At 43.2% G+C, this 72089-nt stretch overlaps 1 protein-coding gene and 1 long non-coding RNA gene across 4 annotated transcripts in view; both read right to left on the bottom strand.

Moving 5' to 3' along the window:
- LOC147879538 (uncharacterized) overlaps positions 1 to 381 on the bottom strand; it is a 1583-nt gene extending 1202 nt beyond the window's left edge. For both annotated transcript variants that reach the window (XR_015540669.1, XR_015540670.1), the window contains exons 1-2: positions 228 to 381; positions 1 to 119 (exon numbers count right to left, since the gene is read on the bottom strand). The exon at positions 1 to 119 is cut by the window's left edge and continues 28 nt beyond it. This is a non-coding gene — a long non-coding RNA (uncharacterized LOC147879538). The remainder of the gene's footprint in view (positions 120 to 227) is intronic.
- An 18727-nt stretch (positions 382 to 19108) lies between these two features.
- Positions 19109 to 54574, bottom strand: LOC147879537 (DNA repair metallo-beta-lactamase family protein). 2 transcript variants are annotated; one of them, XM_087371701.1, is made up of 4 exons: positions 54263 to 54574; positions 53964 to 54181; positions 20867 to 20974; positions 19109 to 20766 (listed from the first exon to the last, which is right to left on the bottom strand). In XM_087371701.1, exons 1-4 carry the CDS (start codon positions 54543 to 54545, stop codon positions 19978 to 19980), a joined length of 1398 nt encoding a protein of 465 aa, XP_087227827.1. In that variant the 5' UTR covers positions 54546 to 54574; the 3' UTR covers positions 19109 to 19977. The 2 variants fall into 2 exon arrangements, with proteins under 2 accessions (XP_087227827.1, XP_087227828.1); XM_087371702.1 differs by having other exon boundaries at positions 54434 to 54574.
- Positions 54575 to 72089: the final 17515 nt, after the last annotated feature.

The raw sequence follows: 72089 nt of genomic DNA, 5'->3' as shown, positions 1-72089 counted from the left end.
CCAATGTGTGAAAAGGATGAAGAATAGCAAGCAATGGTTCAGTCTGAGTCAAGGGTCATTTCCTGTGATGTCTTCACCAACGATTGAAGCTGCACTACAGAACTTTGTCGGTAGAATGCCTGCACAAACAAAGGAGCGAAGAGCTACTTACTTCCAAGCCAAACATCCTACCAGGAGCTCTTTCTACTTGGTGAAACCGATTCCTCTATAGGTTCCAAAGATTCTACCTTCATCTTTCCCCTTTCATCACAAGCTCCCCAAGTTCCAGTGATCACATACGGAACGCAACCGGAATTGCAATTTGCAAGTGTTCTTGCAACGACTTGTGCTTGTTGGATAAAACATCCAATAGTGTACAGATACAAATTATGAGCTTGAAAACTGCGCGCATATCAGCACAATGTCATACAATATGCATTCCGTTACAATTCCACCTTCCGTCATGATCTAGAGCAATCCTAATATTTTGAATAGGAAAAAGAACAGAGCTTCGTGTGTATCTGCATTTGCATTGCCTATCTAATCGTATATGTACGTAATGAAACAGATTTATCAGCATTTACATTTCCTATGGACGATCATCAAGCGTAGGATGAACGGCGTAATCATCACTCAAAGAATAGAACCACACAACCCACAGCATTCAATTAAGTATCAAACATGTCCTCAGCAAAAACTCCACTTTGCAGTGCAAACACACCTTAAGAAAGATGTTGATTGCTCTGTACAATCCATCGTCCAGCACCCACGCATAGTCCATCAGCTAGTGTCGTGAACTCAGAGACCTTCAAATTCGCATCGGGAGCAATCTCTGTGAGATTTAGATCGATCAAGTTAGCGACCTTCATGATCCCCCACTGCGAAGGAGACCCCAAGTCATCGGATTCACATAACGTGCTGCTGCTGCTGACATGGTCCTAGTTCTCCTTCTGTTGTAGGTGGGTCACTAGGACCCGCTACACGATGTCGATGTCGAAGAGGGGATCTCTTGCATGTGAGAGAGCCGGGATGAGGAGGTCATCGACGGTTTCCTGTTCGAGCTGAGGCCCGAGTCTGCAAGCAACCGCAATGGTGGTGTCGAGGACGATGCAGGTGCCAAGGAGAATGAACAAGAAGTTCATTGGGAAGATGTTCTTGCCAGAGGGCAACAAGATCACGATGGTTCCGAGCAAGGTGCACTGTGCGTGCTCAGTAGCTGTCGAGGACAAGATTCAGATCTTGGTGGTGTTACTGGTGATAATCTTGGAGGTGAAGCTTTGCAGAGCTCACTGAGCATAGTGCATCAGAGAACCTCCCAAGCTTTTGTTTCGCAGACCTTGAGATTTCATGGCTACAAGAGTTCCCTAACCTGCACTGACATACACAGACTAGAGATAACCACACTGATTTCAACCATTGAAATTCGATACCCACACTGACATGCACAGATGAAAGATTTCAACAAGATGTTGAGCTTCCTTCAAAACAAAAAGAGCTTCCTTCAAAGTAGGGCCATGTGAAGAAGCATCACTTACTATCGGCTCCCCCAAGCTACATTACAGCATCAACAAAGCGTTCATGGAGTTCTGGTGTCCAGCAAAGCCGAGGCTTTGGATCGTCGGAAGCTAGGATGCTGATATCCCCAGGGAGATTAGTTCCAAACAAAGCCAATTGTTTTTGCTACTGACTTGAGTTCGGGTTATCAGGTATTGCAACGCTGGGGTTTGCGTAAGGTCGATACATCTGCAATCAAGTAATCCAAATGCGATAAGTTACGAAAGAAAAAGAGGAAAGTGCAAAAATTGAGTAGCAAAAACACCGTGCCACGAGGCTGTGCTAGTGTCTGGCATCAGCAAAGCGACAATAGATGAGTTCTGTAAAGCATCCAGCGGATTGAAGAGCAGCGAACCTCGAGGCGATATCTGAGATGAGAGAAAGATGGAAGAGGAAATCAACAGAGGAGGGGGTGATGGAAGAAAGGAGATGTTGAAAAGTGCAGAATTTCACGGATGGGAAGCATAATGGAGCTTCAAATTGGAAAGAAGGAATTGCAAAGGGGATGAAGAAATAGGATGGAAGCTCGCAGCTATGGCTATGGCTATGCAATCATACGTACGGGTATAAAGGAAGGAAGCTTGAAATCATACAAGTATAAAGGAAGGAAACTTGAAAGTAGTTGTTGCAGTGATGCTAAGCTTTGGGGGAAATGGGGGCCGTTTCAACAAAATTTGGGTTTCGTCTCCAAATTGTATTTTCCCGCCTCTCCCTTCCCTTCCCCCTTAGGCACAATGTACATAAGATTTATTAGCCTCCACGCTTAGGCACAAAAAGGGGGGCCACTTTAAGGCGGGTCGTCTTGATAACTCAAGTGAAGGCTCCTATGGGGGGGAAGTTGTTTGCCAGCTTCGGGGTTTCAGATCATGCCCCTCTAATGTGAACCTTTTCCATTCCCTTGCCTATTGGGAGGTCCCTGGATGTGCCATTTAAATTTGTTAATATTGGCTATAGATAAGGAATTTTGTCGACAAATTAGAGCTATGTCAAAGGAAAGCACACCAAATGTGGTGGACCAATGCACTAGATGTGATGTTGGGATACAAGGTATCCATGTTTTTGCTAAGTGATGGGCTAAGCAAGAAAGAGATAGATTTGGCAAGGATAATTATTTGTTGTCTGTAATTCAGCAAAGTCTAAATATGCATGTAATGGTTGCTGATCCTAGGGATGCATATTTTTCTACCCTATTAGCGGAGTGTGAGTTGTCCATTAAGGATTTGGAGTTGGCTAAGGTTGAAAGGTCTAGAATTGTAGTAGACAGCTATGGCTAAATGTGGCAGATTGTCCCTCAAAAATGTTTTTTTAGGCAACCAAAAGAAAGCATATTCGGGAGGAATCGATTGATAAAGTTCAGGATGGGAATGGAAATCTGGTTACTGGATTCTGGCAGGTTGTTGCTGAGAGTTGGTGATTGAAGGCCTATCACTATGCTTAATGTCTCCTATAAATTAATTGCTACATTGTTGGCTATCATGATGCAAATTGTATGCATGCAATTAGAGGATGGAAAGAAAACGGCTGCATTAAGGGCCGTGACATTCTAGAAAATATACTTAATGTGTCTTTAGTGCTTGATTTTATGGATTAAATTGAAGCTTCAATTACCACCAGAATGAAAAAAGCACGGGAGAGGAGAGGAAGGCACACACTTCTCTTAGCTACGATAGCAAAGGCCGGGCATACTCACGTAAAGACCAGCCACAACCTAATATCTCAAAATTGCCTACGTTAAAGGCACACACTTCTCTTAGCTACAAGAGCAAAGGCCAGACATACTCACATAAAGACCAGCCACAACCTAATGCCTCAAAATTGCCTACATTATGACCACCTAACTGGTAGTACTATCGACTTTAACCCATACCTCTAAAAATAATCAAATCATTTAATACACCTTAGACAAACTAATGCCCTCCTTCCCACCTCTAGAATTTGATCCCGTAGGTGGTTGGAACTCCTCCTTAGAAAAGGGACAGGCCAGCATATTGCATTGGTACTAGGTAGTCAAAAAAAGTACATAGTATCCAACCAACCCTTTGAACATCTCCTCTATCCAGGTCACTCATTGTGCATCATGAATGGCTTCTTCACTAATTGATGTGCTGAGCTCATTCCAAAACACATCGAGGATATGCCAAAAGTCGGTGACTAAGTTACCATCACGGTTCATCACTCTATCAATCTGATAGCTCTCCTGCTTCCTTCTAACAGATTGGAAGAAAGTTCAAGAAACATTTAAAGGAGAAGTGCCCCACCTATAGCAAATGATTTCTGCATCTTACCCTTGCCCACTCAGCTTCCTCGATGTCTCTTGCCTGCATGCAATTCCCGCTCCAATCGAGCGAACACTCCAATCTTTAAGCAATCTATAAGCTACTCCCAAGTACTTGCGAGATGGTTTCACAGGCTCCTTCATTTTTGGCTTCAACTACTTTTATGGTAATTCGGCGTGAGTCATTGTGCAAATTGTTCGCTAGGGAGCTTGGCACATAGGCAGGGAAAGCACAATGGAAAGCACGGAGGCTATGTAATAGGAGATGGAGCCACGATGATGGTTATGATGACCATTTCATTCCCCATTTTCCCCATATCCCACACACATTGATCGAATGGATGACACATGGCTAGCCCCTCAATTGACAACTCAATCCTTAAAATAAGGAAGATAAGATGTTTTATTGTCAAGTTATTCAATTTGATTTACAATTATTGAGACCTTTGCATGAGTTGCAATGCCTCTCCAATGCCTACATGATCGAAACTTTTGCAATGTAAATATTTTCTTTTAATAATTTTTTTTCTCTTTTGCAAAAGAAAATAATCCATGATGGGGTATATTTTAATGAGACCTTTGCACAATGTCTACATGATTAAACCATGGATGAGAAGATATAGTTGCATTTGTGTGAAGTCGTATGATATGGTCCATAGAAGGATGATGGATTGTTGCAAGACGACTATACTACAGAATAATAATTGTTTATCTAAACTCTATAGGTCACAGATGTGAAGAATATGCATTCACATAGGCACATAGAAGGATATGCATTCATTAAATAGGCATAAAGCATATGCTAGCATTCACATATAGCATAAACATACATCATAATGCATACAGAAATGTAGAAACATAGACATAGGCATACACATGCAGAGGCATATAGAAACATAGAAGCATAAACGTACGAATTCACACAAGCATACATAAACATAGGCATATAGCTTAAAGTATTTACATGAGATTTACATAAAGCAACCTGGTGCCTGCTAGGTCAACCGTAGAAATAGCCTACTAGGTCTCTGTATCTATATCAACTTTCCATGTAATATTAACAATAACATCCAATTGGCTATCTATCCAAGAGTATTCTAATATGAGTAGAAATAGCTTATTCGCGATGCATGTAGGAATTCTCATTCGGGCCGCAATTCAATTCTTGAAGCCACAAAGCTTGAGGTCTTTGATTCTTCACTACAATTATAAAACCTTTGTGTTTTCTTACCCAAACCCTTGCTCCTCTCTTCACCCCGAGTAGTGAGCAAAGACTTTATAGGCATATCTAAAAAATTAAATCTTTTCTCCATCCTTGACCAAATGGACCTGGCAGCTTCTTTGATTCTCTTCGTGAAGGTTTTAGCCGATGGGGTGGCATGGAGGGCCCCACCTTTCACACTACCAATGACTTCATGATGATCTTCCTGTGGGTCTGGTTGATATTTTTGGTCGAGGAGGAATTTATTATGGTTGGAATCGGTAAGTTCTTGATCACCATGCAAGACGAGTGTCTGGAACTTGAGGAGAACTTGAGAGACCAATCTGGCTGAATCCAACACCAATATTTACTTATGATGACTGTGAGGGCTATTCAGCACATTAAAACTTTGAGCTACCCATCAACAAATTGTGAATGCTCTTACACCATCCTAGATGAAAGAATATTTAAAAAATAACTTTGAATTTGGATATGAGAATAAACACACCCTACCTGTTAATTTAAAAACAGTATATAAAATTACCCCTGCTATAAATATATTTTTGTAAGTCTTGAGAATTAAAATACCCCTCATTTTGAACTCTCATAGTATATATACATTTCCTAGATGGACCCCCCGAGGGCTTCATATCCTAGTTACTGGGTGAAGTCCATGACTACGAACCTGACGGGGTACATGAATTCGAATAATTTAATGTTAATACTAGTAAGGACTCCCAAGGGTTCTGCAGTTCTACCATCGGCCAACTTCACCACCATATGGGTGTGCTTGAGTGCAGGTTTTTCCCACTTTACCAAGCATTCCTTGGTATAGACACTCTCCCACTCCCCCATCTAGGATGGCATCAAACTTTTGGTGCTAATAGGTTATGGGAATAGCCGCGTTTGTGTCATCACCTTCGAAGTATTGGCCTAGATTATTGATGGGAACCTTGGGTTGCTCCTCGGTGGTTGGTCAGTGGGCTGGTGGGATGGTATTTGACCCTCTGCTCACCTTGAGACTCTACTTGAACTTTTCCTAGCAATCCCCTACCAATTTTTGAGCCTCTATTACATACTTTTTCTCTAGGATTGGTCCGGATAGGTTTCCTTATATGGGGGCAGGGATGCAAGGCCTTGGCCTTGCATTGGCTTGTTTACACCTAAGCTCGGAGGTACTTCCAGGTCACCTTGGGGGAAGCATGTCCTGAGATAGAGGAGGTAGTGAGGGTGGTTGTCTCCTCATTGGATCTGTCTTGAATGAGCACTTGGTTAGGCCCATCACCTACTCGTATGGCTTTCTTGGTCCAGGTTTGCGGATGTTGAGAAACCTCAGGTCCTTGCAGTAGGGGCCCTTTATCCTTCCTTTCATGTTTCCTCATTACCCTACCTATGGCTTTGGCTTGCATTCTTGTGATGACCTGTAAGGGTATGGTGGCCACCTGGCCTTGTTTGATACTGAGCAAGCTAAGGCTGGAACTCTTAGGCAGGTTGATTGGGGTTGTTGGTCTTCTCAAGGGACAGTGTTTGTACAAATTCTTGATTCCACACCCCACACACAAGGGTGTAGGATTTGTCTTGGGAGGCGCAGCTAGGGTAAGATCCCTGTAGGGGTAGTCCTTTAAGAAATGCGGCCCTTGACACTTGAAGCATAACACCGGAGGGTTCAAAGTACCTTTCTAGGGGCACTCATTTGCCCTATGTGGCCCTGGAAGGTATAGCATTGGATTGGGGTCCTTCGAGCAACAAAGTTTAGGTCTCTTTCCCTTGCATTCAAGGGAGCAGTCTAGAACACAGGGACTTGGTGATCCTCTTGCAAAAGGTGGTGACTTAGGGTGCCACTTCCTTCCTCATAGGGGTAGACTAACTAGTCGAGGGGTCCGTGGTCTAGATCTGTCTCCTCAATCATTGGGTACTTCCTCTACCAATACTTGATTGACTGGAGCTATAAGGGGTAGGGGGACCCAATATGGGCGATAGTAACAAGGCCTGTTGTGCTCTGTACCAGCTAAAATTAGCCAAAGGGGCACCCTATGCATTCATAGGCTTAGGCGGGGCCGTCAGGGCTAATGGAGGTCTTACTTGATACGTGGGTTGGGGCAGGGACCTTCAAAATCGGCATTGGGAGGTATCATGGTTCCCCCATCTATGACAGTGTGCACAGTAGAGGGCTATCCTTACCTTAGGGCAAGGACACTCATTGGAGGGATGGTTGCCGTTGCATACCCCGCACCAAACGTTGTCTCTCCATGGAAACAAGTGGGGGTGCTTGGTGCCTCCTTGGAGGTCCCTGACCTTGTTAAATTACACGGCGCAACGGAACAGAAACTAAACAAAGAATAGAGAGTACACAGCAAACTGGAGAGGAATAAAATTTTCCTTCAATACTGATGTAGTACAGATGATGGCTCTGCCCACCCGTGCCCTCTCATAGTGGAGCTTAGATGGCGATCTAGACAGATACTAGGTGAAGAGCTACTAACTGGAAGATCTCTGCTAGAAGATCTGATCTGGTACAATCGACTACGGAGGTCGCCTCTTTATAGCTATGAGGGTGGTAGTCAGATCAACGTAGTCGGTGGAACCGACTAGTCAACCTAGTCAGTGAAGCTAACCAGTCAACCTAGTCCATGGAACTGACTAGTCATCCATGGAATATTTAAGGAATATTCCATATACCATCGCCCTAGCAAGAATAAGGGGCTACCACACAATCAAGGCCCCAGGCCCCCCCTAGCAAGAATAAGGGGCTCCCACACAATCAAGACAATGTGCCTCGTTGTGCTACCAGCTTACCCACCCTGGCCCATAGGCTAGACTCACATAGATCACCTTTCTACCATCAACATTCTCATTGATAGACCTCATCTGACATGCAAGTCAGGATCCATCCAGTGTCTCGGGCTCACACATGGCTTCTCCTCATATGGGGGCCTTACAACTTGAGCACCTTGGACCATTGGTGGTTACCAAGGAAGGTGGTGCATTGAGCATATCTAACAGACCTCCACCATTGGCCTAGCTAATTCAGCAAATTTGAGGCCAGCTCACTCATATCCAAGCCCTTGGGCTCATTGATCTCCTTCTTAATCGTCTCCACACTGAAAGACCTGACCGATGGTGATACTTCTGATGGGGTTGGGGATTTATCTGAGTTAGCCTTGTCCATCATATTATCACTTATACAGATAGCCACCTTGCTGCATAGTTCAAAGGAGGTAGAATTCATAACCATCACATGGTCATAAAGCTTTGGGTCTCGATCCGATGAGAAAGCAGGGCAACAATCGTTCGTCCGCAGATTCGCTCGCACGGTTCGCATCAACGGGAATTGAGGTGCTTGATTCTAGCTATGTAATCCCGAAGGGATTCCTTGCCATTCTACTTTACCTCATATAACTAATTAATCGAGCTCCATTTATGGCCACTAGGGGTGAACCCTATAATGAAGGCTTTTCTCAACGTCTCCCAATTGACTTTCTCTTTCGGGGTGAGAGCCCTATACCATTGGCGTGCTTTACCATTGGAAGCTAGGACCCAATGCATTAGCTATTTCTAGATCTTCGCGAGCTCCAAAGGCTTCACATATCTGCTCAAATCGCTCCACGTGAGAGACCGGGTCTCCTTCCCTAAGGAATTGGTCATTAACTTGGAGATGGGTATGGGTCGGCTCCTTGAGCGATTCGTGATCCCTGCGGGAAACATTGGGGCGAGTGGAGGTGGTGTGGCCCCCCTTCCTAGGGCATTCACCAGGATGTGCATCACCTCATCTGTTAGCACCATTAGCTGGTGGAGGTGGCGCCATTGTGGGCCTAATGAGATGTAGGGGCGGCCTTAAGCCTGGCCACCCCTTTGATGGTGGAACCCTTTGACTTGCTGGTACTAGCATTGGGGAAGATGCCCCAAGGCTTACTTTCATTAGAGCAATAGATGCGGCTGGAACAGTCAGACTCCTGGAGGGGGTGGGTCATGGGGCATTGGCACAAAGGTTCCATGCATTGGGCAATAGGGTGGAACTTGTGGGGCCACATAGTTGGCAAAGGTCGGTGGCACCACGAAGGTTGGGGGTTCATAAGACGCCCCTTGTTGAGAGGTTCTCACATCTTCTCGGCTAGGTCTTGTCCCCGGAAGTCCCTCATCCATGGATCTTCATCCTCCATGCATTCCCACTATGGGTGCCTTGCAAAGAATGTGAGCCATGGGTCCACAAATGTGGTTTCAATCTCTATCTGTGTTTCGTGAGCTAGTTGTTGCTGACCTTCCCTTCCCATTGACATGCCGGCGAAGGGGTTCTCCATGTCATCCGAATCTATTCATCTTAAATGTCCAAACATGTTGGAGAATGTACCTCTTAACTTGGATGCTATGGAAGGCATAGGAGAGTTGGGAGAGGCCACACTAGTAGTAGTGAAGGGGGCTTCGAAAGCCCTTGGACCCGCGAGATCTTGCATCTCCTTGTCCAAGGTGTCTGTCTCGTTGGAGCTAGATGGATTCTCTTGCCGAGATCCTATTACTGAGTGGGAGGTAGGAATTGAGCTTCTAATTCACATTGATCCCCAACTAGGGCACAAGGTGGGCTGAGCATAGCTCGAAGCATTGTCTTCAGGCACGGGATCCTTGGACAAAATTCTTTCAAATCGAAAGTGCATGTATAAGACCTCTAATAGGGAACACTTAGGCTGAACTTTAATTCTATAAATTTTTTTTGGACTACTCCAAAGGTATCCGGACGGGCGTAGGATAGCGCTATGGCAACAATCGTAGTAGGGATGGCTTAACGCTCCATCGAGCGGATACAAGTATGGCAATGAGTAGCAGCATAGTGCCTAATGCATCGGTTGGCGAGATTCGGTGGGATGGGACGCACGCAGTATCCACACGATCATAGGGATGTGCTAAGACTATGATCGGAGGGATAACGAGGTCGGCAGGATAATGGTATGGCCATGGGCGTGGGGGTAGCAAGATGGCAACTGTCATGAGGATGAGCTTAACACGGCAATTGACGGGATACGAATATGGTGACGAGTGTGGGAATAACTAAAGGCACCGATTGGTGGGATATTATTATAGCGACGGTCATGGGGGTACGCTAAGGCCACGAGTCAACAACTATCAAACTGATAGGATAGCTAACTCTAACATGCATTAATTAGGGCGGCGGTGATAGCGAAAATGAGAGAGGGAGTGCACATGATATAGCTACCTAAACACTAAGTGTATTGACAATGAGCATGAAGATATACATGGGAACCCCTTAGGTTAGGGTTAGGGTTTGCCCCTATGCCCTATGTGGATAGTACAATTTACACTATCTTTAACACCCCCCTTAAATTTCACTGGGTAAGTAGAGGGTGCATGTACAAGACCTTTTTGTGGATTTCATCTGGTGCATATGCTAGCATCCAAAACTAAAAATAAATCTGAAAAGAAATCAGAGTAGTATGTGTGTATGCGAGCATAGTGACTATATAGCAGAAGCATGTATAGTGAGTACAACTTACAATCATGTACATATCGTGGATTTCCCCCTCTTAAGTTGTGGGTCATCCTTAGCCTTTGGGAATGAAACCCAGAATATAGGCCAAAAGGAAGAGGAAGGAAATATGTAGAAAGTCGAGCCCACCTTGATCCCACCTTGATCAAAGACTGGTTGATCGAATGATGACTGCGTCAAGAACGGTATGTATGGCTACATGTGAACATGTCATAAGTCACCATGGGCTGTGTAGTAGCTCTGTGGAAGAGGCATCCGGATGTAAGGCTAGTCGATATAGCGATGGAAAAAGAATCCGGTAGGTTGTGTTTCAGTTTGAAATTCAGTTGGGACTGATCTTTTGTCAAAATGCCAAGCTCGGAAGGTTCTTCTAATGCTAATCACTTAAAGAAGACTACAAGAAGGACAAAATTCAAAGTGAAGAAGACCCCAGCCAAGAAACTTTGGGAGAAGCCAACAGGGTATGAATATGCTAAATAATTAGGATTCTCTTAATTTATCTCTAGCAATCTACATTTGTATGGTGAGGGAGATTTCTTTGTTCCACAAGATTAGTCATTTTGTAAGAGAGTAGACACAACCTGATAAAGATAAGACCCTCTCATGGCTACTTATAAAATTGACAAGTTCAATGGCCAAGGATTCCATACTTGGCAGATGAAGATACAGTTTATGCTTATGAAGGAAAATCTATGGGACTTAGTCAAGGAAGGAACTCAAACCTCTCAGGAAGGTGAATCAACTACAACAAAAGGTAAAGGAAAAGCCACTAACTCTACTTCTACTCCTGCAGATGCAAAGAGAATTGAGAAAGCCAATGCTATCATTGCATTAGGTTTGGGTGATGACTAGGTATCCCTTTTGAAGCATGACACAAGTTAGACATATTGTTTATTATTGTGGCAAGAATAATCACTTTGAAAAGTTCTGCAATGAGAAAAAGAGGACTATGACAAATCTGGTTGAAGAGAGAACTCCATCAACAAATGAAGCATCCAACTTTGTGGTAGAAGACAAGGACTTTGCCTTTTGAGCAACTTGTCTTTGAATTTTTATTTATCATCACTTGGTCAAATTTTGAGGTTCTCTACCTGGAGTAGTACTCCAAAAAGAATGCTATGTGTTTTGTCTTTTTAAAATCACCTTTGGTCACCATATGATGTAGGCCATGTGATATGTGTTTGGTCTATCCCATTTTTGTAAACCTTGATCCTTGGGCACCTCTGCTAGCATGAGATCCTAGACATAGATTCATCTTGACCACCATGAGATGGCCATATGTGACCACCATGAGATCGCATGAGAAACTATGAGACTAGATGTATTCTTGACATTGCAAGAGGCAAACCCTTGAGGGGGGGTATGTTGGGATAAGTATGGTCAAGGGCTTGCTCTAAGGTGCATGTGTGCATCTATGTGTGTTGTACAAGCACATTTAGTGCTATGATGTGTCTAGTGTGTTACCTAAGTGATGATGTAAGCCAAAGGCCCCCACATGGGAGGTTCCTTTGATTTAGGCCAGTCCCACTGATGTAGGGGCTGATTGCCACGCCACTGATATAGGGGAGGGGCCTAACCATCCTCTCTTTCTATAAAATGGAGGTCATTCCTTCACTCTAATATAGGGCTTTTGCCTCATTGTGTTCTCACTCTTTGTGCCATGATGTGGCAAGAATTTAACCAGCCAGAATATCATGAATGAACTCAACCCAGAATCGGCCAGAATCTATAAAGATTCCGGCATGGGATGTCTTGCCCGTCATGGAGCTGTGTTTGCAGTTTCTGTGATCCGTCGGTCATGGGCTTGTCTGTTGTCGATGGAGTTTGTGAGGTACTGGAGCCAATGGATAAGGGCGCTTTGTAGTTGTAGTTGACTGCCCATTGAGCGTCGTTTGACGAAGGCTGGAGATCTTATTGCATGGAGGTGTCCTTGCAGTGTTGTTGGAGGGGTTGCGAACGAAGATGCAGTCTGTAGGTGGTTTGGAAGTGTGGAGGTTGGAGAGATGGCTCTTTGCTCCGTTTGGAGCTTGAAGGCTGGAGTTGGCGCTATTGAAGATGCGCGGTGCTTACTTTTTCTCCCTGCATGGAGGAGTCCATTTGTAGAAGGATGGCCTCCAGAGGAATCATGGAAAATGGAGAGGGCTGCCAGGCGAGGTATGTGGGTGACCTTGGAGGGATCGTTTGCAGAGGAGCTGACGTTGAAGCCAGAGACTGAGCCGGGGAGCGCGCTGTGGGAGCTCAAGGCGTAGCTGTTGGCCGGGCAATGGAGGCCTAATTCTGTAGTCGTAAATGAAGCCGTCAGCCAGTTTGCCTTTAAAGGCATTCGTTTGTTGATGGTTGGCATTGGAGCTGACGACCTGTGTGTAAAGCTCGTTGACGTCTTGCCGGGCAGAGTCTGATACTTGTTGGCATCGACGAAAGCTGGAGGCCGTTTGTCGCAGCTGTGAGCCTGTAGACATTACCATTTGGATGCGCTCATGGCACTATTGAAGTAGGAGTCGTGGCCGTAGAAGCTCATTGAGCTTGTACCTAGTGTTTCGGAAGCCGTCCGTGGGCTATTGCTGTGGAAGGAGCTGGAGCACGGGCTCTGCAAGTTGAGTAGAACTGCTTGCTTCAAATGAACTCTCACACGAACATAAATCTCTTCAGGAAAACACAAGAAACCGACTAATCTTGAAGCTTTCTGAAGCAAAATGAAGGTGGAGAAGAAATCTATGATGAGAGCTGAAGATGGAATGAAGATGCCTTAGACGAAGGGCTTATGCCTTGACGGAACAAGGGCTTATGTCTTGATGAAGCACTGGATTTCACTCTCTTTGACAGAAATCGCTCTCAATGGAAGATGCCTCACGGAAGGAGGGCTTGACACTCATGAAGGGAGTGGGAGCACCATCGGCTTTCATACCATGATAGCAAAAATGAGAGAGGGAGAGAGAGAGGAGTGCACATGATATCGCTACATGTACACTAACTGTATTGACAATGAACATGAAGATATACATGTGAACCCCTTAGGGTTATGGTTAGGGTTTGTCCCCCTATGTGGATAGTGCAATTTACACTATCTTTAATAGGCAGGTTAGACCATGGTCAGAAGTTAGGTCGTGGGATAGGCGCTATGGCCATGGTCAACGGAGTTTGACTAACAGGATAGGGATATGGCGATGGTCGGTGCGATAGCGCTAAGCCGTCAACCCATGGGGATAAGAATTCCCTATATCACCGACTAGTTTTTGATGGTTTTTTACAGATTCAGAGTTTCTGTTCAGGGTTTTTTGTGCTAGGGGGATGCTATACTACCTAGTCTACCTACTCAATGCAAAAAACATGAAAGAAAAACAACATTTAAGTGCCAAAATGAAAGATTTCTTGAGGAGTGACTGTTAACACACAAAACAACTTTGAATTTCAGCTTGATTCTTCATTCTTGGTTGCTTTTTATGAGATTTGACAACATACACACCTTAGCAATCTGAGAAACTACCTTCCTGTCATTTCAAAACTCTAACAAACCTCAAAAACAAGCTTCCTAAACTCAAAAATGCTCTTCAACATAAAATGACAGTTTTCCTTCTCTTTTTCGTCCAACTCACACTTCGTTTCTCATTCCTCTACTAAAACTCCACTAACAAAGCTCCAAGTTAAGCTTGAAGCCTTGTGCAATGGGTGGATTACGAAAGAAAGCAAGTGCAAATGCAAAATCATACCTTGAACTCCCCAGAAGCGGCGCTAAAAATGTGTAGTCTCGACGATGACTCACGTGTCATGGGGATCTTGAAGGAAGTAGCCTTCCACTCCAAGCTACAAGCACAAGCAGTCCACTTATGTTACGGAAGCAGCTTCCAGATTCTTACAGTGTGTTTCCATAAGAGAAAGAGGGAAGGGGGAGAGGGGAGAAGAGAGGGGAGAAGACAACGAGAAGCAGAAGGGAAAGAGAGAGTGAAGGGGGATGGAGTGGCAAACACAAAGGCACTACGAAGGAGACAAGGGAACACCCAAAAACACTCTTGAAGAGAAGAGGGAGCTTGTATTCCAAACTTGTGCATACAATAATGAAGACCAAAGTCAACCATTTGGTCTTTTATACATGTCACCTTTTGAAGGGAAGGCCAACCCTTTTCCTTTGAGAACTCTCTTTTGTTAGATTTAAAAGGCTCTTGGGTCCGTAGGGTGCCAACGCATCTTTGCTATGCTTTCCATCTATCCCCTAGTGTTCCACTCTTGTGTGTCGAAAATAGCACTTGTGTTAACCATATAAGAGCGCTAATTAGCACTTTTGTTAGCCTCAAGCCTCCGAGGATGAAACTATTTGGGGCTCAAACCACTTATGTGAGGCTCAAAACCTAGAGTGGCGAGGCCGTGATCTTGGGCTACTTGCGGCTTGACCCCCATGAGGCAAATAACCACAAAACCACATTTTATGGCAATTTGCAGCTTGAACCTATGACTGTTTGGGATATTTGGGGCTCAAACGCCCTAAGCTTGTACTTTACTCCTTCCATGGCTGCAACCATTGAAGTAAATCATGAAGCCTAATCATCTTTAGATAATCACTCGTTACCTTGCATTCTGCAACTGTATCTGCAACTGTACTCTATGGATGTTAATGCCAAGAGATGGTGTATCAGTTATTTACCTTGCAACATTAGTGTGCACCAACTCTAATGGTCTCTTGGCTCTTGTAGCCTGACCCTTGGGAAAGATTCCCAATGTTGTTTCCCATAAAGGCATCCTTCACAATATTCCTTTTAGAATGACGGGAGTCCTTTGACTGATGTCATTCCTTTGATGATATTATTGCATTCAAGCATTTGCATGGATCTAAAGTTAAGGTGCCTATACCTTTGGCGCCATACTTGAGAGTCTGTATGTGCAATCATGCATACTCTTTGACTAGGTATTGTGACTGCCAACGTATAAAAAATGCCATCTCTCAACCCATGTCCAATGATCTCTTTTCCAGTGAGCAAGAGTTCATTCTTGTCATTAAAGAGACTTGGAATCTTCTGATCAACACCTTGTATGACTAAATAGATTCATGACAAGTCTTGGCACATAAAGAACATCACAAATGAATTTAACTTTTCCATGTGGAAGTTGAATCGATATGTCACATCTCATGATTGTCTACTTAAGCTGCTTATTCTTTTGCAAAATTCTTTTGTTTGCTTCTTAGGCTATTCAAAGTTTGTGCTAGTTGTATTGTATCTGCAATTTCGTCCTTCCAAGGTTTAGTGGTAGTTGAGCTTGCAATCTCTTCTTTGTTGTTGGTGGCTCCTCCAAGTTTAAAGCACCTTTGAAACCCGCTCCTTCAAAAACTCAAAAATGAACAAAAGACTCCACTCAACAACCCTTGTAAAATGTACTCAACAAGCCAACAAACTTCACTCATCAAGCCTTATAGATACTCAATAGACCTTGCATGTACTAGATTCTCACATAGTGAAATTTCAAATCCAAGACAATAGGACATGGGAAACACACTCCCAAGACACAGAGTCCACCCCCCATACAGTGTCATTCACAAATTCTAAAAATCTGGCACTCATCTCCCACACACTCAGCAAGGACGTGTAGTCCAAGAAGCTAAGAGGCCCACACTGGGAACTCTTATACAATCTCACCCACCAAGCTGAATCTTATTTATCTGATTTCATCTTAAAGTGGACACACACTCCAATACCCAACACACTCAGTGGATGAGGATGAGAGAGAATGAAAATAGTTGGCTATACAGAATATGCACTCTATATCATACCAAAAAGTTGAACATGATACAATATATACTGAACCCTAATGTTAAGTCCACAAGGACTATTTACACCTTGACTTAGTAGCCCTTCTAGATTCCTCTATACTTCTATCCATCTACCCATGTATACAGCATAAGAACATATGTAACACCATATGTACATTGATCATGACCAACCCAATGACCCATACTTCAACACCAAATAAATGCATGTGATGAAGCCAGGGATGTTTTTATCGAAGCTATGCTCATATATCAATATAAAATCTTGGCAAAACTTTTCAAGCTCCTTTTTTTTTGTTTCACAATATCGGTCAAATTTAGTATCTTTTTATATATTTTTGAAGGAAAAGATGTAAATCCTGGCGAAACTTTAATTTATTTTGCATAAAAGTTTCAAATCCTCTTGAATCTTTCAAACATTTATTTTTATTAGGGCATACAAACTTTCGATGCCAATATAAAATTTTAGCTTCTTAACGAAACTAAATTAAAAAAATCATCCATGGATGAAGCATGTGCGATTGTAGCACACTATGCTTAAGTGACAAAAAATGAGGTAGCACTATGTGTGTGTCATGTGGCAAAAAACTCTGAGCAAATCTATATCAAAGACAATTTGGGAAATCCTATAATTGTAGGAAATTTAGGGTATTTAGGGGGAATTAAGGAAATTCTAGGAAATCCGAGCCTTTCCAAGTGCTTCTGGTAATTTTATAGAACCCTGGAAATGTGAGTAGATATAGGGAAATGTAGTCTCTAGATCCGGGTAGTTCTGATCAATGTTGCAAATTTGATGCAATCTAAGGTGGTAGTGCTTATTGCATGGCAAGATAAGACTGATCTACCATGTGTTCATTTAACTGCGGATGTTGATTTGCCATTCACCTTCTCTGCCACATGGTCTCCATCACTAGACTATGGGTGAGCTCAGTGTGGCTAAATCAATAAAGATGATGATGCGAAAGTCCAAAGAGCACGGAGTCACATGGAAGCTGAGCGTTGAGCACTATTGTGAGCTAATTAATGGCTTTGAGCTAATGGTATAGAACTAGACAAATATCTCAAGAAGGCTAGAGATGCAAAATTTTCAAGGAGGCTGGAGAGAGATCATCATTGAAATCGATATGTTGGAGCTTATGTGTGACCTCAACTATTGGTCCTTGATGGAGTCGTCGGTGCTACGGAAATAAAATCTCTAGAGAAGGCTACATTGCAAGGGCATTAGGTTGAACACAAAAGACGAGCTTTGAAGTTGAAGACTACTAGTTTGCTTTGTGACTATATTGCATCATGTTACTTCTAGGCTACATCATTCTACTTGTAGTATGCTATGTGTCATATCTTTGGAGTCTACTATATGTTGTGTTTACTTTTTGCATTAGTGTGCATCATGTTGTAGGTAGTTTTCTATTCTTTGGTAGGAAATAAGAGTACTGACTAGCTAGGTTGGCTACCTAGATCGCAAGCACTAACTCTACTTTGAAGGTGGAGCATGATTGGTGAGGCACCATGAAGCTTAAATGCATTGTGCCTTGGCTACTCGGTCGTGCACAACTACTAGTCCTATGGTAGTGTTGAGTCTAGGCCACATGCAAGAGTGTCTATTGGAGTCCAGGACATTGGAAGCTTCTTCAAATGTTGAACAATTAGGCATTGTTATCTCCTACACGTGTTTCTTACATGTTTCTTGCTATTGATGTCTTATATGATAACGCACCTATGCCAAAGCTATGGACTTACATCTCAATCCTAGATTTGCAATTATGGGTGGTCAAACACCAATGTTTCATCTTTACTAAAGTCAATTTATGATGCAAGGTTTAGGGTTCAGGAAGGGCATGCAATCTACACATATATTCCTAATTAATTTAGACTGTGCTTGTAATTTGCTTAAGGGCCATAGCCACAATTGTTTTAATACCTTTTGATTGTACTACAAAAAGTATATTGCATTGTAGTCATACGAGCTGCACTTTCACATGGAACACATCAACCCAAAGATGGCTAATTTCATACAAGAAAGTCAAGCAACTTCTTCAGATTCAACATTGTTTCCTCATAATTAGATTATCATGGGACCATACTTGATATTTTTGATTGTAAGACCATACTAAAGATAATTTAATATTTTTTAAAAATTTTAAAATGGTTAGTCATCTACAATTGTCCCTACACTACAATGAGGAAGGACAAAAGTGGAGTTTTTCCAAAGACTAACAATCTCTAGACAAACGGAATTGATTTATAGGTAGCTTTATAAACTTCTGCATGTAACACAAACAAGATCTTTGTATAATACAAATCTGTGCAATAGATGATGCAACCTATTTTCCCAATGGAATTGAAGCACAAATGCCTTCAACTATCTGTCTCCTACCCTCATTCCTTGTTACTTGCAATGTGCTGCATCATAACTTGCAAAGGGCCAATGATATACCAAGCTTATTTAATACAGGATACTTCCATGTCCACGTTTAACATCACAAAAGAGTGGAACGAGAGTCAAGAAGTGCAAGTACAACTCTAAGGTGAAGAAGTCTTGTATACTCAGCAGTCATGGTCCAGCTAAAAGGCTATCGGAGGATTTATTAAAAGGAAAGGAATCCAGCCATGGGCACAAGATTAAGGTAGGCACCCCTAAGCACGTACATGCACCAACATAATTAGAACTCATGATAATACCAACATCCAGCACCAGGGTCTTAGATTAGATGTCATCATAAAAATATGCAATTTCCACATAGCATCAACAGTTTTGCTTTTAAAAATCAGAAATATAGAGCTTTAATTGGCAAAAGTTGGCTGAAAACACTTCTTAAGCTTAATCTTAAAATTAGATTACAGCATTGGAAGGTAGACATTCAGAACTAACGTTTGTAAATGGCTCATCTATGATCACCAAATGGGCATCCAATGCGGATGTGAAGTTTAAGCACTTCAAGCATTGGCATCCTAGATCACCATCTAAACAACAGGGGAGCAATTTTTGGATGCCCAAAAATGTTATTGATCGCAGGTCCAACAATGAAGTAAAGTAATCCGATTAGGGCAAGTTTTCATCACAATTAGCTCAATGGTTGTTAGTCTATTAGCAACAGTTGTTTGCGCCCTTGCTTCAGCTATCACGCCAGATTTGATTTGTGAATCTGGCTTGTTTGTGTTCTTGCCATCAATTACAAACACTCCAGAAAGAGGAAGAATGATCCTCCTGTTCAAATCAATGTAGCCTGGTCAATACCAAAATAGAGCATTCCTGGTCGTGGGTCTCCATGTTTCCCCCCACCCCAGGAATCGAAATTTTAAAAAAAAGCTTACAGGGAGCCCACCTTATCCCCCGAGAACAACTACGACCTACACATTATTGCTCCCTGGAATGCATACACATAACATGATCTCATGCCAGCATATCCCAACAATTGTTCAGGAACAAGAGTTTTGCTTTCGCACTGCTCTTCACGTGTGGGATTCTTCTAATGACAATTCACCAAACAGCATAGATTTCAAAACACTTGCAGGGCTGCTGGACAGTCAGCATCATGGTTCATATTGGCCGCTTAAGCTTTATGGCAAAGTCTTGACTCCAGCCAAGCAATGTCATGGAAGTAAAACTGCAGAATAGCCAGGTCACCTCAAATAGGTACCTGAAATTTCAGTCGTGTAGGCTCATTTTTATGCATTCCTTTTGGTTAGCCTGAAAAGCTTCCTGAGCATGCAAGTTAAGATTCAGTTTCATCATTAGCATCCAATGATAATAACGCTCCACCACCTCTTTTCCTTCGCAATGCAGTCCAAGCCAGACGAGACCCCACACTGGCAGCCTTTCTAAGTCTCTTCCTGCCTGCTGGCATGCCTTTAGAGGAACCGATAGGATCAGAAACATCATTGTTAGACTCGAAATCCTCCACCAAAAAGTCAGAACAGTTGGGAAATCCACCATACTGGAGTATTGCCGTACACCTCGGCTCTGCAAGATGTGAAAATTTTCTCTCTTGTATCGAACACAAATGCTGGAAGTAGTGGCAAGGATTAATGTCGCAGTCAGAACTCCTTAGAAGGCCTCTTACAGATGTAGGTTTAACAAACTCCATGAACTCTTTCAATTCAGAAAAACAACTGTGAAGCGAGTATGACACCAAAAAAATGTCTCCTTCAACTGAAACATTTCCTGCTTTTACTTGGCTATTGTGACCCTGCCTTTTGGGAACAAGACATTTTGTGTGTGCCTTTGGACAACTCAAGGATCCATGGCCTGATGCCAGTACACTTCCAAAGTAGCATTCACTTTTGCAAACCCTGCTTTGTTGATTCAGATTCTTGCAAAGACACCGGAGTCCACTCGGAACAATTGCAATTGTTGGTTGTACTTGATTCAACATACGAACAGTCTCAATTGAAACACTATATCGAGGAACTGCACGGATTCTGGTGGCAGTTGTATCAGTGGTGAATACATCAGGCAGACTAAGAAGCCTCATGGTCTGTAGACGCTGAGGCCAAACCCAGATCTGTAGAAAGCGAACTTGAAAAGGTTATTCCCAAAATACCGTTTATCAAGGTAACTCATTTTGGTCCTTATCAAAATTCAGAAAAGGCAAAACAATCCACCTTTGTTTCCAAAACTTCTGCTATGAAGACGAGAAGTTCTTCCTTGCCCAACATATCCACTGCTATAATTACATCATGGCCTTTGTGGTTGGCAATTATCTCCAGCACCTGCAACCCTTAGCCACAAACTGTCATGTAAGACTGACAAAACTGAGTATTTCTTGCACCGACCACATGCAATCTTGAAAATAATTCAGAGCATGTATTGGCTGTCATTGTTTGACAAAATTTGTCACTGCTAGTTCGTTAGATTATGCCTCATACATGGCATTGTTTCTTGGACTATTCAACTTTTGCTCTTCAATTTAAATAGATTGCCAGTCCCAGCAAATGAGCTTTGGTCCTGTTTAAATAGATTGCCAGTCCCGGCAAATCAGCTTTGGTCCTGTTTAAATAGATTGCTATTCAACTTTAAATAGATTGCCAGTCCTAGCAAATCAGCTTTGGTCCTATTTATTACACCCCACATGGGGGCCTGAAATGGTCCAGCTGAACAGCATTGCAAGGAAGGACTTTCAACTAAGCCATGAAGTCCCAGGCCCTGAATGGGGCCTCCTCTCTTAGCCCCCTCTTAGGCTTCTCAGTTCTTAGCCCAGCCCTCTATTTCAACCCACATCCCACTCCTTCTAAAATTTACAATGCCTAGACCACCTGGTCCCAATCGGAATTTATATGCCAGCTATATTAGCTGGCTCCAATAGTCAAAATAAAAGTGCATTTTTGTGGCAAAAAAGGGAATAGCCAAAAACCTGCTATCATCCGAATCCTCTATCATGTTTCCAAATTGTTGGGAGGTAAGGCAGTAGGGCCTTGTGAGTTATTGTGAGTTATCCCCACAAGATGTTGCCAATGAGATTGCCAAAACGCTGAGCTTCAATGATAGCATCAGCATATGCTCGTAGGGCTTCAGCAGAAGTAGAGGATATGCTGGATTCCTCAAAGATAGGAATACATTGCACACTAAATATAACACATCAAGACCTAACCGCCAATCTCACTTTGGGTAATGTCCAATAAGTATTGCCTGGCTAAGGACCCTAGCAAGCCGATGATAGATGAAATGTGCTAGGCCTATTGTGTGATTAATTGTATGCAAGGGTAGAGGAGTCACAGGGGAAAAAAATTTTTAAAAGAACTAGAACTATTTAATTAATTTACTTTATTTCTACTCCCAACAATTAAATAGGTTTAAACACTTTAACAAATACGTACTTTTATTTAATTGAAAGGCTGATTTAGCTTTTCCTGATTTTCATTGCTGAGATTGGGGTTACCCTAGTTTCTCAATCATTCTTGCATGTTTGCTTGTGGAAATTGAGGCTTGTGCATGAAAGACCAGCCCATTAATGCAGGTCCACCCTTGCTAAAGCAAACTCCCTCAATTGCAATTTGATTTGCAGCAAATATATGTGTGAATCAACCACCTCCTTCAGCTTCCAGACACCTTTTCCAAGAAACACAAGCTGCACTGGTGAATTGTGATTTGAATTGCAGTCTCCTGCTGCAATTCTGGTACAGTTCTTCAAGACCTCCAGCTTGTGCATGTTCTAGGCAGCTATCCCAGACAGTCCATGCTGTTAGGCTGACTGCAATTTTGCTACATGGTAGTGCTGCTTGATGTTTTGACAGTTCTTTCCTTTCCACATTCTTTGTGCACTGTTAGCATTCCCACACTTGTATTTGTTGGTTTCTACAAGTTCACTGCTACATTCTATGAGCGCTGGAGCCTGGAAGCAGGTTTTTGGTCCAGGTCTACATGCCAGGCTGATTGACCCAGAGGCCTCTCCTGCACTTGCGATTTGCATAGAGGGCACAATCTGCAATTGCAATTTGACCTCGGGCTTCTCTCTGGCTGCATCTTCACTTTCTAACACGTTCTAGCATCTCCTACCTTATGATTTCATGTTTAGGCAGCTCCTTGACAATTGTAGTTGGAGTGTTCTTGAATTTTATTGGAAGATTTGTGTTTTTCCAATCTTTCCCTGGTAGATATTGACTGTGGATTTGAGATATTGATCAGATTGATGTGGAGCTTCAAAGCCTTACCCACGCAGAATAGATAATATCACAATGACTAACACTCAGGATCGTATCATTAAAGGGCATGTGCACCAAGAGGTGTACTCCGCATGTAGAGTACAAACTGTCACAAATACCCCTCAAATGGTACCTCACATCTGCAGCACCTCTTTGCTTTGGGGTTCTGTCGCCAGCAGCAGCAAGAGCACAATGATTTATTTACTTGTATCAGAGACCAGCCTCGGGCGTGGGTGCCCGTTCCGTGGCCCCACTATTAGCTTTCATTGTCTCAGATTTTTCTAGTCTCACAGACCCTTCGGTCTTTCAGAGATGTTAATAAACTTTCTTTCTTTCTTTCTGCTGCATGGTCTAGTGGATTCGATCGGTAATGGACTGATAAAAGGCACAATGCCCCAGTGAAGGGTATGCCTCTCCTTTTAAGGTGAGAGCTGCTGCCCCCATCACCTTCCAGATCTGGCCAACCAGTCTCCCATCTGCCCAACCTGCAGGTCAGGTCTGTCCTGACCCGCTGCCGACCTGCACAGACTAATTCCTCCTGTCTTGGCCCCTTATGATGGGTCCTGTCAGTCTTGCTGCTGTCCTTGACACAGGTCTGCCCTCTTCCAGGGCCTATGCCTATTCACTGTTCATTCTCTTCCAGGCCTTGTGGCTTGTAATGCAGCCCACATGTCTTCTCATTGCTTCCCATGTCGCTGCCTACAGGCTGCCCAAACGCCACTCCATCTAGTATCTTCCAGGGCCTCTGCCTATTCACTGTGCATTCTCTTCGAGCCCTTGTGGCTTCTAATGCAGGCCATATGGCTTCTCTTCACTGCCCACAAGCTGCCCAAATGTCACTCCATATAGTATCTTTATGTATCCAGGTGGCACTCTCATGGTTTGCCCAAATGGCACACTCTTTCCCATAAATATATACAGATGTCTAACCAAGATGCTCCTCGCATATGGGGGCTCAAAAATGTGACATTGGCCATTCAGTTCCACACAGTTGTCGAAGGTTCTATGACTTTGTTTCAGGCTTGTCACACGTAACGGAATTAGCTCACCACATTCCATAACTGTTAGTTGTAATAAGGGGTAAAAAGAGGCCTAGTTAGGGTAGCCCTAGGGGCAAAAAGATAGTTGAGAGGGCTAAGTAATGGGGGGGCAATGTAAGTCCATCCTATCACAGCTTTCCTCAGTGGAGACCACCATAGACGAGGGCTCACTCTAGACATAGCTCAGTGGGTTCAGAGATTGAGGAGACCACCCCCCAACGCCACAGCAGGAAACAGCCCGACAGACGCAGATTAGAGATATCTTCACAGTTCACCGGAGAGCCTCCACAGTGCCGGGCTTCAGCTTCTGAGTCATAGCTCTCAGTTTGCTTTGTCTGAGCTCATTAGATCAGTATAGATTAGTACTGAGCAAGGGCCTTAGCGCGTCCTTTGCTCCAGCCCATTGAGGCTTGTATGAGTCGTCTCTTTTGGGTACATCGAGGCCTCCCATGGACATTAATACATCTCTCTCTCTCTCTCTCTCATGCAAGGAGCTCTCTCTCCTCGCTGCTCCCCCCCCCCGCCTCTGCTCGCTGCTCCTCCCCCGCCTCTGCCCTACCCTCCACCCATGCTGCCTGCCCTCCACCCACGCTGCCCTGCTCTCCCGCGAGCAGCTCCCTCCCTACTCACCTAGCCTCGCCGCTCTGCTGCTCTGCCCTCACCCGCTTGCTCCCTCCCTACCCGCCTAGCCTCACCGCCTGCAGCTCCCCCCCCTACCCAACTAGCCTCGCCGCCTGCAGCTCCCTCCCTACCTGCCTAGCCTCCTACAGCTCCCTCCCTACCCGCCTAGCCTCCTACAGCTCCCTCTCCCCGCCTAGCTTCCCTCCCCGTCTAGCCTCACCGCCCTGCAGCTCCTTCCCGTGCCCGCCTGCAGCCCCCTCCTGCGCCCATTGCCTCTTCCGACCCTCCGCTCCTGCTGCTCCCCCCACCCGCCTGCAGCTCCGCCCTCCTACAACCCCTCCCCCACCTGCAGCTCCTTCGCCCGCTGCCTCCCCGCCTTTGACCCCAGCCCTCTACCATAATGGACAAAGGGGGATGAGGACAGGGACTCACTCAAGCAAGAGACCCTTCGGTCCAAATATACATACACAAGGAGATGGGAAAGGGGAACGGTGACAAGGGAAAAACACAAAAGCAACTCAACTTGGAGGACTTCAACAAACGCAGCAACAGGAGCGGTTTGACAATGGACAGCACTGCAACCCAGAAGAAAGGGGCCCACCCGAAGCCCATGCCGCTCTCACAGCCTCGACCACTATGATTACCACCTCTCCCCTCTCCCTCTCCTGCATCATCATACAAGCCTCCTCCCCAGTAGCCCCATCAACCACGGCTCCACAATCCTCGTATCCCCTCTACCTCTCAGTCAGCCACCCTTCATCGCCTCGTCCGGCCTCGCTACTCCTACACGCCACTCCCCCGCCCAGATCACGTTGTCCCCACCCTCAATACAACCTCAACAGCCCACCTTCATTCCAACCCCTCTCGAGATCCAGTTCCCACCCGGACCAGGATTTCTTAGGCCCCCACCAAATGCTTGGGACTCCCTATTGGCTGAGATACACAGCATCCAGGCCCGCCAAGCAAATCTGACACATTACGCTTAGAAGTAGGCCCGCTACACCCAAGAGCAGGCCCGCATTATACACGAGCAAGGCACCCTTATCCAAGGGCTCAGACACGACATCACACAGCTCCGAGAGGAGCTCGGGACCCTGAGAACAACGCCTAGAGGGACCCCAGTCACAGAGATGGAGGCACAGATTGTTAAGCCAGGAAATCTCCAATTCTAGAGGACAGGATAAACAGGTACAAACACCACTGGTGACTCTCCGAGCCCTGTCAAAGAAACCCCGGATCGGAGGCAAAATCCACAACCAAAGATCTGTCAAAAGCCCCGGTTCGGAGGTCAAACAAAATACAAAAAATTTAAATAAAATTTTAAAAAAAAAGTTTTTGCTGGCTGACCAAATCTGGCCGACCAGATTGACCTGGTCGGTCAAATCTGACCAGGTCGGTCAGTTCTGGGGTCAACCTGTTGGTTGACCGACTAAGCCCCTTCCTATTTTAAGGGGGGGGGGGGGGGCTAGGTATTCTTGCATCTCCTCTCTTCCAGCTCCAGAGGTACCTGCACACCCTGAGCCACTTCTGCCTCCTGGCTGCCTTCTCTGCTGCCTCAACTTCTACCTCCTGGCTGCCTCCTCTGCTGCCTCAATTTCTGCCTCCTGTCTGCCTCCTCTGCTGCCTCAATTTCTGCCTCCTGGCTGCCTCCTTTTCTGATTCAGATCTGCCCCTCCTTTCTGCTCCAGATCTGCCTTCCTTTCTGCTTCAGTTCTGCCCTCCTTTCTGCATCAGATCTGCTCCAATTTCTGCTCCAGATCTGCCTTCTTTTCAGCTTCAGATCTGTCCCAACTTCTGCTCCAGATCTGCCCTCAACTTCTGCTCCAGATCTACCTCCAACTTCCGCTCCAGATTACGTTCTTTCTATTCCAAATCTGCAGCAACCCCTGCATCAGTTTGCTGTCTCAGATTTGGTTCGGTTCCAACTTGTGGAGCTAGTGCAGAAGTCCACTACAGTTGTCAGGATTGACGTTTGCTTCCTCCAGAGCTTCTCTCATATCTTCACTTGTACTGAGTTCCGTTTGTGATATATATTTCTTCTTCAGCCATTAATTGTCTTCAGTATTGTTTTATTTGTCTCCAAGTATTTTCTTTATATGGTATCAGAGCCAGGTGTGCCAATCGACACCTGAGCCTTGATCTGGAAAGCTTGGAAGATAAATCATCACCTGAAGATGTCTTCTCCCTCTTCCCCGAAGCGATCTCAGCCTGAATCGACCTCTATTCAACCACCACCTTCGACACATGTAGAGAGAGAGTCTGCAAGGATTGAAGGTGATGAATACCTCTCCAAACTCTTTAAAGAATTTGCTGAATTCCAGAAATGGAAGGAACTTGAAGCAAGTACCCGCATACCTCGTGCCTCTACCTCTCCACGGTTCTCTCCAATACGTCAACAAGGACCTCTATTCAACTCAGAAGAAGCTGAGCAACATCTCAAGTTCGGTGCCAACGAAGAACAAGTATCCCCTGACGAAAGAGGACAGGCCGGCATGAGAACATTGGATTATTCGACAGTGCCTATTCCACAAGAATCAGTGCAAGGTATGTTGCCCTATTCCCTTAGTGCAACTCCATCTGTTATGCAAGGCATAGGAACAAGTAATCACGAGGACACAGATCCATACATGCATGTGAACACTCGCAGACGAGAAAGGAGAAATGCGTCTGACAATGAGTTTGCTTTCGGTTCACATTCTTCCCTCCCTCCCATCCCTCTCATCTCTTCCGCTGCCATCTTTCCTCCAGTGGCTTCTCATCCTCCTCCTTCTCCCATGCCACTGGATTCCTATAGTTTATTTCCCTCTATCTCTCCCGCTGCCTCTTTTTCACCTCTCATGTCTTATCCCGCCTCTCATATTCATCCTTCCCCCTCAGGACCTTTTCCAAATTCTTTTATTCCTCCGATGATGCCGCCTCTCCCTTCTTCTCACTCTGCTTCTATTCCAAATTCTCTTCTGCCTCCACCGGTTGCTTCTCCCTATCATTCTCTTTCTTCCCCTCACCCTGTCTCTGCAACAGCCAAACATGCTTTCACTGATATGACTCGTTTTAACGGGTCTAATTATACCACATGGTCAAATCTCATGCGCCATGTGCTTGATTCTCAAGACCTATGGGAACTCGTTCAAGGTACTAAATCGCCACGTGATCCTCATGTTTATCCTCCTCAGGTAGTTCGTTCGTGGTGACATCGTAACGCCACTGCCATTGTTGAAATTATGCAAGGACTTTTACCTGAATTTCACTCTCAATTACAGCATTTTGATCTTGCCTCTGAGCGATGGGCACATCTCACTGACCGCTATGCAGCTCAAGATCGTACTCGTCACATCAATCTTGACCATGATCTCCAACAATTCCAGATTCTTGCTGACGATGATCTCAAGGTTAAACTAGCAGATTACCGGCGGTTAGTTGCTGAATTTGCCACAACTGGTCCTCCCAAATCCGAGGATGACCAAGTTACTTTCTTTTTAAATAAACTTCCGCCCAAGTATTTCAGTTTTATGCAACAAATCATTTCTCAACCTTCTCTTCCTACTTTTTATGAGTTCGAATGTCAACTTTTGCGTTATGCTCGTCTTTACTCTCAGATCCACCAAAAACATAGCATTCCTGCTTCAGAAAGGGCTCTTCTCTCCGGGATTCCAAAAGATCAACCTAGCTCCGGAAAGCCCTCTCCTACTCCTAACCCCTCTAGTAGTAAACCCGCCTGGCACACCCTTCCCAAAAAGAATAGGTTTTGTCAGCATTGCCAGAGAGTTGGGCATATTGACGATGAATGTCGCTCCAAAGCCAAAGGCCTTCTTCCTCAGTCCCCCACCACGACTCCTCAACCACCCCGTTGGACTCCACAGCCCCCTACCACGACTCCTCAACCACCCCGTTGGACTCCACAGCCCCCTACCACGACTCCTCAGCCACCTCGTTGGCGTCCTAGGGGTGGTCCTCCTCCTCCTCCTTCGAACACTGTTCTTTGGAGACCCCAGGGCCATGTCACTAATCACTTCACTCCATCTCCTCCCTTTATAACTCCTGAAGGTTTGTCTGACTGGTCCACCGGAGATTCTCTAGACTTCACTTCTCAAGCCTTGATCCATATCACCGAGCTTGACTCCTCCTCTCCCTTATCTGGGTCAACTTTTCATACTCTTCCATGTGGCTCTAAATCTTCTTGGATTGTGGATAGTGGAGCCACTCATCATATGACCCCTCATCCTGATCTCTTCATTTCTCGCCAACCAGCGACAGAGGGAGTCCGTTGTGGCAATAACTCTGTTGCTACTATTCATGGTGTTGGTTCAATAACTTTTGATACTGACAAAGGTCCCAATCTTGCTCAATTGGATCAAGTGTTTTATGTCTCCCAATTAGGGGTCAATCTTCTTTCTGTTCATCAACTTTGCCTTCCTGGTCGCACAATGCTATTTACAAAGATGCATGTTGACATCATAGATGAGTCCTCGGGACTCCTAGCTCGAGGTGATGCTCAACCTAATGGTCTGTACTTCATAACTCAATTTCTTGCAACTCCCTCCCATTGCGGTTCTGAGTTTCATCGGCTTTATGGTAATGCTACCCTGAAAGATCCAACTGACACAGAACGATTATGGCATTATCGTCTGGGACATTTGTCCTATGACTCTTTATATGAAATGTCTCGGGATCATCTAGTTGATGGCCTACCTAAATTATCGCGAGCTAAAGATATTTATCATCCCTGTCAATTAGGTAAACAAAACCGAACTCCTTTTCCTTCTCATTCCACTTCTCGAGCCAGTGAGATTTTGCATCTAATTTACCTCGATATTAGTGGCAAATCTCCTGTTCCTTCCCTCAATGGTTCACATTATTTCTTCTTAATTGTGGATGATTACTCTCGCTATCAATGGGTGTTTTTCATGAAAGAGAAATCCGACACTTTTTCTTTCTTTGCTACTTGGGCTCGCTTGGTTATGAACCAAACGGGAAAGTCTATTGGGATTGCTCGTCGTGATAATGGTGGTGAATTCATTTCCCATGAATTCACTCAATTCCTTTAAGAGCATGGTATCCAACGCCATCTTACATCTCCGAATTCGCCTTCCCAAAATGCTCGTGTCAAACGGAGACAACGTACTGTCATGTAACATGGCCCGTTCCATGCTTTTTGCAGCCGAGTTGCCTGAACGTCTCTGGCCAGAAGCCGTCAATACTTCTGTCTATATCCTTAATCGCTGTCCTACTCAACCCATCCTGAACATGACGCCTTTTGAGGCCTTCTATGGCTACCGTCCTTCTATTTCTCATCTTCACATCTTTGGCTGCCGCGCGTACACTCATACTCCCAATGATACTTGCGGTAAACTCGAACCTCGTGCTGAACTTTTTCTTCTAGTAGGCTACTCGGCAGAAGCCAAAGCTTATCGATTATTTGATCCTCGCACAAACAAAGTTTTGGTTCGCCGAGATGTGGTCTTCGATGAAAGAGCAGTGCTAAAAAATTCCTCTATTCTCTCTCCTGATGACGTATCTACTCCTGTTCCCTCCGACAATTCTCCACCCGAAATTCCTTCCTCTCCTCCCGAAACATCTCTCTCCCCACCCATTGCTTCTCCTCACGACCCGCTGCCACGCTGGTATCGCCAAACTATGAAGGATTCCGGGATTATTCATGTCGAACTTCCTCCTTCCGGTCCTCGCCGCTCTACTCGAATAACTTCTTCTACTACCACTGCCTCTTTTTTTACCACGGCCTATATCATACATTCTAAACCTGCCACTTGGCAGGAAGCAGTTAAAAATCCTGCGTGGCATCGTGCTATGGAACAGGAGCTTGAAAGTATTGATCGCAATCAGACCTGCATCTTGGTCAATCGACCCACTCACAAAAAGGTCATCGGAACCAAGTGGATCTTCCGAACAAAACTCAAAGCCGATGGAACACTGGACAAGTACAAAGCTCGCTTAGTAGTGCAAGGATTCCGCCAAAAACATGGTATCGATTATGAGGAAACCTTTGCCCCTACTGCTCGCCCTAGCTGCTCACCACCACTGGACTATCTATCAAATGGATGTCAAGAGTGCCTTTCTCAATGGCTACCTTGATGAAGAAGTCTATGTGACTCCCCCACCAGGTTTTTCTCCTCCTGGCCATGAAAATAAGGTTTTCTGTCTCCGCAAAGCTCTTTATGGGCTTAAACAAGCACCTCGATCATGGTTCCACCGGATAGACACCTTCCTCAAAACTAATGGTTTTCATTCTACTCCCTTTGATCCAAATTTATATATCCATCATTTGTCAGAGGGGGTCTGCTTTATTTTACTCTATGTCGTTGATCTTTTGCTTTTAGGCTCCACTCCCACTACACTTCAATTCATTAAAACTCAACTCAGCATCACTTTTGAAATGACTGGGCTCTCCTATTTCTTAGGCATGGAAGTTGTACAACATTCTGGTGGTATTTTTGTTTCTCAACAGAAATATGCTCTTCAACTCCTTGATCAAATCATTCCTCATGAGCCTAAGCTGGCTGCCACTCCCTTAGATCCCACAGTAAAGCTCTCAAAAGACTTGGAGTCTCCTCCCTTTGATGAACATCTCTATCGCCAGGTGGTTGCAAACTCCTCTGGCTCCTTCACACTCGTCCTGATCTTGCTTACTCCGTTTCTATTCTCAGTCAGTATTTTAATGAACCCAAGCTCACTCATTGGCATGCATGTATTCGTATCTTGCGGTTCATTCGACTGGGCTGGTGACCCGGACAATCGTCGTTCTCATGGCGGCTATATTTTCTCGTTTGGCTCGGTACCTGTTTCTTGGTCTAGCCGTAAACAAGAAACTGTTGCTGGTTCTTCTACTGAGGCTGAATACCAGGCCTTGTATGATTGTACCACAGAGGCCATATATCTCAGACAGTTTTTGGCAAAGCTACACTTTCCTTGTACTGAACCCACGATCCTCTACGTCGACAACAAAAGTGCCATCGCTCTCGCAGGCAATCCCATTTTTTCCAACCGCACCAAACATGTCGGTGTTCACTTTCATTTTACTCGCGAGCAAGTGGAATTAGGTACTATTCGGTTGATCTATGTTCCAGCTGCCGATAATCATGCTGATATTCTTACCAAGCCGGTTAATCGCCCTACTCTTGAGCATCTCTGCCCACGGTTGGGGATTGGTTTACCTCTTCTTAGCAGTTTTTTCTTTTTGTGTACTTAAGGAAGTGAACAAATCCCCTGCGAGGGCACTCCTTCAAGTCTTTCTTTTTTGTACCATCATCTGGGCATTTAGTGAAGATGAAAACCTACTTTGTAGGCATCTCCATCTAAATGAAAACCCTTTATTCAAAAAAAAAAAAAAAAGGCTGATGAAGAAGATAGATCACTCATGGAACACCTCTTTGCTTCTCCTGTCTACATTGGACATTCAGAGGGGGTGTTAAGCCAAGCAATCTCCAATTCTAGAGGACAGGATAAAAAGGTACAAACACCACTAGCCCTATCAAAGAAACCCCGGATCGGAGGCAAAATCCACAACCAAAGATCTGTCAAAAGCCCCGGTTCGGAGGTCAAACAAAATACAAAAAATTTAAATAAAATTTAAAAAAAAAAGTTTTTGCTGGCTGACCAAATCTGGCCGACCAGATTGACCTGGTCGGTCAAATCTGACCAGGTCGGTCAGTTCTGGGGTCAACCTGTTGGTTGACCGACTAAGCCCCTTCCTATTTTAAGGGGGGGGGGGGGGGGGGGGGCTAGGTATTCTTGCATCTCCTCTCTTCCAGCTCCAGAGGTGCCTGCACACCCTGAGCCACTTCTGCCTCCTGGCTGCCTCCTCTGCTGCCTCAACTTCTGCCTCCTGGCTGCCTCCTCTTCTGCCTCCTGGCTGCCTCCTCTGCTGCCTCAATTTCTGCCTCCTGTCTGCCTCCTCTGCTGCCTCAATTTCTGCCTCCTGGCTGCCTCCTTTTCTGATTCAGATCTGCCCCTCCTTTTTGCTCCAGATCTGCCTTCCTTTCTGCTTCAGTTCTGCCCTCCTTTCTGCATCAGATCTGCTCCAATTTCTGCTCCAGATCTGCCTTCTTTTCAGCTTCAGATCTGTCCCAACTTCTGCTCCAGATCTGCCCTCAACTTCTTCTCCAGATCTACCTCCAACTTCCGCTCCAGATTACGTTCTTTCTATTCCAAATCTGCAGCAACCCCTGCATCAGTTTGCTGTCTCAGATTTGGTTCGGTTCCAACTTGTGGAGCTAGTGCAGAAGTCCACTACAGTTGTCAAGATTGACGTTTGCTTCCTCCAGAGCTTCTCTCATATCTTCACTTGTACTGAGTTCCGTTTGCGATATATATTTCTTCTTCAGCCATCAATTGTCTTCAGTATTGTTTTATTTGTCTCCAAGTATTTTCTTTATACAGATAGCCACGATACAGTCGGCTATAGCAGAGACGACTAGATGGGTGGACGTGGCGAAACGGGAGCCCGCAAAGGCAACCGTTTCAGCCGCCATACAAGAGCAACAGCAGAGGGCTTCGAAGGCCCTCAACATCCGGATACGAGGGATCATGCGAGTCAGCACCAGCACCACGACGACGCCCATGGAGGAGGTGATCGCCTTTGTGACCACCACGTGCCCAACCACGGCATAGAGGGAGCATGGCATGTTGGGAGAGACCCCAACTGAGAGCAGCCTCTAGTCATCCGCTTCAGAGATTCACATGCTTGACTAGCGACACTCTGACGTAGAGCCGCTCTACAAGAGCACCCCACCCTGTCCAAAAATGAGGATTTGACACCACTATAGATTGAGGAGCGACGAGTTCTTCTCCAGCAGCGGGATGTTGCCCGCAAGGAGGGGAAATGGGCCGTGGTCCGAGATGGTAGGTTGTTGACCGGCACCCGTTGGGCTCCCACCCGTGCCCCCTAGGGGGACGGGGCCTATGTGACTCAGGTTTCCGAGACCCTAGACTGCACCATTTGGAACTGTAATGGTACCTTATGGAACTGTCAGACCCAAAGAACTTCTCAGAATCTTACACAGGACGAGACAATCTTTTACAGGAAGACACACCAGAGCCCAGAGCGTCCACTACCGATAGTCAGTGGCTACACATGGGAGTCAACCTTTAGGGATGAGACGAGGGATATAGGAGGAGTTCGAGGATCAGGCGGGGTCGCAGTATTGTACAGGTCTTCCCTCGCTGGAGCCACCTTCGTTGAGAGGAAGGACGCACACTCCCGATTCATGTGGATCCGGATTCGACGCATGGCCACTCGTGACCTTTTCATAGCAGTATGCTACTTCCCGCCAGACACATCCCACTTCGCCAGAGTTGCACGAGAGGAGGGTGAGACATCACCATAGCACCCTTACATCCGGATATCCTAGACCTTTCAGCTCGCAGGGAAGTTCTCCTTGTTGGAGACTTCAACGCCAGGACGAGTACGTGCCAAGCACCACTCCTGGACTTCCGAGACGACTCTATCATGCTATCAGACATGAACCTAGACGGAGTAGGTATGACCGAGATCTCATCGGACCGACACGGGCCTGTTACACCATATGGACATGCGCTCCTTGACCTGGGCAAGATGCATGATCTCATCATCTACAACGGGCTTGACCTATGGCCCTCCTCAGGTGGTTTTACTTGCTTCCCGCATGGGGGGGGCACTAGTGTAGTTGATTACATCATGGGATCCCCTACCTTCACCTCACGTATCACCGACTTCACCGTAGCATCACTCCCTCCAGGAGATGATCACACATACCTATTCTTCACTATCGCCACCTCACGCTTAGCCACACCACACACCACATATGACGCACGACACCTACCACGACATGCACTTTGATCACAGCCTCTCCCTTGCCTACTCTAGATGCCTAAATAGACTCTTAACCTACATCGATCACATACCACTCATAGAGGACCATGCTACCTTGCTTAGTCGCACACTCCACGATGCTGCCCTCCAAGTCTTTCCCCACACCACACGGTCCACTAGACCACCACCTCTTGGTTCAGTACCCTGCAACAACTGGTACGATGCGGAGTGCAAGGCTTCTCGCCGATAACTCCGACTTGAAACCAGGTGTCACCTCTTGAACACACCAAACACGGTACGCAAGTACCGACGTCTCGTACGTCGAAAGAAGCAAGCATTTCTTCATCAAAATGAGGAGCTGCTGAACATCTTGTACAGCAGCAACTCTAAGGTTTTTTGGCCGAGATTCCTTGAGCGCAGGTCTCCATCACCCCTCACCGACACGAGAGTTTGGCACATGTATGCACGCCATCTTTATGATGTCCCACACCAGCCTACTCCAAATCTCATACACACACCTCGCCCCACCACTTGCACGTTGTTCACCAGAGGGGGAGTCAAGGACGCGACATTGAAACTGCACAATGGCCAAGCTAAGGACCACGAGGGGCTATGCACTGAGTTTATCGCATATGGGATCGACACGTTAACCCCGATCCTAGCAAAGCTATTCAATGACGATGTTTGCCTTGGCTTCCCTCGCACTTGGACACTCAACACCATCACCCCCATCCACAAGGTAGGGGATCCCATGGACCCGAGTAACTACAGGACTATCATGATTGGACATGTGATGTCCAATCATGATTGGACATGTGATGTCCTAGAATGTACTCAATGGTCATGTGAAAGTTGGCCAGAAACTCAACCCAGCATGCTTGTCGAGCGTTCATGACTGGCTGAGTAAAGATATACTTTAAAGAGTGATGGTCTATCTTGACCACCGAGTCAGGTCCCATGTGATAATGTTTCCAAGAGCACAACACTACCACGATCCTCCAGAGGTAACACTCAGATTATGGTAATTGTTGATCGATTGTCCCAAATGGCACGCTTTGTTGCTTGCAAAAGCAGTGCACAGGCTCCCGACATAGCCAAACTCTTCATACAACACATCTTCCGACACCATGGATTACCCAAGAATATCATATCCGACAAAGATCCTAAGTTTACCAGTCACTTTTGGATTTCACTATTCGAATCTTTGGGTACAAATCTACTGTTTAGTTCAGCCTACCACCCAGAATCAGATGGCCAGACTGAAAGAGTCAACCAAGTTCTGGAAGAAATGCTTCGACATTATATTCAGTCACGCCTAGCAGCTTGGGAAGAGTATCTACCACTCCTTGAGTTTGCTTATAATAACTCTTTCCATAGTGCCATCAGCATGACTCCATTTCAAGCAGCTTATGGACACACTCCGATTGTACCAACAAATTTTGTACTTCAACATCGAGTGGCCCTAGCTGATCAACTGGTTCAAGAAATGCAAGACATTCTACTCCAAGTCAGGGATCATATGCGAAAAGCACAAGAGCGGTATCAACGGTCTACCAACAAACATCGACGTCACCTGGAATTTAACACTGGTGACATGGTGCTATTATTTGTAGCCCCATATCGCTATAAGACGGTTAAGTCTGTGTTTCCTAAGTTGCCACACCCAGATACTATGGACCTTTCCGGATCATCAAGAAAAATTCACCTTTAAGTTACAAATTGGAATTACCACCATCATGGGGTAAAATCCATCCGACATTTCATATTTCTTGGCTAAAGACGTACATTCCAGGCAATAAAGCATTTCCTCCTGCAGGTGATTATGTCCCAGAAATCGAAGACGATTATGTTCTCCTTATTCCTGAGCGTATTCTGGACCATCGACAACGAGAGACTTGACATCGACTTATCACGGAATTCCTTGTTCTTTGGCGAGATCTGGACAATTCCGAAGCTACTTGGCAATCTGATGAAGACTTACAGCAATACCCTACCATTTTACAGCAGTATTTTCAGAATTTACTGTGATATTTTCTACATCAGTTCATTATCTCCACCAGGGTCTTATTTTGAGTGGGAGGGGATGTCATGATCTATGACGTATTCCTTACTCTATATCTAGACTTATGGATGGTTTGATGAATGGACACTTGTGGAAGGGTATGCCCTTTCAACGGGACACTTCCTATAAGGCACAACCCTTCACAAGAGACATTCTATTGAAGAGACACTCCTATTGTAATGTACCCTCTCATTAAGGGTCACACCCTTCACAAGGGGTACACACCTCTTCATGCACATACACTTTGGAGTACACACCTTTTCATGTGTGACTCTTCACTCTCTATATAAGAGAGGCCCAATTGTATGGATGACACACTACAGATACTACAGACACTCAAGCAATACAATTATTCCTTTTTCTCTGCTATTTCAGTCTCCTTTCTGTTCCTTAGCACATTTCTAAATATAGTAAATCTAGGATTTCTTACGAAGACCAAGGTCAAGACCCCACTCGAATATTTGGGACATGTTATTTCACCAGTGTTACCTCACACAGGACCTCCTTTACCAGATTTCCATCCCTCCAACATGAGCAATCTCAGGGAGCAGCCCGAATCTTCTTCCAGGAATGGTACAAACTAGAGCGCAGGTTCGTGCTTTTCTCACGGGGACCTCAGATATGTCGCAACGCTTGCGTGCAGCCTCTCCGAAAATAAGCGACTCAAGTCCAAAAAAGACCCCTGAAGTCAACTTACAAGGCGAAGCACACTTCAACTTCGAATTTCCCAGCTTCAGGACAGCATCTCCGACTTGGTCCAGAAAGTCCAACAACTCTAAGATTCTCGCAGTACCACACATACAGAGGATGATGTGACGCAACCAGACGACTATGTGGACTCATTCCCACCAGAGGTAGAAAACACTAAACTCCGTGCCCTCTACCGTTTACTCCAAGCTTCCAAAACTAAAAGACTTAGCATTAAGCTTCCGGAAGCCTACACTGGTCAACGCAATCGCCGAATAGTTGACCAATGGCTCGCAAAACTGCGCATGTACTTTGATACTGTTGACCTCACGGAAAGCAAAAAGATTGCCTTCGCAGCCTCCCTCTTTAAAGATACAGCTTTCCTATGGTGGCAAAGACGCTTAAAGGATGGCAAAAATGTGTTAACCTGGGAACGTTTTGAACACGTGCTCCGTAAGCAGTTCATACCTGCCAATGCGGACTTCCAAGCACGTTCAAAACTCCGACAGTTGGAGCAAATAGGCTCCCTGTCTTCCTACATCTCTCAGTTCACCACATTGGTGCTGGAGATTGATGGGTTAACTAAGGATGATCGCCTTTATGCTTTCATATCAGGCCTAAATCCCTCGTTACTCATTGATGTCCTTAAAGCAAACATCACCACCACAGCTGGCGCTATTGCTTACGCAGAGCGCATAACAGATTTCCAAAACACAGGGAAGCAGAGTGCTAGTCAAACACAGAACTTTACTATGGCCAAAGGTGCTCGCCCTCAAGATAACCCCAAGTTTAGCAAAAAACTCGAGTAATCAAGGTCAGCGACAATCTCAAGATTCCCATAAGTCTCAAAAATCATATGCTGAATACCAACAGAAGCACTCCTCCAAGGATTGCGCCTCTTCTTCTTCTCCACAAAGTCATCACCGTCATCCCCAACATAAAGGTGCAACCACTGACAAGAAGAACAACTCCAGCACAAAAGGACTTTGTACCATCTGTACAAGCGACCATAGATGGTTCGATTGTCCCAAGCGACCAAAGTAAAATTCCAATATGGAACCTAGCACTTTCCAAACAGAAGATGCTACCCCAGCACAAGACAAGAAAGGCAAAGCTGTTCGAATGGCAAATACCATCCACCTGAGCCTTGCCAACAACCCCGAACCTTCCCTGGCCACTCAAGTACTTTGTGTTCAAGGATCGATTCGTGGAACAACGGTCACTATCCTCATCGACAGTAGCTGCTCTCATAAGTTCCTAGCTAGTTCTATGGTCGACAAACTTCGGTTGACCACCAGTCCTAGTCTCGTGGACTATCAGATTGAACTCGCAAATGGAACTACCTTGTTGTGCAACACCAGGATCAAAAACTTATCTTTTCGCATCCAACATTATACGGACAAGTTGAACTTCGACATCATGCCTCTTTCTCAGTACAATGTCATACTTGGACAACAGTGGCTCTACGACTATGATCCATCAATCAGTTCTCGCAGTCATACTATCCAGTTTGTCCACCAGGGAAAACTTATTGGGCTAACTGGTTCTAGGGACTCTCCTTCAACCCCATTGGCCTTTGCCCTACAAGTAAAGAACTAGGTTCGTAAACGTCAAGTAAAGACTTCACTTCTGTTGGTTACGGCAATAGAGGAGACACTAACAAAGGATCCTCCTGAATACCTCAACCAACCTTTTTTCCAGCCCTACCTGGATATTTTTCCACAGGAATTGCCAAAGCAATTACCACCTCGACGACTAATGGATCACCCAATCGAACTTATTCCCGGCAGTAATCCACCATCGAAACCTCCTTATCGGGTTTCTTACACTCAAAATGAAGAAATCCAAAGACAAGTGACCGAACTACTCGACAAAGGTCACATTCGGCCCAATCGCAGCCCTTTCGGATATCCTATACTACTTGTGGAAAAAAAGAATAAGTCAATGCGCCTCTGCATCAACTACCGAGCCCTCAACAAGCTCAATATAAAAAACAAGTATCCATTGTCTCGCATCGATGACCTCTTCAATCAACTTCTACACGCAACACAATTCTCAAAGATTGATCTTCGTTCAAGTTATCATCAAATTCGCATACGAGAAGGCGATGAGTACAAGACAGCTTTTCGAACAAAGTATGGACACTATGAATGTTTGGTCATGCCTTTTGGGTTAAACAATGCCCCCGCCACATTCATGACACTAATGAACGACATCTTCAGGCCTTTCCTCGATAAGTTCGTCATCGTTACCTCGATGACATCCTTGTTTTCAGCAGATCCCTATATGAGCACAAACAACATCTTCACCAAGTTTTTGAAGTTCTCCGCGCAAATTCTCTCTACATCAACATTGAGAAGAGTGAGTTCTTCAAGACCCCACTCGAATATTTGGGACACTCTGCTATTTCAGTCTCCTTTCTGTTCCTTAGCACATTTCTAAATATAGTAAATCTAGGATTTCTTACGAAGACCAAGGTCATGATCTTTAACACCTCTCGAGCAAACATGCACCGGAAGCAGTTCACTTTCGGCGGGTCACCAGTTGAGATCGTATCCTCATACATTTACTTGGGCGTCATCTTCTTCGACCCGGTCTCACAATGAGACCAACGATGCAAGCCAACTCAACACTGGATACGCCTCACTGGCTCAGTTAGAGAGACAGTGCTTCCACTTCCACTCCCACTTCCAGGACCCTCGGACCAAGGCTCTTCTCTTTGACTCCTTGGTCCGACCAACCGGTATGTATGGCAGCCCTTGTTGGGGACCTGACATGTCAGATATAGAGTGGACACGGGTGGAGCGCCTGCAGATCCTTATGCTCTTACGGAAGATCCGAGGAAAACCATCTGTACCACATCATATCATTCAAACCGAGTTTGGTGCTTCTCCACTCCAGCTAGATGCAGCCTTTCAAACCATCACATATCTACACCAGGTTAGATCATATGGAGACTGCACATCAGGGAGACAAAGGTTGCCATGGTTGGCTCTCGATTCCTCCATGAGGTTGGCAGTAGAGGGAGATGAACGATGCTGGTATACACGGACTCACAGATGGTTTGTGAGACTAGAGTTTCACATCGATAGGATACCTCCTTTTCAGTACAGTTTGGATGCCCCCCCCGGTACTCCCACCAACCATCCCGATCGGGCCACACACCAACCAGGTCATTCGAGAGGATCTTCTGCAACTACACACCTTTAGGACCTTGTTGGAGCCGAGGGAGCTTCCAGTGAAGCTGAGCTTCTACATAGATCACTGTCTTCATATTGAGGAGGGATTCATCACACCACCGGGCTACACTAAGCTACACATGCCTCACTCACTATGGATCTCCATCGGACAGTTTCAGATATCATCACACCGCCTCAACATAGAGAGCGGCAAAGCAGAGGGGATCCCTAGGGGGGCATCGCATATGCACATTGTGCGCCTGTCAGGAGGTTGAGTCGGAGGAGCATTTTATTTTCAGGTGCCCAGTGTACTATGAGATCCGAGGTCGCTACCACTATCTCTTCAGAGACAGCTTCGGGCCCCTTTTCAAATCCCTTGCCTACCCAGATCAAAGATGCCTCGCGGCCTTCATTCACAAGGGGGTCCAACACAGAGAGTACTTACTCAAGCGATGGGGCTTGGCCACACCTCCAGACACCTCTCAGAGCAGGATCACAAAGTTCGTCCCATCAAGTGATATTGATCGTCCAGTCTCTAGCCACAGACATGACAGAGACCCCGACCTGACGACCGCAGTCCCACAGGAGTCACGGTGGCTCTGGTCTTGCGTCGAGCCTCCTCCAAGAGATCGAGACGCACGGCACCCCTTGACAGACGCCAGGGGCTACGCACCAGCCAGGCAACATGACATACGAAGGATTCCACTGCGCTCCAGTCTTTTTCCTTTTCATTGTCACCCCCAAATGTATTTGACTATGTATGATCAGACTTAGGACTCAGCACGGGTGATGATGCTCGTTTAGTAGCTCCACCCTTACTATGGTTTGTATCAGGTTTTCTTTCAGTCTCATAGACCCATCAGTCTTCCGAAGACTCTAATAAAATTTCTTTCTTTCTTTCTCTCTCTCTCTCTTTGCTATTCATCCCCCTTCTCTACCATTCTCTTTTCAACGGTGGTATCAAAGCAGTTTCCTCAAGCCCTATACCCGTTTCTCCTTCCCCTTGCTTCAATTCAGCCCACCCACTTCTTCCTCTTGGCATCTATGATCTACATAGCATGTGTGTACAAGTCAAGAAATCCTTTGCGAGCAATAGCCGTCCGACATTCACTGCCATTTGCCATCACTTCCGCTGCCATGCTCTTTTGCCATCACTGTATTCACTTCATACGAGTATTCTGTTGCGTTCTCATCATTGGCATTTCTGTTGGTGGACAGTCTCCATGTCATAAGACATCTCTAGTAAGTTAGTCAATGACTTTGCTCATATCTGTGTATCAATGAGAGAAAAGGTAGTGATATCTCCCTCGAATCTCATAATACGTAGGACATCGCATCACGACATTCTCCTCGGTCTTGACCTCACAAAAGGTGCAGAGCCCAAAGTCTCTGAGGTCTCGTGTGGCTACAATCTCACAACCTACCTCGATCTAGAATCTATAAGATAAGGTCCTCAGCTGGCCATCGTGATTCATACTGCATGGGAGAGATGGATTTGTAGGTATTTTGGTGGCTGAATGAAGCCATCCTTAAGTGGAGGAAATGCTCCCTGTATAGGAGGGCTGCCTTGGAAATATCCATGTCCTATGGATGTATACCTGCCACAGGTGATCCCGGATGATCTCATGGGTCTCTAGCTGTGTCACATGCAAAAAAGGGGGGTCTAGTGAATGTAATGCTACGAGCTGAATAATCTCATAGTTCATTCGCCTTGGCCCACTTAGTAGCATAATTGGTCACTAACGTTGAAAAGCCTTCCATGGCCAAGTTGTTGAGAGTGGCATGTGATTTCTCGGTAAAAGGTTTGGCCCATTCGTTGGCATAGACAATAGTACTTAGTAACATCTCTAAATACAGGTGATCCACCACCATAGACAATAGTACTTAGTGGCAATAGTACTTAGTGACATCTCTAAACAAAGGTTATCCACCATAACTCTACTTGCATCACCTCTCTCAAAAAAAGTGGCCGTTGAGAAGTATTATAGCAAATCCTCGTGCTTACATCTACTATCTCGACTTGAAATAGCAATGCATCTCGTAATTCCAAGGGTACACCCTTCTCCTTGTCAGGTAAGGACAAAACGTAGTCTGCCCCATAGCTTGTGTAGAATCTTCAGATTCGACAGTTGTACTAGTAGCATTCATCTTCCCAGTCATCCTTAAATGACCATCTGCCCCATAGCAGGAATTCCCTCGTTTGTGTATAGTCTTGAAATTAAACTCTTTTAGTAAAGGCATCCATCTTCCCAATCATCCCTAAATTATCCATTAATATCATCACCATCATCTCTCTCTCTCTCTCTCTCTCTCTCTCTCTCTCTCTCTCTCTCTCTCTCTCTCTCTCTCATCACATACCCCTACTAGAGGACCATGCTACCTTGATAGGCCGCCCACTCAATGAGGCTGCCTTTCACGCCTTCCAATACACAGTGATACACTAGACCCCACCTCTTGGTTTTGTGCCTTGCAATAGTTGGTAGGATGGGGAGTGTAAGACTCTTGCCGACAGCTCCAACTTGAGGCCAAACATAGCCTACCAAGTGAATTAGACACGATACGCATGTACCGTCGTCTAGTACGCCGGAAGAAGCAGGCATTTGTTCACCAAAAGGAGGAGTTACTAAACATTTTGTTCAGCAACAACTCCAAAGAGTTTTGGCGCAAGTTCCTTGGGCGGAAATCACCTTCACCTCTCACCAACACTCAAGTTTGGCACACATATGCACTTAGCCTCTATGATGTTCCTCATCGGCCTGCCCCTGACCCCTCGCACTCACCCCGCTCCACCACTTGCGCTCTGTCTCCCTGAGGTTGTGTCAAGGATGCAGCATTGATTCCACAATGACCGAGCGAAAGATCATGAGGGACTTTGTACTAAGTTTATTGCATATGGGATTGACATCCTAGCCTCGATCTTAGCAATGCTCAATGACGTAGTTTGCCTTGGCTTCCCACACGCATGGACCCTTTACACTATCACTCCTATTCACAAGGTTGGGGATCCCATGAGCCCGAAAAACTACAAGACTATTATAATTGGGCATGCCATGTCCAAGATCTATGCATCTGCACTTGACACAGAGGTCAACCGTTTGCAGAGATGCAGGGACTCAAGGCAGAGGGGCAAGCAGGGTTTCGATAAGACCATGGGACCATTGATCACATACTCACACTCAAGAGTGTCATAGAGGAGACCAAATCACGGAAGCAGAGGGTGTACAATTGCTTTGTGGATTTTCACAAAGCTTTTGACAATGTCCCACAAGCCCGCCTCATAAGGCGATTGCAGGAGCTCATCTAGGTAGTTATGGCACTTTATGAGAGAGTCTCAGGCCGAGTTCGGACAGGTGCCAAGCGGACAGATGAGATTATGAGTACCATTGGGATCAAACAAGGTTGTCCGTTATCATCAACCTTGTTTGGTCTCTACATAGATGAGCTCGAGACCTTCATGGGAGCACTTGGGGGGGTTGAGTGCTCCCTCGCCGGGACCCTAATTCAGATCCTCTTGTATGCCAATGATGTGGTACTGATGTCCTCCTCCCCCGAGGGCCTCCAGAGACATTTGGATGCACTACAAGCTTTTTGTGAGTCACATGATTTGAAATTCAACCTTGGCAAGACCAAGGTTATGATCTTCAACACATCTCGAGCAGCCATGCACAGGGAACAGTTCATATTTGATATATCCCCAATTGAGATCGTCTCCTCTGTGGAAGGGAGAGTAGGGAGCACACCGACACACACAACCAGGATAAGACACAAGAAGTGTGGGGATAAAATGTATGTGTGTACCTCCCCTAGCACACAGTCAACCTTTTATATGAAAGGATAAGGTTACAACACTAAGTACGGTGTACTTAGTGTACTTAACAAATAAAGTACTAAGTGTACTAACTGTACTTGGGTGGCCATAGAGCCTTTACCCCAACAACCTCCCACTTAAAGGCAATATGCCCTCAAGTAAAAATAAATGAGGCTCAACCTATACCCATCAACTGTCGGCAATGTGCAAACCGCTCTGCAGGCAAGCCTTTTGTCAACAGATCTGCTGGATTATCATCTGTGTGAATCTTGACAAGCTGAATCACCTTATCATCTATCACCTCCCTGATGAAGTGATACTTCACATCAATGTGCTTTGTCTTTGCATGAAAGACAGGATTGTGTGCCAACTGAATAGCACTCTGACTGTCACAATGCAACAATGGAATATCACCTGTAATGCCCAAATCTCCCACTAGCCGAGATAACCATAAGGCCTCCTTGCATGCCTCTGTGGCTGCAATATATTCAGCTTCCGTAGTAGACAAGGCTATGCACTGCTGCATCCTTGACATCCATGACACTGCATCTCCAGTGAATGTATAAACATAACCGGTAGTAGACTTCCGGTTATCTGGATGACCAGCAAAATCTGAATCCACATAACCATGCACCTTTGCATCTCGCTTGCCAAAGCATATGCACAACTCCTGTGTGCCCTTCAGGTATCTCATGATACCTTTCACTGCATTCCAATGCTTCTTGCCTGGATTTGCCATATACCTGCTAACCACTCCCACTGCAAACGCAATATCGGGTCTGGTAGCAACCATGGCATACATGATACTGCCACAAGCTGAAGCATACGGAATCTTGGCCATTTCAGCCCTATCAGCATCTGAGTGTGGCTGTCCATTGCACTGAGTTTCACATACGGAGGCAATGGAGAACTAAGGGTCTTCCCCCCCTCCAAATGAAACCTGTGCAAGACTTTGCCAATATATTCGGTCTGAAACAAATACAACAAACACTGTCCCCTGTCTCTCCGTATCCGCATTCCCAGTATGTGATTTGCATCACCAAGGTCCTTCATATCAAAGGCCTCATGCAATCTTTTCTTAAGGTCATCAAGCTCCTTACGAGCTCTACCAGCAATAAGCATGTCATCCACATATAAAATGAGAATGATTAAGCTGCCATTTGTAGCCCTTTTGGTATATAAGCAGTGATCGTCATCACTTCTCCTGAAACCTTGGGACTTCATGAAGGTATCAAATTTCTTATACCATTCCCTTGGTGCCTGTTTCAGCCCGTAAAGGCTCTTTTTAAGCTTGCATACAAGTGACTCCTTGCCCTTGACTGCAAATCCTTCTGGCTGCTGCATGTAGATCTCCTCATGAAGATCACCGTGAAGAAAGGCTGTCTTCACATCCATTTGGCATAATTCCAAATTCTCACATGCAACCAAAGCAAGTACAATCCTGAGTGTGGTCATCTTAACCACTGGAGAAAAGATCTCATCAAAATCAACACCATACTCCTGCTTAAAGCCCTTGGCAACCAACCTGGCTTTATACCTTGGCTTAGCTCCAAGTGTGACTTTCAATCTATACACCCACTTGCATGGCAGTACTTTCATGCCCTTAGGCAACTGCACCAATTCCCAAGTACCATTTTTATGGAGACTGTCCATTTCAGACTTCATGGCTAGTTCCCATAGCCTTTTATCATGCATTTGCACGGCTTCCTTGTAACAGGAAGGTTCTCCACAATCTGTAAGCATAATAAAATCTGCTCCTGGAACAAATCTGTCTGGCGGTTTCATTTGTCGAGTGGACCTTCGGACCCATTGGTCTTGCTGTCCAACTTGCTGCTCACCTAAAACAGGTTGCTGTTCTAGTAGATCAGGCTGCAGAATTATGCCTGGGAGGTCTTCCAAAGGTGGCATGTCCCGTAGTACATCTTCCGCCACTGCGGGCTGTCCATTTGGACCTGCTGCAGCATCATGCATTGGCTGATTACGCTGTTGTTGTGGCTGATTTGCAGCTTGCCTGAATTGTACAGGATGTCCCGAGTCATCAATGTCAACCTCTAAAGCATCAGAAGGCTTATCTGCTGCCTTAAACATACATGACTCATCAAATAAGACATCATTGCTGCGTATTAGCTTCTTATTCACAGGATCCCATAGGCGGTAACCCATCTCAACACTATCACCATATCCAAGAAAAATGCATTTAAGAGACTTAGGATCAAGCTTGCTGCAATTTTCTCTGCGTATATGTACGTATGCAGTGCAGCCAAAGACCCTCAAGTGCTTATAGGAAGGAGGTTTTCCTGTCCAAAGCTCCTCTGGCACTCTGCCATCTAGTCTTTTATTTGGTGACCTATTGATGAGGTGTACTGCTGTTTTTACAGCTTCAGCCCAAAATCCATGAGGTAAAGCAGCATGTGACATCATAGAGCGAGACTTTTCCTGTATGGTTCTATTCATACGCTCTGCAGTGCCATTTTGCGCTGGACTGTAAGGAGCAGTGAGTTCTCTTTTAATACCTCTAGCATCACAAAATGCATTGAATGCATTAGACATATACTCCCCACCGTTATCTGACCGCAAAGCCTTCAGTGTTCTGCCTGTTTGGTTCTCAACCATAGCAAGCCATTTCTGGAACACTGGAAAGACATCACTCTTCAATCGAAGAGGATACACCCACACCTTCCTTGTGGAATCATCTATAAATGTGACAAAGTACCGTGCACCTCCAAGTGAAGGACTAGGCATCTCACACACGTCTGTATGCACAAGCTCAAGTTGAGCATCTTTATGTCCTAATCTCCTTTTATGAGGACACTGTAACTGTCTACCATATATGCAGTGCTCACAAAACTTTAAATCGGAAAATTTAAGAGACGGTAAGTAGCCAAGGCGAGCCAATTGCTCCATTCCACTTATGCTCATATGTCCCATCCGGCTATGCCACATAGAAATATTCGGCAGCTCGGTGGCATGAATATCAGCATGATTACATACTTTAGCATGAAGAGTATACATTGTGTCAACCTTAGAGCCTCTGGCAACAACCAGGGCACCTTTGGTGACCTTCCAGAAACCATGACCAAAGCTAGTCACAAAACCTTCGTCATCCAACATGCCAGTAGAAATCAGATTTTTCTTGACTTCGGGTACATGCCTAACATTGTGAAGCATAAGCTGAGTACCATCAGCAAATACAAGCCTGACATCTCCAATACCAACAATACTGCATGCATGATTGTCCCCTAGAAAAACGACTCCATTACTGCCTGCTGCATATCTTACAAACAATTCTTTGTAAGGTGTAACATGGAATGAGGCACCTGAGTCAATGATCCAAGAGTGCATGTCTGCAAAATCTCCTGCATGGAGAGAATGAGCATCCAAAGTAGAGAGAAATAGAACCTCTCCCTCACTGTCATAACCGTGTGTAGAATGAAGCTCTTCAATCTTCACACTGCTCTTGCCATTGCTTACTGGTACAATTGCTTTTGCATCTGACGCACCAGTGTTTTTGGCTTTGTCTCTCTTATCATTTTTCAGTTTAAAGCACTGCTTTTTAGTATGTCCCTTTTTGCCACAGTAGTAGCACTCAACATCTTTGTTGGAGCGGGACTTGCTCCTCCCTTTTCCCCTTTCCTGAGATTTGCCTCTTTGCTGGCTTCTCCCCCTTGCATTTAAGGCATTGTTAGGCTTTACTACATCTTGAGCTTTCAGCTTCTGCTCTTCTTGCAAAATCAGCCCTGTGATATCCGAACAACTTATGAAAGTGTTTGCATTTGTTACAGCTGTGGTGAATGTATCCCAACTTTCAGAAAGAGAAATCAAGAGTGCCATACCCTTGGTTTCCTCATCCACCACATATTTTTGATTTGCAAGTTGAGTGACAATTGAATTAAACTCATTGAGATGTGCATCCATGGAGGTCCCTTCCTTCATCTTCAGATTGAAGAACTTGCGCAGCCAATATATCTTTGTGGCTACACTCTGCTGCTCATATGTGTCCTGTAGCTTTTTCCACACACCCCAGGCTGTTTTTTCACCATCCACATTCCAAACAACACTCTCATGGAGTGACAATTCAATTATGGACTTTGCTGACAGATCAGCTAGTGCCCAAGCATCATCAGATGTGCCAGTGGGCTTCACACCTTTGTGTATAATAGGAGCATGAAACTGCCTGAGAATTAGCACATTCAGGACCATCTTTTTCCACATTGGGTAGTTAGCAGCACCCTGCAACTTTTTAATATTGAGAAGAGAAGATTCCGAGGATGAAGCCATTACAATCAGCAAGAAATATAACCCACACTTGGGTGCCTGACTCCCTGCAAACTAAGTGCACAGATGCACTTGTTGTTGTGCTCAAAAGTTAATTCCTGCAATTTTCTCCCACTTAACAGTAAATACTGTCTGTTTCCTGCCGGCTGCAGATCCAGAAAAGCAATACTTAATGCATTAATTGAGGCTCTGTAGTACAGTACAGCAGTACCTTGATTTGACACAATGTATGTCCCTGCTGTAACAGTGAAAACAGCACTGTTTTATGCACTTTAAACTTCAGTAAAGTGACTGTTTATAGTCCAAAAATTGACTCCGGACAGTACCCGACTGTACTTTCTAGTACAGCAACAGAATTTGACTGTATAACTGTCCAAAACTGTCAGAATTAGACTTTCTCTTGCCTCTATAACTGTGTTACACAGTTTAGAACTTGAATGAGGCAAAAGCCCCTTGACTAGAAGCCAATTTTGAAGATTTTAGTGCATACACCGCTTTCCCAAAGCTCCACTGATCACATAAAGCATCTAGGTGTTTCCCCCAACACTGATATGCATAACAATGTCAAAAGCCCCAATTCATATGCATCTGCCACTGTCCCGTAAGTCATAAAATGCATCAAATCCTTGCACAAATCAACTCCAATCAGGAGGATATACGCAAATAAGTGCGTGTATAAGCCAATGCTTGGCTGTGGCTACAAAAGCCCCTTGATTCCTCAATTCAAAAAATGAAAATTTCTCTCACATAGGAGGCATAGATCTACAGATCTACCTCACTGACAACTGAAGGAACCAAGAAAAACGGGTGAAGCGGGCTGCTCTACGATCGTGAACGTCTCCGAGCTCTCCGGCGATGGCGATGACGAGGAGATGCACCTGTGGCCACTTGTGGCGCTGATGGCGGATTTGCTGGCGCCGCCTGGGGCGCTGGTAGCGCCGCTGCTGGCGCCTATGGCGCTGCTGGCACCGCTTATGCTGGCGCCTATGGCGCTGGTAGCACCGCTGCTGCTGGCGCCTGGCGGCTTTGCTGGTGGCGCCGCTGGCGTCGCTGGTGGCTGCTGGCCGCTGGTAGCTATTGGCCGTTGGCGTCGCCGGTGGCCTTGGCCCTGTACGAACAGCCTCAAAGGCTGCTAGCGCTGGCAGCGCTAGCAACTTAGCGTAATGGCGATGAGAGCAAGAGCAGCTGTCGAGGCCGTAGTCACGACACACGAGGATGGCGCATCGACGAGGCTGGTAGGGGCCTGTGCAAGGCTGGCGATGATACAGTGAAGCAGCAGATGAACGAGGAAGAAGGGGTCACGGGGGACAGCCCGAGCTGGTCCTCCTCCTCCACCACTTTGAGTGGGCTGGTGAGGATTGGATGCAAGGCTCTGATACCAGTTGTGGAAGGGAGAGTAGGGAGCACACCGACACACACAACCAGGATAAGACACAAGAAGTGTGGGGATAAAATGTATGTGTGTATCTCCCCTAGCACACAGTCAACCTTTTATATGAAAGGATAAGGTTACAACACTAAGTACGGTGTACTTAGTGTACTTAACAAATAAAGTACTAAGTGTACTAACTGTACTTGGGTGGCCATAGAGCCTTTACCCCAACATCCTCATATACTTAGTTAAGTGTTGTCTTCTCTGGCCGGATTTTGACCATGAGACCGACGATGCAGACTCGGTTGGGCAAGGGATATGCCTCGCTTGCCCGATTGGAGAGACAGTGCTTCCATTCACACTTCTAGGACCCTTGGACCAAGGCTCTTCTCTTTGACTCCTTGGTTCGACCAGCCGGCATGTATGCCATATGATAGCCCTTGTTGGGGACCCGACCTCTCAGACACAAAGTGGGATCGAGTAGAGCGACTACAGATTCTCTTGCACTCACAAATTATCCAGGGGAAACCAACGGTGCCACATCATATCATTCAGGCCGAGTTTGGCGCTTCTCCACTCCAGCTAGATGCAGCATTCCAAACCATTACTTATCTACACCACGTCAGAAAGTATGGAGCCTGCACATCGAGGAGATGTAGGCTGCCATGGTTGGCTTTGCTTCATCCATTAGTCTTGCAGATGGAGGGGATGAGAGAGTCTAGTATGCACAAACACGTAGGTGGTTCGAGAGATTGGGGCTCCACATGGATAGATTACCCCCCTTCTAGTACAGCTTAGACGCTCCATCTATCCCACTTGGGTACCACCAGTACCAGATCATCCGAGAGGATCTCTTACAGCTACACACATTCAGGACCTGGTTCGAGCCGAGTGAGCTTCCAATGAATCTCCAATTCTACAGAGATCACTACCTTCGCATCTCTGAGGAGGGCTTCATTGTCTCGCCAAAGTACACTCGGATTCACTTACCGCACTCCTTAAGGATCTGCATCAGGTAGTTTCAAGTATCATCGCACTGGCTCTGTAATCGAGAGCGGACAAGCTGAGGGGGTACCCAGGGAGTACCGCCTATGTATGCTATGCGATCAGCAAGAGGTTGAGTCAAAAGAGCACTTCGCACTTCAATGCACCGTGTAATACAAGATCCGTGGTCGCTATCACTTATATACCTAGATGAATCCAGGAACATTCCCAAACTCATCCTCTAAAAACACAACATAGTGCAGTTTCAATCTCACGAGAGTCACTCATAAGATTGAAAACCATAAACTCCATCACGCATAGCACGGACTAGCTACTATGACATCCCCATCAGCGCCCAACAGTGGGTGTAGACCATAGTATAAAAGTATGCTCTCACACATACAAATCCACACACCCACACATACTTGAGCATCCATTTATACAAAGTCGTTATCACTGTCTCTTTAGAGATGGCTAAAGGCCCCTCTCCAAACTCCTTTCGCATCCAAACCAAGGGTCCTCGCTGCTTTCATTCATGAGGCTATTCGACATAGTGAGCACTTACTCAGGATACAAAGGCAGGCCTCAAACACATTGCCAGACTCTTCTCAAAGCAAAATCAGGAAGCTCTTCCAGTCGGATTGTATAGACCACACAGCCACCGACTAAGGACGCATTAGGGATCTGGAGCCCGAGGCACGCCATACTCGACAACGGACAGACACGCCACATTGGGTGACCTCCCATCCTTGTTCAAACCTAGGACACGACCCATAGGTGTTACAGTAGCCTTGGTTAGGAGCAGAGCCACTGCTAGAAGATCGAGACGGACAGCGCCCACAAATAACGGCCAACGCTCCATCACTGGCTACGCATCAGCAAGACCCAGCCCCTTCTCGAGCTCCCTTTGGCATTTACCCTGTAAGGTCACATTAAACTAGCCAGAGCTGGCATGGGGCCTAGTGGCGTGGATTGATCAACGCGATGATGAGGATTGTGGTGATGATGATGACGATGATGATGTCATTTTTTACTTATGATATGAATATGTACTACTTCGGACTTAGCATTCAGCATGGATAATGATGCTCGTTTGGTAGTTCCACCCTTTCTACTTGTTGTATCAGGTTTTCTACCAGTCTCATCCTTCGGTCTTTCGGAAACTATAATAAACTCTCTCTCTCTCTCTCTCTCTCTCTCTCTCTCTCTCTCTCTCTCTCTCTATGCTATGCTATGCTTGTATCATAATACTGGAGATGCTTCATGCACTCCTCTAGAGATGTTTTACTTACTCCTAATGTAGGGATTCATGTAAAAGCTACTTATTAGTCCCATACACCTTTATTGTCTCTGCATACGTTAATAGAGCTTCTTCCTTTCTTTCTGTGTCTGCAGTTTTCTCAACTCTCTCCCTCTCAGCTTCTCTTCATTCAACTTGCATGCCCTACTATCTTTTCCTCCTTCCCCAAATTTGCTCCTTTCCCTTTCTTACTTACTATCAGAGCCGTTGTGAGAATGGAAGAGATCTCGTTGATATATTTGATAGTTGGGACAGTACTTGTGCTCCTAGATAAGGCAGCATGTCCGCACATGTCCTTGTCCATCTAGGCTGCAGGAGCCTCTAGAGACAAGTCTTCTGTAGTCCCTCCTCCCTAAGAGAGAGAGGTGGTGATGAGTCTCCTCATGCGCACAATGAATAGGGGCAAGCATCTCTAATCCGGGCCCTACCCGAGACATGTCAACAAAACCTTCCCCAAAAAGGCAATGGAACTGGACTCTGATCTCAAAGTTGGGACTGGACTCTGATCTCAAAGTTGGGTGGGGGATGGGGGGTTTCTGCACAATATTTTTGGGAGAGGAAGCAAGAGAGACTTAGATTAGCCCTCTTTTGCCAAAGAATCCTTTGGCAAAAGTATGCCAAAACCCACTAACGTTGCCACTTTTACATTCAGACAACCCCTTACATGTACATATGGTGTAGTTTAGTGTGATTTTAGAACTATAGCAAAAAAGCTAGGAAAATCCATCATTGATCAATGCGCTGTAGCATGTTGACTGTTGATTGTTCTTCTTCTCAGAATTAATCCCTCTTAAAAACCCAATGTGCCGGAGAAAATTCAATGTCCAAAAAAAAAAACCACTAGAACAATTTGTAGAAACTATTTGATCCTAAGATATAAAGGCACCAGACACATTTAATGTTTGCGTGGTCAAAGAGAGCGCTTGCTGGAGATACTTACGTTCTCTTTGACTATCATGAAGTAGCTGCACGGATACAGAACACTAAGTATGAAGACTTGCGGTCCTCTTCCCATAGCAACTTTCTTCCCCCATATTTTCGGAAGTCCTTTCCATTGGAGGATAGCCATCTTGGGCTTAACATAGTTTGAACACCCCAACCCCAGTTAATACTCCCATTTAATCGACCCCTTCCCTCCAACTAATTGATGTAAATAAGGTTTCAGAAACACATTTTGTTGGATATTCAGAACGTATACGCTACTTTGACTTGGACTTTCGGTTGACTTGCCACGAAAGTTCAAACATGCAATGAAGGTTTGCTGAATATAATGAACCCACGCTTTTTGACCTGCCCTCAATATAGTAATCAATTGACCTCCAAAGAGAAAAATAAGTATTTAGTTCTTTTTATGTTCACTTTCTTGGCCTGCCCTGGGGAGGGAAGGCTTTAGTAAGGCTACTTCCCTTCAGAAATGAAAATGACGTGGAAGTTTCAATTGCTATTTTCATCCCTTAAATTTCTCCATCTTTTTCTCTAGTTTCTCTATGTCTCCCCCCCTCTCTCTCTCACACTTTTTTGTGGAAATCTCTCTCTCACACACACAGCTTTTCGCCTCTTTTCCATACTACCAATCAAATTCATCTTCTTTTCCTTATTTTGGATCTTGGGCAGGCCTTATGAATGATTTTCATCATTTATAGCTTGTTTTTGCATCCATTGATTGGAGGAGCATGTGAGAATCCCATGAAATTCTCCACCTTTTTCTCTCTCTCTCCTCTTCTTCTTCTTCATCCCTGCAATCCTCCACTTTTTTCTCCCCCTTTCTCTCTCTCTCTTCGTCTTCTCCTCCTCCTCTCAGCTTCCAATTCATCCCTTCCACTTACCAGGCCACATGAATGAAATTCACCTTGTTTTACATTTAAAAATATCTGCTGCGTGCAGTGTGCTATGAATGTAAACGGAAAAGGCAAAGAGCCTATTCAACCTGCTTTGCGGCGATGTGCCGAGGGGGGAAAGAGAATCGGGCATTGCAGAAGGTGTTATCCAAATAAAGACAATCCACTCGAGAGCCCCCGATGGCAGCACTCAATTGCAGCTTCCTATTCTCCAGCTTCTCGCTGCAGTTGCCGCCAATTTCCCACCGAAAGTCACCCGTGTGAAGAATGCACCCGAAGTCCCCACGGAACACGAACATGACCGCCCCTGAAAGTAACAAAACAATGGTTACAAGCCGCCGAATCGCATGCATGTAAGGGCCCAAAACTGAAAATGTATGCATCGAACCGGGGCAGTGATCGGCATCAAGGGCGGTGACTTCCAAGAGCTGTGGTTGGGCAGTCAAGAGAGGAACTAAGGAGGGAGTTCCGAGAGGCAAGACATGAATGAGGGAGCGATCAAAGGCGGGGAATTTGGCAAGAAGGAGGGTGGAGGAGATGGCAGAGCAATAGAGGGGACCTCGACACCAATTGTGCGAGAGGCCGTTGATATGATCAGCATGCATGTGCGATAAGAAGAAGACGGAGCTGCTGCATCTCCATTCATCCACTGCCAACAAGCCTTCTATCATTTTGCACACAAGACTCCCAAGATGGCAACGTTCCCATATCTCCTAACCCATTTTGAAATATCAACACTCCCTCCAAATCCTTTGAACCTCTCTCGCCAATCCTCTTGAGGGGACTCGGACCTGCCTCCTTTCCAACCCAGGTGCACACTGGAAATCTGGACGGGTTTATCCGTTGCTCCTCGGGCCCCTGCTCTCGAGTAGGCACCAGCTGAAAAACTTAAGAAGCATCGCTTTGGGCTAAGAACGGCCTTCATGGGTCACACACAAATTGTGTGTCAATGTCCAGGCCCGCCGTCCCTCCCATTGAGCCAACTAGGACGGCAACTCTTCACACCACCTTTTGGAGGATGGCCAGCAGGTGGTGTGAGCCCAATCTTAGCCATTTGAAATAGGAAGAGCTCCCTCCAAGTCTTTTAAGGAGGCTTGCCGAATAGCTACCAGCAGTAGCTGGAAGCCAGTCAAGCTAATCAAAGGACTTTCCTAGACTTCAAGGGCGGTCACGAGGAGAACTATTGTTGATGGTGGTGCTCCATCCGGTGGCAAAAGTGATTTCTTCCTGTTTAGTTAGTTCTCCAGTGACCTTAACAAAAAACAAAACCACTATGGTAATTCTTTTAATGAAGCTTTTCATGAAAGGAAGAGTAGATGGATAGCAAGAAGACTAAGAGGGATGGCTGAGAGCCTCACGGAGCAAAACTTTGGCTTCGAGCGACCATTATGCTAGTTCTTGGAGTTATTTTAGATAGGATTAAGTATTTCCTTGTGCGACCACCTAGACCACCGTGCTAACGAGGTGGTTACATTGTCTAAGAGCACCACGGTGGTTCTTGCAGTTGTTTTATTTTAGTGCTAGTTGTAATTAATCCTAAACCAAGGAAAATGTATTTCCTTCCTTAAAGGGTCCCTTTTCAAGTTGATATGGCCCTTGAGGGGTCCCTTTTAGGGGCAAGGGCCATATCGACATGCCAAATAATGTCAATATGGCCCTTGCCCCTAAAGGGGACCCCTCAAGAGCCATATCGACAATTGCATTTTTAAACATTTAATTGTATTTTTCTAGATGTATTTCCTCACACCACCAGGCTAGTTCTTGGAGATATTTTAGTTCTAAACCAAGGAAGATGTAGCTCCTATTTTGGAGCTATTTTAGTCCTATTTTAGTAGTCCTTATGCAATGACTACACTGGCCACCACAAGTTCTTAGAGACATCCATAGGGGATTTTCAAATGGGTTAATCTAGAGGCTCCTACGAGCTACTTGGATTAATATATAGAGCTTCAAATTTGAAATGTTCCCTTAAATATTCCCTATAAATTTGAAATGTTCCCTTAAATATTGACATAAATTCCTCACATGAGCTTCAAAGTTTTCCCTCCTATAGTCAAATCGATCACATAAGGTTAAATGACATTATAGATTATAAAAGAATACCATAAAATGGAAAAACACTTGTATAAAATGTTACTAGTATTGAAAAGCATTGTGAAGTATTCAAAGGTGACTATTAGTTAAAAAGGACAAAAGCCATACATAGGATTACAGGTGAATACATAATTCAAAGGAGCCGAGGGGCAATTTACCTAAGTTGTTGAAACTCCTTTATATATACGCTGTTCTTCATCAACATTACCAAGGTATGCACATAGAACAACATCATATAATCCCTTTATCTCCATTATGTGCAAATCCACAATTGAGAGCTAGGTTTAGGGAGGTACTCTCATGCTGCAAGTTTACAACCTATACAAAACTACTAGCATGAGAACATGGATGATTTTCTAAAGTTAGTTTCATTAAGAAGCTAAACATTTATATTGGTGTCGAAAGTTTGTGTGCCCTAATAAAAAAAAGGTTTGAAACATTCGCCAGGATTTGAAACTTTTATGCCAAAAAAAAAAAAGTTTCACCAAGATTTATATGTTTTACTTCAAAAATCAAAAGAGAATATATAAAAGTGTACTATGTTCTATAAATAATGTTAAACTTAAAGAATGAGCTACATAAACTTTTGCCAATATTTTATATTTATATATAAGCATAGCTTCGATACAAATACCCATGCATGAGAACATGTAGAAAATGTTGTTGATAAAAGAGGGACAATATTGGTTTGAACTGGAGGCATGGCCATGAGATGAGGGGAAGACATGAGGAGCCTGGAAGATAGAGGATGAGGGTGAAGATGAAGGACAAGGGTGTCAATAGATGTGAAGAGAACTAGGGTCGAGAGAAAGGAGGAGGGGGGGTGAATTGTATTTCTAAATTGCATGCATAGTCCCTATTAAATATAATCTCCCACCACACTTATAGTCTGTCCACAATGGTTAACTTGTAGTTATTTAGTTTTTAGCTATGTAGCCCAAGCTAGGCACCGCATGGTTTGGTTGGCCCAAGATAGCTACCATAGTAGCCTTCATAATGCATGCAGTAGAATCCATTCAATGATTACAGAATCCTTGTAGTTCATTGCATTTATCCACATCTTCCACCACTGTGGATGGTCCTCCACCTAGTTTTCCACCTCAACCTCCCATCTTGCTGGACATCTTGCAATCCTAAATAATTGTAACTGGCAGTTCATCATCACATTGTGTGAGCATGTAATTTAAACCAACATGATAGCCACATGCTCCACTGTGGTTGACCTCCAACAAGGTAGACTAGGTTCTCCATTATGATGGCCCACCTCAACTATGAAGGTGTCTCATCTAGGTGGCCATCTCATAGATCTCCCATATTTCAATTGTACCTAGCTATAGTTTTGATTCATTATCATTTTCATGCAAGCACAAAAACCCCAATCAATAAGCATCTTGGTGGCTAGAATTTCATTCCAAGCCTGTGGATAACTAATAAGAGTTTAGATTGATCATCACATTCATGTGAGCATGTAGTTAGATTTTTGACTCATTATCACACTCATGTGACATGTAATTAAAAATTAGAACTAGCATGGTGCCCTAATCAAACAACACTATGGCGATTAGAATTTAATTTTGAACCAATCTCCCATGAGAAGCTAAATAATTAGGGTTCAATTATTAGGAAGTTCAAGCTAGCATGGTGACCACATCCTCCACCATAGTGGTTGGTCGTCCACTAGACTTTTTATCATGGTGGCGCCTCCTCCTTAGATCCTCCACTATGATGGACCACCTCATACACATGGTTTCTAAAATTGGATGGCATAATCTTGACCTTAGATTCTAGACAAATCTATCAAGTATTGCTTCCAACGGTGTAGTAGCCTATTAATTTTAGTTAATTCACTTTTTAGACTTTCTTTATATAACTTCATAAGATCTAAAATATATCTAACCTTGCAAACTAAATTTTGTATAAGACAAGAAAAGGACAAAAGAAGGAAGACAAACTATGAGTAAATGAGAATATATTTATAAACTAAAGTAAATAGGTACCTAAGAATAGATGAAATCCAAAATAGAACAGACCTAATAACTTAAAAGAAAAATTGCATCTTTATCACATATGCTCCTACAGATGAATTTTGTAGATGCCAACTATAACCTAATCCAAAGGTGCTATGACTACTAAAACCATCCACTTAAAGTTGATTGGGATCATTGATGAGAAATTAAAATAATCACTAAAAATCACTAAAAGGGTGTGGAGTATATTCTTTAGGTGTGTTTGGATGATTTTGGTTAGGAGAAATCTTACAAGTTTTCGTAAATTAGACATTTTTTAGAGTTTGAGGAAAAATAAGCCATATTTTTGGAGAACCCCAAATTCATGAAAATAAACAACACTTTTAATCGCTAAAAAATTAGGAAGTTTCTCACAAGCATGCTCTAAAACTAGAACTAGCATCGCAGATGAATATAAAGTGTGGTGCATACAAGTCGGAAAAAGATTCAGTTTCAAAAATAAGGGCGGGGGGGGGGGGGATCTCTTTGAAATTTCATTACCTCATTCATCCCCATAATCTCTTTCACATTCGTTGGCTTGTAGTTGTGGCTGACCCTTACCTTGATACACTAAATATTGAAGCTGTCAACTGCTTTTGAAAGCACAACGAACACTCTCTTCCTCCTTCACTCATGACTCAATTGTGGTCAAACTTACTTTGCCATGCTAGGCATAGGTGTTTGAGCTATGGAATACAATCTTGTAGAATGAAGAACGCTTTCAATTAGTCATGCAATCAAACCATTGGTTCTTATCACAATATCAATTGTATATACATCATTACCGCCAATAAAGCTAAATGGGCCATTGGCATTATAGATGTAGACCTCTCGGCAAAGATACTACCAATTGAATCAGCATTAGTATAACCATGCAGTTATATTGTACTAGTCTTGTAAAAAAGTTTGTAATGTGATGTGGACTTTATGTATTAACACCGTATTAGAATCTTTGAAAAAATCTTGATATTTTGGGAAAATGAAATTTGGAGAGAGAACCTTACCTTCTCCCATTCTAGGAACCTTTTCTCATCCTCTTCTCATCTTCTTGGCCCATCTTCATCTTGGCTCAAGCACAATGGATCTCTTGTTTTATACATAGTGGAGCTTTGGTTTGCTATTGTGTCCATTGTTTCATTAATTTTGGGAATATCTTGTTGCACTTATAGTGGCTCTTAGACTAAAAGTGTCAAATTCAATTAATTTTGTTTTGATTGTTTTAGAGAAATAAATTTATAGTGTTTCATTAATTTTGGAAATGACACATATGATCTTTATTTATCTCATTGATTTCATTTTAACAAGAAAATAAGTGAGATGTTTCATTAACTTTGGGAATGGACTATTATTTGTGTAAACTTGAAATTTCCATTCAATTGCAACATTATGCAAGCCACCTACTCCCCTTAAATTATTTAGTATTTGATAATGAAAACCTTAAAAATATTGCAATGCCATACAAGAGAGTTAACTTTGTTGAATTATCAACACATAAATGTAATAGCTAGTGTAAAGATATAACACCTTTTATTTACAACAGTGCCTTGAGTTAAGCTAAGCTTGTTATTCATCATGACATTGTCAATGGAAATTGTTACACATTAAACCAATAGGAAGACAATGATTTGAAATACTCAATGCCAGCCAAAATTTAAAGGCAACAACATCTTAAGATCATTGAGTGTTAGCTCAATCTACAATCTTGTCGATTACTTCATCGACCCCTACTGCTCTCTCATGGAAAGTAGGTGTAATTTTGATCTTCTTGGGCTTTTTCCATCCTTTTGGTGTCCAGCTCCATAATATTGAGTCTGCTTGTTCCAACATGTAGGATCCTTGTCATTGCACTTCCAAAACTTCTGCCAACAATTTGCATACACTTCTTCCTCATTTTCAGGGATGTTTTTATCAAAGCAATGATTATATATTAATATAAAATCTTGGCAAAAGTTTTCAAGATTATTTTTTTAGTTCACACTATTACCAGAATGTAGTACTTTTTAATATATTTTCTTTTGAATTTTGAAGGAAGTAAATCCTGGCGAAACTTTAAATTTTTTGCATAAAAGTTTCAAATCGTGGAGAATGTTTCAAACATTCATTTTTATTAGGGCATACAAACTTTTGATGCCAGGGTGTGACGTGCATGCAAAGGAATTGGATCCACATGTGAATGCATGCAAAGCACACTTAAGTTCAAGCATATGTTTAACAAGGTGGGGATCCCATAAAGGCCCTGCCTTTTGGAATGTTATTGTAGGTCTAAGTGTTAGTGTGCATTATGTGAAAATGTATGCAATGGAATGGTCTCTTGAGTATGAGAATGAGGTACTTGCTTGTTTGTTAGGGTTGTGAAGGTTGCTCCATATATGGTCTAAAGTTTTTGGTTCTTTGAATTCTAAGCTGAAGATAAAGTAGTTTATCATGGTTTGTAGATTTGTTGATTGTGGTATTCTTTGAGAGGTATCTATGGTAAAGTCTCCACTATGGCCTTGCTTTCAACAAGGTAGCATAATTTACATTTAGAGAAAATGTAAAGTAGCTCAGATAAATATTGCAATAAAATTTTCTAATGACTTGTGAAATGGAACTAAAGGTGTAAATTGGAAGGAAAGGGAAAGAGAAAAATGCAAGTGAAGGTGAATTTAATATGGGGAAATGAAAAGAGTGATTAGAGATGAAAGAGGGGATGTACCTTTTGACCATCACTTGGCTCCAACTTATGGGTAAAGATTATCTCTTGTAGAAATCTGTGTGGCTGCTACTTGAGTCGTAACATGGCTATAGAGCTACAATCATTGCATGAGAGTTTAGTTGTTTTTGCTTGGACCTCTCTTCTCTTTTATGTTCGGTTGGCCTCATACTTTGTTTGCCCTTGTTCTTCATACCTTTGTTTATGTTGGTTGTCTTTGTCAGTGATAACTTCAGTGTTTGATATGCCAAGGGATACACATGCACACAATGAACTTGTTAGTTAGCCTTGTTGTTGGCCAATTTGTTAGTCTTGTCCCCAATGTTGATTTGAGAGATTTTCTCTCTTCGTTCTTTTATTAGATCTAATTGTTGTAGGTTTATAATGTATTTTTATTTACAAATGATAACTTCATAAAGCCATAATTTAGTATGCATCTTTGCTAGAAAATTTATTTGTGTGCTCTCCTTATCTTAAAGGTGGTAGTCTAAAAGTTAAAATAAATAAATAAATTTATTGTTGTTTTTATAGGAAGGGTTTCTTTACATATCCATGGAGAAGCTTAAGATAGAGACAAAGATTTAGAAATGCATACTACCTCTCTCTCTCTCTCTCTCTCTCTCTCTATCCATATATTAGAGGTTTAGCTATGTGTGTGTGTGTGTGTGTGTGTGTGTGTGTGTGTGTGTTGTGTGTGTAGACAAAGCTTTATAAATCAATTTTACTCTTTAGTAGAGAAAACATCTTGGCTTTGGATTTTTTGATATGTAAAAGAAATATTATGGGAGAAAGGATGATAAAACATAATGTAAATAATGCAATCTTTCAAACAAGTTAAAATATATATGTATGCTATAGTGTAATTTTATTAGGGATTCAAATCTCACTACTTTAATGTAAATTTTTTATTTCAAAGTGTACCAAGAAGCTTAAGATAGAGATAGAGGTTTAGTGCTCTCTCTCTCTCTCTCTCTCTCTCTCTCTCTCTCTCTCTCTCTCTCTCTCTCTTTGTGTGTGTGTAGACCAAGCTTTATGAATAGATTTTACTCTTGGTAGAGAATACACCTTGGTTTTGGATTTTCTGTTATACCTCTCTCTCTCTCTCTCTCTCTCTCTCTCTCTCTCTCTCTCTCTCCCTCTCCTATTCTTTTGATTGTTTTGCAAACATTTTATGAGTATCTTCTAATATTTGGTAGAGAAAGCATCTTGGTTTTCAATTTTTTCTTATGGGAAAGAAATATTTTGGGTGCAATAATGACAAAAACATGATGCAATACTTCCATGAGGGTTAGGGCTTGGCTTTAATGCTTGACTTCTAGCTTATCAATGAGCTAGGGGTTGCAAGGCATCAGAGCTAAGTTGCAATCATTCAAGCAACTTAAAATAACATTTTCTTACATATTGTGATCTTCATGGTGGGGATTAGGACTTGGCCTTTATGCTTGACTTGTATCTTCCCAACAATGAGATAGGAGTTGTGGGGCATTGGGGTAAAGTTGAAATCCTTCTACTTTCTACCATATCTCCATGGGGATTATGGCTTGGAATTTATTTTCAATGATTTTTTTTGGGTGCAATAATGACAAAAACATGATGCACATGATGCAATACCTCCATGAGGGTTATGGTTTGGCTTTGATGCTTCACTTCTAGCTTATCAATGAGCTAGGGGTTTGCAGGGCATCAGAGCTAAGTTGCAATCATTCAAGCAATTTAAAATAACATTGTCTTACCTGTGATTTTCATGGGGATTATGACTTTGCCTTTATTCTTGACTTCTAGCTTATCGATGAGCTAGGAGTTATGGGGCATTACGATAAAATTGCAATCCTTCTACTTGCTACAATATCTCCATGGGGATTATGACTTGGACTTTATTGAATGAAGTTTTTTGGATATGACAAAAACACGATGGACATGATGCAATACTTCCATGAGGGTTATGGCTTGGCTTTGATGCTTGACTTCTAGCTTATTATTAAGCTAGGGATTGCAGGGCATCACAGCTAAGCTGCAATCATTAAAGCAATTTAAAAGAACATTTTCTTACATATTGTGATTTTCACGGGGATCACAACTTGGCCTTTATGCTTGACTTCTAGCTTATTAATGAGCTAGGAGTTGTGGGGCATTAGGGTAAAGTTGCAATCCTTCTACTTGCTACCATCTCTCCATGGGGATTATGGCTTGGACTTTATTGTATCAATTTTTTGGGGTGAAATAATAACAAAAGCATGATGCACATGATGCAATACTTCCATGAGGGTTATGGCTTGGCTTTGATGCTTGACTTCTAACTTATTACTAAGCTAGGGATTGCAGGGCATCAGAGCTAAGCTGCAATCATTCAAGCAATTTAAAAGAACATTTTCTTACATATTGTGATTTTCATGGGGATTATGGCTTGGCCTTTATGCTTGACTTCTAGCTTATCAATGAGCTAGGAGTTGTGGGGCATTAGGGTAAAGTTGCAATCCTTCTACTTGCTACCATCTCTCCATGGGGATTATGGCTTGGACTTTATTGTATGAATTTTTTGGGGTGAAATAATAACAAAAGCATGATGCACATGATGCAATACTTCCATGAGGGTTATGGGTTGCATTTGATGCTTGACTTCTAGCTTATCAATGAGCTAGGCGTTGTAGGGCATCAGAGCTAAGTTGCAATCTTTATAGCAATTTAAAATAATAGTCTTACATATTGTGATTTTCATGGGGATTATGGCTTGGCCTTTATGCTTGACTTCTAGCTTATCAATGAGCTAGGAGTTGTGGAGCATTAGGGTAAAGTTGAAATCCTTCTACTTACCACAATCTCTCCATGGAGATTATGTCGTGGACTTTATTGAATGAATTTTCTTGAGTGTAGTAATGACAAAAATATGATGCACATGATGCAATACGTCCATGAGGGTTATGGTTTGCTTTGATGCTTGACTTCTAGCTTATCAATGAGCTAGGGGTTGCATGGCATCAGAGCTAAGTTGCAATCATTCAAGCAATTTAAAATACCATTGTCTTACATATTTTTATTTTCATGGGGATTATATAATGGCTTGGCCTTTATGCTTGATGTCTAGCTTTTTAATGGGCTAGGAGATGTGGGGAATTAGGGTAAAGTTGCAATCCTTCTCTTGTCTACAATATCTCCATGATTTTTTTGGGGTGAAATAATGACAAAAGCATGATGACATGATGCAATACTTCCATGAGGGTTGTGGCTTGGCTTTGATGTTTGACTTCTAGCTTATCAATGAGCTAGGGGTTGCAGGGCATCAGAACTAAGTTGTAATCATTCAAGCAATTTAAAATAACATTGCTTTACATATTGTGATTTTCATGGGGATTATTTACATAATGGCTTGGTCTTTATGCTTGACTTCTAGCTTATCAATGAGCTAGTAGTTATGGGCATTAGGGTAAAGTTGCAATCCTTCTTTTTGCTAAAATATCTCCATGGAATTATGGCTTTATGCATACCTCTTTTCTCAGTAGCAAGATATGAGTTGTGGGGCATTAGTTCATAGTTGTTATCCCTTCAAGTATTAAAATATCTTTGTCTTGCATGTTGTAATCTTGCCATGGAGGTAATGGCTTAGCTTTTATGCTCAGCTTCTAGATGATTGATGAGTTGTGGGACATCAAGGCAAAAGCTACAATTCCTTGAAATTAAACAACTTATTCGAACTTGATCATTCTAGACAAATGGTGTGTCTCTACACCACCCTTACCTGTGGAATATAACAAGCTCTTGAATTACTTTATTTAAGTGAGTATTGAGTCAACTAGATGATTGTTGAGTGGATCTTATCACCTTTTGACATTTATTTTTTTGTGGTCAGAAGATCTTGGTACAATATAGGCTTGGATTTTATGCTTGACTTCTAGCTTATCACAATGAGCTAGGGGCTATAGGGCATCAGAGCCAAGTTGCAATCACTTCAGGCAAGCTATCTTTGTCTTACATATTGCAATTTCTTTGTGATTATGGCTTGGCCTTTATGCTTGGCTTCCAAGCTTATTAGTAAGCTCGAAGTTGTGGGGCATCAGAGTAAAGATGCAATGCTTCTACTTGCTACAATCATTCCATAGGGATTATAATTTGGCCTTCATTCTTGGATTTTGGTTCAGCATTGAGCTAGGAGTTGTGGGGCATAAGGGCTAAGCCAAAATCATGATTTATATGTAGAATTCAACAAACTCTTAAGCTAATTCATTTTCAAAGTTATTTGAGTAGGAATGACCTTTGAGTTGTGGTCATTAGTGGTAAGCTACAATTGCTTGAATTGTGAGGCATCATGATGAAGCTAGGATCATCCATAGAAATGTTGTTTCAAGTCATTCTTCTTATAGTTTCATGAGTGAAATGATTGAATGAATGTCTAATTGGATATCATGGCTCCTGAGACACAAGGATGTAAAAGTGATGACAGTAGAAGATACACCACTATGTTATCAGCATCCAAATGGAAGTGCAAATTTTGTTAGGGTAAATATGCAAAATTTGTCAGGGTATATTTCATGGCTGTTAGTAAGATATCATGGCTCCTGAGACACAAGGATGTAAAAGTGATGACAATAGAAGATACACCACTATGTTATCAGCATCCAAATGGAAGTGCAAATTTTGTTAGGGTAAATATGCAAATTTTGTCAGGGTATATTTCATGGCTCAGGGACTAGGATGCAAGCACACCTCCTTAGTCAAAAGAGTGGAAATATTAGAAAATGTAATGATCCTAATGTCCACTCTAGGGAAAGGCCTTCCTTGCAATTGGAGAGAATGCAACATGTTAATCCATCCAGCATTCATTCAATGTCACAAGGTCAATAGAATGAGGAGGTTTTTACAATTTCAAGGAGGCAGGGTCCATCCATTTTTTCTACTCATGAAGTTGAAGATCCATCCTCCAATAACCTAATTGAGAAGTCATGTAAAGGTCAATTGAACAAGCAAGCAAAAGAGGAAGTTATGGATGCAATATGCCGAACATGATTTCCTTTAAGCATGGTAAATAGCCCACATTGGAAGAGAGCATTTGGTATAGTTGCTAAAGTTGGGCCTGCGTTTAAAATGCCATTTACAAGTTAGTGCACACAAGTATGCTTAATAAAATCTATGAGAATTATAAAGGTCATGCACAAGCTATTTTGTATGAAGGCATAGAAAAAACTCAATGTACCATTGTGTGTGATGATTGGAAAAATGTTGCTCATCGTCCATTATTGAATTTTATGGTTGTTACTCCACGATGTGAGGGATTCTTTAAATCAATTGATTGCACAGGGAAGAAAAAAACAGGTCGCTTCATTGCAACTACATTAGGTGAGGTCATTGAGAATGTGGGTTCTGACAATGTGCTTCAAGTTGTAATGGACAATGCAAAGAGTTGTAGGAAAGTTGGGAAGATAGTTCATCATAGACATAAGCATATACATCCTGCTGACTGCTCTTGCCATTGTCTCGATCTTGTATTGGAGGATTGTTACAAAAGCCCTAACACCACTTTCTTTAAAGCTGCCATAGATGAGGAAAAAAGAGTTGTGACTTGTTTCCTTAATCATGAACGCCTCCTTGGGGCATTTAGGAATAGTCAAGAAAATAACAAGAAAGATTTTATTAAACCAATTGAAATCAGATTTGGCACAAATTATTTGATGTTGAGGCGTTTACAAATTTGCGTCCATTTGTGGTTGAGACATTATACTCTCTAGATGTGATTGCATGGTTAGAAGAAAAAGGTGAAGTTGAACGTCAAGAGTATATGCAGATTATAAACATGTGTCAGAGTCAACAATTTTGGAAGAAAATGGATGATGCAATTTCAATCATGAAGCCAGTTTACTATGCAATCTGTAAGCTTGACACAAAATCACCTATGATGGGGAAGGTCTACATGGTGTGGTGGGAAGCATCAAAAGCTGTGCTTAAGGATGATCCAGAACTACGTCACGAAGGACCTTGTAACATAACAAAATGTTGTACTCTACATTCTTATCTTGATAAGAGATGGAAACAAGCTCACTCAGACTTACATCATGTGGGCGATGTGTTAGATCCTGAATGGTGGGATTATAGGCCAAAGACAGTTGAGGAGACCATGCATGGTTGGATTAATGCATTGAAAAGTTTTTATATGAATGATGTCGACTTTAACCAATGCTCTCTTGAGCTTGCAAAGTATTGCAACAAGGAAGGACTATTTGCAGATGAAAGGGTACATGAACAAGTGAAGTTGCTTTTAGGATGGAAGTGGTGGGCACAATGGGGAGGTTCAACACCTCTCCTACAAGCTGTAGCTATGAAAGTCTTAGCTCAAACTACTTCTAATTCTTCAAGTGAGAGGGATTGGAGTCATTATAAATATGTACACAGTGTGACTCCCAATAGGCTTCTATCAGCATGTGCAGAAATGCTAGTATATATTTATGCCAATAGTAGGTTGCTTGATCAAATAACTGGAGAGAACTACAAAGAGGCTATCCCATGATGGACGAATGAATAAGAGTCAAACTCTGATCAAATAGCAAGATAACAACAAGAAGAGGAGGAAGAACATGGTGATGAAGAAGTGCAGAATGCAATTCAAGTAGTCAAGGGAGAAGAAGAAGAAAACTCAGATGAAGAAATTAGTTCACTACTTGGCAATGCTGTTTAAAATTTGTAATGCTTTTTTTTTTTCGGATGTTAAGATGTAATTTTCTATATTGGAGTGAATTTAAATTTCTATTTTGGAACTAAGAGAATAAACTCAATGATATTGTACATCATTGGCTCTTTCTACATGATTATGTGCTTGTAGTATATGATGTCTAATCATTTATTTGATTCTTAAATCATGAGTTATTTTTACTTGTTATGCATATTTAATTTGAAGAATCACTCCACCTTGTGCACGTGGCATCAAATGGCAATATATGTGTAGAAGAAATGAATGTGAGACAAAGGCTTGGACAAGCAAACAAGGAAAATGCAATACAAATATTGCATACGGTGACACTTAGGGAGATTGGGTTACTAAATCAATCACAAATGGAGGAAATAATAAACAGTTCAACAAACTTGCATCTCTTCAAAGATAAAATTATAGCTATAACCCAAAGAGAATTCATAGAAGAGGATTTAAAAGAACTTCACGAAAAGATTGATTGGAAGAATCAAGTCATGAATTGGATTGAAAGTTTTATAGGATGTAGCATCACCACATATGAGGAATCATCAACGGTGATAAAGAACTTGATAAATGTTTCTAACTTGTATTTGTGGGATTCAGCATGGAAGAATATGAAAGCAAAAATAAAGGCAGCTAAAATAAGATTACTGGATATTGAGTCAACATTTGCAAAAGCTAGGATGGCTTATTTTGAGTCTCAAAGAATAAATGATAGCATTGGAGATGAGCAACATAGCCTAAAGCTAAAGTTGCATGCATCTTATTCTCACTTTGAGAATTGCCATATAATGGTATTTCTGACAAAAAAGGAAATTAGAAAGGGAGATAAGCTTGGTGAGGAGCATATGGGAATGTTTAGAAAGTCAAAATCATTGGAAATCCATGTTTATGGATTTTACTCATTGGTATGCAAGAAAACAATTCAAGGGTCAGCCAACAAGGCAAGCTAGTGAAGCAAGATGACAACAATCGATGCAAATTATGCATCCTATTCTTGTCCGTGTGATTGCAGCTAAGTGTAAGACCTTTCTGGAATATTACACCATTCTTTAATGGAGGAATCTTACACCTATTCATGTTTAAACTTTCATTCAACAAGGGGAGTTACACAAGATACATCAAGGGAAGGTTCTTGATTCAAGGTTCTTGATTCAACTGGAGGTTGCACTAAAGGACCTTGAGAAAATTTGCAATTTTGGTAAGGCTTTACCAAGCTGCTTGCATGCCCTTGTACAAGGAATGTGCACACTACATGATGGACAATGGATGCATACTGATTTGCATGCAAGCAACATCATCCTCGACGTCACTTCTAGTGGGGACTCTAGAATAGGCATCATAGACTGGGGAGGGGCACTTGATGTCACATAGGATAGAGTGGAATTTGATGTAATGAGAAAGAATGAAAAAGAGACTGATGAAACTTTCCAAGCTCGAGTTGCAATAGAAGTGTACAAAGGAGGTGTGGAATGCAGTGGATAGCCCCAGAACTACATAATCTATTGAAAAGTATATGCTATTCTTGAGCAACGGCGGATGTCTATGCATTAGGTTGGATTCTAAAAGAGATGTGTCTCTTTTATGAGGATTTAAGATACTTTCTTGAGAAAGTGTCTAGACTCCTAGATATCCAACTTATAAAGAAGGTCAAAGAATGGATTATAGACAATGTGATGAATGGAGATCCACGTGTTCGTTACTCTTTGGAACAAGTGGAAAACTTCTTTCTAGGTCTTGGTTTCAAAGGGTTTCTTGCCATGCATCCTTGACATGAAATGGATCTTGCAGTGGTTTTGGGAGCATATACTTGTAACTGAATTATTTGGTATCTTAAAATACATTCCTTGAGATGTTATCATATGTGATATTAAAGATCTTTGGTATTTTTCCATTTTGGTTGGATTGACATGTTGATTGAGTTTTTGAAATATTATCTTCTTTATATAAATATTAAAATGATAAGGCAAATAGTATTATGCTTCAATTAGAAAGAATATTTTGGTGATAAAATGTTCCTTCCCATCTCAAACTTTGCATACAACTGTTGTGCAAAGAACATTGGAATGCAACCCGAATGGGCAACTGTTCCACAAGCTAAAGTAAAAATCTCAGAAGCTTGCTTATGTATCAATGCATGTGTGCAGTCTTTTATAGCCCAATGTGCATGCTTAGCACAACCCTTTGTCCAAAGTTGCTGGACAACATCCTTGGGGACAATCTTTTAACCTTCTAGCCATTTGAGTCCATTTGGATTCGAAAAAGGACTTGCCCTTGCGAAAACACTTTTCACATCCATATCAGGTGTTGTGGAGCAAGCAGCTTCCACTTTAGCATGCAATAGGACAAGAGCATTTGTACAATTGTGTATGCTATGATTGCCTCCTACTTGGCTAGATGAACTTGCCATGACTAATGCCCTGTTAGAAAAAACAAGTTTTTGACATTATAATCAATTCATATGTAGTTGTTAATATTGAAGGTATAGATACACAATTTTAAGTATGCCCAAGAAATAGATACATGAACAAGGGAAATTTAATGATGCTTAGAAACATAAGATATGCAACAGGAAAAAATCATGATACACCATACACAGAGCATGCATTGGAGGATGAGATATGTAATGCCACATTAATTGAACAACATAATGATGATGAAGATTTAAATTGTGCAAGTATGCAAACATCACCAAATATAGCAACACTTACATTTCCTTCTATCTTGTTGCGTGATGCTTTCCATGGAGTGACTAGTGAAGCTGAAAAAAAGGATTGAGTACATCAAGAAATAATTGTGCAATTGAATGAAGAGATTGCAAATCTTCAAAAAAAAAACTTATGCTGCAAGAGGAAATTCAAAAATTAAAAACAACAGAGAGTACATATTTTCAAGGACAAAGATTGGAAATACAATTGAAAGAGCAAGTACTCATAGCACAATGCTTTTCACGTGTTGCTGAAGGTCCAAGGATTGCATTATAGCACATTGATAATGGGGGTCATGTTTTTGATTTTGATCATGACATGGTGGGACTAGCAGTAAGAAGACCATCAACTCTGCCAATTGCACTGGTGATCAATCTAGATGGTCCTGTATGTCCAATATGCCATGATCCTTTTGATAGTAGCATTGGATAGTACACACTTTCATGTGAGCATAGCTATCATTTGGCATGCTTGGCAAATTCTTTGAAGGCAAGAAGCACACACACATATCAAAGGATTTGTATGATGTGTTGGGTATATCTAAGACATATAATTTAGATCCCCAAATTAGAGACATTCGAACAAGCCGTTCTGTGGATCACAATTTCATACTTGACTTTGTGGATGGTCTCCTTGAGATTTCAATAAATCAAACCCATTATCTGACATTATACAGATTTGATATGACAATATTATTTCCTTTATAATGTGGTTTTCTAATCATTTGTAGCAAAATTTATGTCTTGTGGTTATGATTTGCTATAAATTCCATGAGGAGAATTTGTGTCTCTCAATGATGATGGTCTTTATGTATGGAATTCAATGCAATTTGGAAATCCATGAAAGAAAAAGAAAGCGTTATTTCATAAATAATATTAGACATTGACTCTCTCTCTCTCTCTCTCTCTCTCTCTCTCTCTCATGTCTTCACATGCATGCATGCAAACACACACACACACACTCACTTATGTTCTTAACTAGAATTTGACACACGATCTGGTATAGGAATAATTGATTGACATTATTGATTTTCTTGTTGCATGATTTATTGATTTCCTGGCAGGGCTTTAATCAAATTTGTAACCACAATTGGATATCCTACGTATGGTCTCCTATATGGGTAACCTATGTGAAATATTGCTAACCCAATATATGATGCATCTAGTATCTAGGGTTAGCACTCTTCCCTAAGTATGGACTTTTGTTATCAGTACACTTTATTGGTAGCCTCTATCGTACTTGGTGCCAATTTAATTCTTAAGGATGCTAATGATACTATGGTTAATCTTAAATGGTTATCACAATTCTCTATACGTGTGTTGTACCCACTAATTCTACCCTACTATGGTCTATCCTACTCGTGTGTTTCATGTGGGTTGTTAAGTCAACAAGTAATGCCAAGCTTCCATTAAGGAGCCTACGAGTACCTGCCTTTGGATAACCCTTGCATACTGCAATAGCAGGATTCTTATGTTTGCCTACTACATAGCAATAGACCATGCTCCTCCTCCTCCTCTCTCTTACCCTAGTCTACAGCTCCCTCTCTCACCTGTAGTGCATGGATTGTCTGCATCACTATGATCAAGTAAGCAATTTCTTATATGGATATCATTTTTCCTGCAACTTAGAGCTTGCATATTGTGGATTTTTGTTTTAGGTCGTCTTTCAACCCGATCGAGTAGACAACCAATGGTGATTTGTGATTCATGTTGCACCTAGAAACCAACCTATATTTGAAGATATGGAAGTAGAGAATGAAATGGAAGATGAAGAAATAGATCAATAAGCCATCTACTAGAGTTTTAGAAAATGAAGATAGTTTGGGTTCCTTAAAGGGTTTCTTAGGTACTAATTTTGGAGACCTCGATCTACATGTTGAAGATGATTGAGATGATGAGCATCAATCTCACAATTTGACAATGAAGATTCTAGTGATTCTTCAATTGATTAAAGAATGGAGAAAAACATGGATACAATATATTTTAGCTCGCGAAAAAAATTGAATTTGATTTTATTTCTCCAACATTCATGCCAAAATATTG

This window comes from Dipteris shenzhenensis, chromosome 33, assembly GCF_047967505.1.
Source record: "Dipteris shenzhenensis isolate YYH24624 ecotype China chromosome 33, Dip_SZ_1.0, whole genome shotgun sequence".
Lineage (NCBI taxonomy): Eukaryota > Viridiplantae > Streptophyta > Polypodiopsida > Gleicheniales > Dipteridaceae > Dipteris > Dipteris shenzhenensis.
Note: the sequence above shows the minus strand (reverse complement) of the source record. Positions and strands in the feature narration are given on the sequence as shown.

Bases quoted from the DNA above. Each gene is read 5' to 3' on its own strand.
- LOC147879537 (XM_087371701.1), bottom strand. From the start codon at position 54,545: ATGATAGAAGGCTTGTTGGCAGTGGATGAATGGAGATGCAGCAGCTCC. The intron at 20,975-53,963 runs GTTGAATAGGCT...TAAGGGTTGCAG, and splicing joins GGCACATCGCCGCAAAGCAG to GTGCTGGAGATAATTGCCAA. The intron at 20,767-20,866 runs GTGGATTGTTTT...CGCTTTCTACAG, and splicing joins CAGAAGTTTTGGAAACAAAG to ATCTGGGTTTGGCCTCAGCG.